This window comes from Suricata suricatta, chromosome 11 (genome assembly GCF_006229205.1).
Source record: "Suricata suricatta isolate VVHF042 chromosome 11, meerkat_22Aug2017_6uvM2_HiC, whole genome shotgun sequence".
Lineage (NCBI taxonomy): Eukaryota > Metazoa > Chordata > Mammalia > Carnivora > Herpestidae > Suricata > Suricata suricatta.
The window spans coordinates 66,394,778-66,463,078 of record NC_043710.1 but is presented as its reverse complement, the minus strand read 5'-3'; the positions used below and the strand labels follow the sequence as shown (position 1 = coordinate 66,463,078).

General features: G+C 37.7%; 1 protein-coding gene across 5 annotated transcripts; it reads right to left on the bottom strand.

Moving 5' to 3' along the window:
- Positions 1–12,329: 12,329 nt before the first annotated feature.
- On the bottom strand, positions 12,330–41,736 carry EED (embryonic ectoderm development). Of its 5 annotated transcripts, XM_029956825.1 has the most exons (14): positions 41,557–41,652; positions 41,045–41,238; positions 36,005–36,157; positions 33,664–33,756; positions 29,672–29,737; positions 28,542–28,667; positions 27,789–27,870; positions 25,885–25,976; positions 23,885–24,018; positions 21,830–21,935; positions 20,629–20,703; positions 14,126–14,284; positions 13,039–13,112; positions 12,330–12,664 (listed from the first exon to the last, which is right to left on the bottom strand). In XM_029956825.1, the coding sequence occupies exons 2-14, from the start codon at positions 41,156–41,158 to the stop codon at positions 12,538–12,540; spliced, it is 1,401 nt and encodes a 466-aa protein (XP_029812685.1). In that variant the 5' UTR covers positions 41,159–41,238; positions 41,557–41,652; the 3' UTR covers positions 12,330–12,537. The 5 variants fall into 5 exon arrangements, with proteins under 5 accessions (XP_029812685.1, XP_029812683.1, XP_029812684.1 ...); XM_029956823.1 differs by having other exon boundaries at positions 41,045–41,655; XM_029956824.1 differs by lacking the exon at positions 20,629–20,703 and having other exon boundaries at positions 41,045–41,654.
- Between the last annotated feature and the right edge of the window lie 26,565 nt (positions 41,737–68,301).

Sequence of the window (68,301 nt, the reverse complement as noted above, 5' to 3'; positions counted from 1 at the left end):
CTGAGATCAGGAACAAGACAAAGATATTTGCTCTAGCCACTTCCATTCAACACTGTACTTCAGGTTCCAGCCAAAGCAATTAGGAAAGATAGATAGATAGATAGATAGATAGATAGATAGATAGATAGATAGATAAATGGCATCAGATTGGAAATCAAGAAGTAAAACTATTTCTATTTATGACATGACTTGGTATATAGAAATTCCTGAGGAACACACACACACACACACACACACACACACACACCAATTAGAACTAATAAATTCAGCAAGGTTACAGGATTTAAGATCAACATACAAAATCCAGCTATATTTCTAAACACTTGCAATGATCAATCAAAAAATGAAACTCTGGGGCGCCTGGGTGGCTCAGTCGGTTGAGCGTTGGGCTTAGGCTCAGGTCATGATCTTGCAGTTCATGAGTTCGAGCCCTGCGACAGCTAGTTCAGACCCTGAAGCCTGTCTTCGGATTCTGTGCGTCCTTCTCTGACCTTCCTCTGCTCATGCTGTCTCTCACTCTCTCTCTCTCAAAAATAAAAACATTTAAAAAATGAAACTCTGGTGACAATTCCATTTATAATAGCATCAAAAGGATAAAATACTTAGAAATAAATTTGACTAAAAAATTGTAAAACATTCTGAAAACTACAAAACATTATTGTAAGAAATTAAAGATGTAAATAAATGAAAAAGCATCCTATGTTCATGGGTCAGAAGACAATATTGTTAAAATGGCAATATTCCCTAAATTGGTCTAAAGATTCAATGCAATATCAATTAGAATCCCGGCTGACTTTTTGTAGAAACTGACATCTTGATTCTAAAATTTATTATTATTATTTTTAGTTTATTTACTTAGAGAGAGAGAGAGAGAGAGAGAGAGAGAGAGAGAGCACATGTGAGCTAGGGAGGGGCAGAGAGAGAAAAAGAATCCCAAGCAGGCTCTGCACTGTCAGCATGGAGCCAGATGTGGGCCTCAAACCTATCAACTGTGGGATCGTGACCTCCGCTAAAGCCAAGAGTCAGACACTTAACCAAGTGAGCCACCCAGGCACCCCTTAATTCTAAAATTTATAATGGTACAGTATATGTTAACTAGAATTTAAATTAAAAAGTTAATAAATATTAAAAACTATATGAGATGTATAATGAATTGCAATAGACCCAGAATAGCCAAAACATTTTGGAAAAAAAGAACAAGGAGGATTATTCCTTCCCACTTCCCAAACTTACTGCAAAGCAATGATAATCAAAACAGTGTGGTTTGACAAGTAGACCAATGGAATAGAATTCAGAGTCCAGAAATAAACTATATGTTTATGGTCAAATGATTTTTGACAAGGGTGCCAAGACCATTCAATGGGGGAAAGAAACGTCTTTTCAGCAAAGATGCTGGGACAACTTTATAGCCACATGTAAAAGAATAAAGTGGACTTTTACCTCATGCTATATATAAAAATTAACTCAAATGGATCTAAATGTAAGGACCAAAACTATAAAATCCTTTCAAGAAAAGTCTTTCATGATCTTGGATTTGGCAAAGGAGTATTATATATGATACTAAAAGCATGAGTGAAAACAAAAAATAAAATAAAACAAAAAAGAATCATCTAAACTTCATGAAAATTAAAAACTTTAGTGTTTCACAGGAAACCATCAAAAAAATTAAAGGACAACTGACAGAATGGAAGAAAATATTTGCAAATTATATATCTGATAAGGGAGCCATATCCAAAGTACACAAGGAATTCTTACAGCTCAAAAAAAAAATTAATGGGCAGAGGATCGTTATTTCCTGGGGCTGCCATAACAAATTACCAACAACTGAGTGACTTAAAGCAACAGGAATGTTCATACAAAATCCTGTACATAAATGTTTATAGCAGCAGTATTCATTATAGTCTAAATGTGGTGACAGTGAAATGTCCATGAATGGATGAATGGAGAAACATGTGGTATATGCATACAAAAAATACTATTCAGCCATACAAAAGTGAGGTACTGATATATGTTATAATATGGGTATACCTTGAAAACATTGTATGAAGTGAAAAAAGCCACAAAACATCACATATTGTATGATCCATTCATATGATATATTTGGGATAGAGAAATATAAAAGAGACTCAAAGTAGATTAGTAATTGCTTAGGACTGGGGTGTGTGGAAATGAGGACATAGGGATGAAAGATAGCTAAAGGATAAAGTCTTTTTTTCCCCATCTTAACAATTTTTTAAGTATATGTGACAGTAGCGTTATCTATATGCACCTCGTTGCAATGGATCTCTAGAATTTTTTGATCTTGCAAAATTGGCACTGCTAAACAATTTTCCTATTCCCCTCTGCTTAGACTTTTTGAGGTGATGGAGACGATCTAAAATTGATTGTAATGATGGTTGCTTATATATTAAATATACTAAAAACTATTGAATTATACGTCTTAAATAGGTAAATTGTATGGTGTGTAAATTACATTTCAATAAAACTTTTTAAAAAATTAGTACCATTTAAAATACCATCAAAAAATTATGCAAACGTGCCTATAAGCAAGTGGGCCATTCTGTAATGGGACAGAGGAATTATAAGAAAGTCCTCCTGCTCCTAGCTCACAATACTGCTTTAAAGGCTCACATTTCCCAGGTAGAAGACTGGAAGATCCTTCTTGGGAAAAACCAAACAGGCCAGAGATACAGTTAGTGATCTTGAAATCTTTGATGATAAAACTGATTATCTGCCTAATCCTACGATAGTGAAATATTCCACTTAACAATTCTCCCATATTTTTACTCATAAACAGAATATGCCACTAAAGATCACCAGACATTTGAGTAAAACCACTATCATGAAAGAGAGTGACCAAAGTAAACAAATGGGGGGGGGGTTCAGTAGAAAGGAAGACAGTACAGAACAGAAAAGTAAATAAATAAATAAAACCCTATGGTATTATCCAGAGACAGAAAGATAGTACAATTAAAATAAAAACAGAAGGCTATAAAAGTGGAAAATCAAAGAACAAGAAAGAATCCATGAAACTTAAAAGTATAAGAAATCAAGAGACACTTTCTGGGTTGGTTGTAATATAAAGTCAAAGAACTATCCCAGAAAGAGAGAGAAAAAAGTAATGGAAATCATGAGAGAATAAAATTAGAAGATCAGTCCAGGAGGTTCAGTATGGGAATTTTTAGGAAAATAAATAAAACACTGGACAGTAAATTATCAAAAAAGTACTATTTTAAAAAAAATTCCTGGGGCACCTGGCTGGCTCAGTCAGAAGAGTATGAAACACTTGATCTCAGGGTCCTGAATTTGAGCCCTAGGTTGGGTGTTTTTATTACTAAATAAATGAACAAACAAACAAATAAATAAACTTAAAATATATATATCTGAACTGAAGGACATGAGCCTCAGAAAAAAGAGGCTCATTGAATGCCCAGTAATGCATACAAATCAAGACCCACACTAAGGCTCATCCTTATGAATTTTCAGAATAATGACACTAAATAGATTCCATAAAGCTAAAAGAGAGAGGGGCGCCTGGGTGGCTCAGTTGGTTGAGCGTCTGACTTCGGCTCAGGTTGTCATCTCACGGTTCGTGGGTTCGAGCCCCGTATCAGGCTCTGTGCTGAAAGCTAGCTCAGAACCTGGAGCCTGTTCCAGGTTCTGTGTCTCCCTCTCTCTCTGACCCTCCCCTGCTCACGCTGTCCCTCTCTCTCTCTCAAAAATAAATAGAACATTAAAAATTTTTAAAAAGAAAAGCTAAAAGAGAAAGTTACATACAGTAATTGGGAACCAAAGTAAATTGACCTCTGTGTAGCAACAGTGAAAGCAAGAAGACAAAGGAAAAATGCCTTCAAAATTCTGAGCAGAAATTATTTCCTGTCTCAAATTCAATATCCAGTCAAAATTCTAATGAGGTAAAGGATAGAATAGATATTTTCAGACCTGACAAATCTCAAAAAAAAAAAAAATTACCTCCTGTGTACCTTATTCTCAGGAAGTTACCGAATGTGCTCCTCCCAATAAAAACCAATAAAGAGAAAGACATGAGATTCAGAGTACGGGATATTCAACTAAGGCGAATGATAAAGAGAATTTCAAAGGTAATGGCAAAAAGAAGTCCCAGCTATCAATTCAGGGAGCCTCTAGAGGGATTTGCTTTCTCAGGGGGGAGAAATAGAATAGATTACTATTTGATATGTTCCACATGAAAAATTATACAGAGAGCTGTTTTAAGAAGTTAGGTCGATGGTTGAAGACTTAGACCTAAGTCAGATATTCAAACTAAAACTGAAAAAGAGGCCATTATTTAGGCCAATAGAAATAAAATTGTACAATAAAGTGACTGAGCACAAAACAATACATATATAAATGTTTTGTTCCCTATGTCTGCTGTAAGAAATTGCCACAAATTTGGTGGCTTCAAATAACACACATTCTTCTACTGTTCAGAAAAAGAAGTCTGGCATCAGTTTAACATGGCCACAAACAAAATGTTCATAGCGCCACAATCCTTCCAGAGGCAGTAAGGTAGAATGCATTTTCTTGTCTTTTTCAGATTTTAGAACTGCAGTCCTTAGCTTATAGCTCCCTTTTTCCATCTTCAAAGTCAACCATGTAGCATCCTCTGTCAGTCCTCACATTGTCTTCTTCTCTATGCCAAATATCACTCTGCCTTCCTCTTATAAGGATATTTGTGATCCCATTTAGGGTCCACCAGGGTAATCCAGAATAATTTCCCCACTTCAATAGCCTTAACTTAATAATATATGTAAAGTCTCTTTTTATTTATTTTTAATATTTATTTTGAGAGAGAGCGAGAGTGCATGTGTGCAGGGGAGAGGGGCAGAGGATAAGAGGGAATCCTAAGCAGGCTTCACCCCTAGCGCAGAGCCCAGCTGGTTGAGCTCATTTTTACAATCATGAGACCATGATCTGAGTGGAAATCAAGAATTGGATATTTAACTGACTGAGCCTCCTAGGTGCCCTAAAGTCTCTTTTTCCATATAAAGATACATTCGTCATAGGTCCCAGAGACTAGGATCTAATTCTTCTGGGAGGGTATTATTCAGCCTACTATACTATCTTAATAAAAACTTCAAATGTGGATTAAATAAGAATTGTTATTAACTACATTAAGAAGATGAGAGAAGAGGAAGAGGAGGTATGACAGCTAAAACCCTCTTCAAACAGTCAATATACATCAGAATGAATGAATCAAAGGAGAACAACAATTGTGTATTAGAATTATAAGGTAAATACAAGAAGAAACAGCTAAAAATGTAGTGCTTGCTCTGTGGAATAGAACATGAGCAGAAAACTACTGTTTTTTATTAAAATCCTTTGCATCTATCTGGCTTAACTTTTTAAATGATGTGCCTATATTATTTTATTTAAAAATTTTTTAATGTTTATTTATTTTTGAGAGACAGAGAGAGACAGAGCATGAGTAGGGGAGGAGCAGAGACGGAGACACAGAATGGGAAGCAGGCTCCAGGGTCTGAGCTGTCAGCACAGAGCCTGATGTAGGGCTCGAAACCATGAACTGTGAGGTCATGACCTGAGGTGAAGTTGGAGGCTCAACTGACTGAGCCACCCAGGCACTCCGGATGTGCCTGTATCATTTTAATAATAAAATCTAATTTTATAAAAGTGAAAAAAATACAGAATTGGATTAATCTCTAATATTCCTTCCATTGAATATTCCATGATTTTATGTCTCTTTAACATTGTGTTTTAATTTTTTTTATTATTTTTTAAATGTTTTATTTATTTTTGATACAGAGAGAAACAAAGCATGAGAGGGCGGGGGGCAGAGAGAGCAAGAGACACAGAACTGGAAGCAGGCTCCAGGCTCTGAGCTAGCTGTCAGCACAGAGCCTGATATGGGGCTTGAACCCATGAACATGAGATCTGACCTGAGCCGAAGCCAGAGGCTTAACCAACTGAGCCACCCAGGTGCCCCATCTTTAACATTATTTTGAATCACCAACATCACAGGTTTTGAACTTTTTCATACTGGTATAAGAACTTTAGCTCAGAACAAGACATATTGGTGATTTGAAACTTTCCAAGCGAAAGTTCTCTTTTGAAGGGAGAACTGAGGGGCCCTCCCATTACTTTATCACCTATAGCAGATTGCAAAAATATCACAAATTCTTCCTCTTCCTGTGTCCATGACCTTGCAATGCGACTTTGCAGATTCTCACATCAAGAGGTGGAGTCTATTTCTTCACCCTCCTGGACTTTTTACCTGATTTGATGGAAAGCAGGTAGAAGGGATATGCCAGTTCCAAGCCTAAGCCTGAAAAATATTACGAGGGTCTGTTCTAATTCTTGCCAGTCTACCACTGGAACAAGCCAACGCTAGCTTCTTACTGGATAAAGACACCAGGCCCCCTGGCTCAGCCAACAAGTCAAACCCCAGGAACAGAGCTACCACGCTGATTTGCAGCTGCCCAGACACATGAGTGAACACAGTCAAGACTAGAAGAACCATCAGCTGAGCTCAGCCAAAATAGAATCATGAGTTAAATAACTTTGAAATGTTTTGTTACGCAGGAAAGCTAACTTCCATGTAGTTACTTCACAATTTGTGATTACTTTTTATTTATTAATTTTCCTTCCCTGTAACAATCACTGGCAGTTATCTGTATAACATCCATTTTCTTCCCTTCATCCTTGCTAACAGAACCCTTTTTTTTTTTAGGAAGCCATCCCTTCTCCATGAGGCTCAGAGCCCTAGAGGAAGACCCTACTTAATCTAACCAACAATTCTTCTATCTCTTTACAGCAATTGGTTTAGAACCCGTCCTATACCTCAATTCTGGTCAATGAAACCTGAAAGGAGTCTTCTGGGGATACTGGGATAGGTTTCTTGGTCTTAAGAAAGTTACATAAAGAGATGATCACTTTTTCCCTGTGTACATAACTGAAAGTGACACCTGAAATTGTAGCAACCATTTTGAAACTTCGTAGAGAACAACCGGACAAAAAAAAGTTTTACACAAAATTTTTAGCAGTTTAAATTTTACATTAAATAAAAAATCAAATGATGGTCAATACTCACAATGAGTTTCTGACAACCTGCAATGTAATGGTATTAAACACAAATACTCCCTCAAAACACTGCACGAAATTTAACAGAAATCATCCAACTTGTTAAATTTCACTTCAGCCTGGGGTAACTGAAGCAGGAAAGTGAAATGAATGTGCTTTCATTCAACTGAAGTCTTGTTCTGCATCAGAAAATAACCACAAAATAGCAAGAATCTTTTTAGAAATCCATCAGTTCAATACCAAAATGATAGTCATTTTCTGTACAGCAGGGGAAACCCACTGGTGATAAATGAATGTATAAGTTAGAAATTTTATAGTGTTAGAGCTATCTTTAACGAGACCATCTAGCACTTTTCTTTTTAAAGTAAACTCTACATTCAGTGTGGGGTTTAAACTCATCACCCTAAGATAAAGAGTTCATGCTCTACCGACAGAGCCAGTCAGAAGCCCCTAATGTGGGTCATACTCTCAATCTTCTTAGTGAAAGCCATCTAGACTCATTTCCCCTAGATCATTGTGTTCAGACTGTAGGTCGAGATGATTATTAAGTGGTGGAATCAACTTAGTGAGTCACAATCACATTACCCTCCCCCCAAAAAAGGCATAGAAAATGTTAGAATATATCATACATAGTAAGTGTATTGTTTTATGAAACTTTAAAAAATGTTTATTTTTGAAAGGGAGTGAGGGGGAAAGGGGCAGAGAGTGGGGAACAGAGGATCCCAAGAGGGGTTCTGTGCTGACAGCTGCTGGCCAACGCAGGACTTGAACTCACAAACAATGAGATCATGACCCAAACTGAAATCAGCTGCTAAACTGACCGAGCCACCAGGCATCCTGGAATTTTTTTTTAAATCTATTTTGAGAGAGAGAGATAGGGAGGGGCAGAGAGGGAGACAGAATCCGAAGCAGGCTCCACACTGTCAGTACAGAGCCCAAGGTGGGGCTCCAATCCCCTGAACCATGAGATCATGACCTGAGCCGAAATCAAGAGTCGGAGGCTTAATTGACTAAGTCACTCAGCCGCCCCTTAAAACGAAACTTCAAAATTAGTTTAATCCAGCCCTTTTGCAGTATTCTGTAGGATGATAAACTAAGTCCTTTCTTAGCCTATTTTTTCCCTTCTTTTAGTCCCAAGACCTCATCATACTTGTCATGTCTACAACAGCAACGATCTAATTTTAATTTTTTTTTAATGTTCATTTATTTGAGAGAGAATGTGTGTGTGAGCAGAGGAGGGAGGGAGGGAGAGAGAGAAAGAGAGAGACAGAGACAGAGAGAGAGAGAATTAATCCGAAGCAGGCTCCATGTTATCAACTTGGAGTCCCCACACGGGCTCAATCACACAAACTGTGAGATCATGATCTGAACTGAAATGGAGCTGGATGTTTAACCGACTGAGCCACCCAAGTGACCCAGCAACCATCTACCTTTCTTCACAGTTTCTTCCTGCTCACGTCCCTCACCACAGACAACATGGCACCCAGCCTCTGCCGTATTTCCTATTGCTCTAAGTTATTTTTCTTTAGGGGGCAAATGTGGAGAGAAGGGGAGAAGGGGGAAAATCATTCTATTCATTATTTAAAAGGACCAAAGAAAACCAAGATAGAGCCAGAGACTGATAATAAGACTAAATAGTTTAGAAAAGAAATGAGAACCTATCAAGAGTTGTCAGTGCCAGGAACTTCTGAGAAAAGGACCTCAGGTCAGCCCCAGGCAGGCAGGATCAGCTTCCTAGGTGTGACCAATGCAGTAGTACCAGGCACTAAGCTCAGAGAAAACCCATGCTTAGTTTAATGACTCTGCTGTTCCCATCTTGACATTCTTAGTAATTTTCTTTGAACTTGAATTCTGTAAGTAAAGTCAGTGGGACTTGGCAGCATGTATGTGAAGAGGGGATATGTGCAATATGTATGTTTATCTGTCCCTTGCCTCTCTATTCATATGTAGCGTTTGCGATTCCCCATGGGCAAAGAACTCCATAGGACCCATGTGTGGAACTCAGCAAGACTCAAAATGATGCAAGGTAAGCATGAAATTTGTCCTGCATCTGCACCATACTGGCAAGAACTAATTACATGTGAAGTGTGAGCTAAGAAATACCAATTGCATAATTTCAACAGGAGTTAGAGGCTTTTGTTTCCATTGAAAACTGCCATCAATGTGAAGATTCATGGTAAAATTGATGCTAATGCAAAATCTTAACTCAGAATGTTTTTATTTTGAATGGCATGAAAAGCAAAAAGCAAAACAAAACAAAACAAAACCTTAAGTTGAGAAAGAAGTCACAGAAGGAAAAAGCTCTTGCATTTTTCAGTACTTTTATTGGTACCTTTTCCCTGCTTTTTAAACAAGAGGCTTGTAATTTCATTTTGCGACAGGCCCTGCAAGTAAATGACCAAAAGCATCCCGTTTCTCTGGAACTATTCATATTACTCACCCAAATTATTGTACATTCCCCACCCCCCATCCCCCCGAAATGGTGTGGGATCCATTGAAGCACAAGGGAGTCCAGGAGACTTCTTTCTTAAGTCCATAGATAAGAATTGTTCTATTCACCCACTCTAGGGAATATCATGACTTTGGCTCCTTTGGAGGCAATGAACATGATGGTAGTCTAGATGAACAATTTACAGCGCTTAATACCTTCATGCTAACACATCTGCTGAACAGATGTGGTTTTTTCCAACTAGCGATCCAGGTAGGCTAAGTGTGCACTTTCACAAGTGTTCTTGCTATCCAAAGCACATTTTGTAGTCCAGAAATAAAATAGGTTCCATGATAAGAAGTTACATGGAGAATTTGTGGCTGATTACAGCACTAGAATAAATACCCATAGTGAATGATCGGAAGAGTTTAGATCAAGTTCTGGGTAGACCCAGAGGGATGCCAATCCTTGGTTCCCATAACTCAAGAAACAAAACTACCCAAGGCCTTCAAATTATGGCATAGGGAGCGCCTGGGTGGCTCAGTCGGTTAAGCCTCTGACTTCGGGTCAGGTCAGACCTCATGTTCGTGGGTTCAAGCCCCGCATCAGGCTCTGTGCTGACAGCTAGCTCAGAGCCTGGAGCCTGCTTCGGGTTCTATGTCATCTTCTCTCTCTGCCCTTCCCCCTCTCATGCTCTGTATCAAAAACAAATAAAACATTCAAAAAAATTGTGGCATAGAGAAGCTTGAAAGAACCTGCTGTCCTGGTGAGCTCCTTGCCTCACCACAAAAGGCTACAATAGGGATGATAGCAGTTGGTCCCTTGCCAGCTTGAAATCAACTAGGGGTGATTTTTCTCAGGACATAGTAGTTTGGGGCAAAGTTCTGGCTTGGTGGCACTGAAGCAGACTGGCACACTACTGGCTCTGATTGCAACAGAAATGGAAGACATGATGGCAAAGGAAATGCCAGAACCACCAACTTTCTCCCTGTCCACAAGACTCTTGAGTATTATGGTAACAATGAAAATACTTTTTCAGGGACTTGGCAGTCTCTTATATTTTTGTGTTTGCATCTTTTGTTTCATTCTTTTCAACAAATCTTTATTGAGCACCTATGTGCAAGGTACTGTTCTACATGCTGAGATTATACCAGCAAAATAAAACATATGTACCCTTATAAAACGTACATCCCAGTGGGAGAAGAAATATAACCAATCTGAGTTAAGTTTTGTATATTAGAAGATCATTGAAATGTTGAATAAGAAAGCAAGGGTAAAGTAGACAGAGAGGCAATTTTAAATGTGCTTTTACATTTCCTGATTAACTCGTCTCTGGAATCTGTAGTGCTCTTAAGTAGATTATGTACTATTCCAATCATCAGTCATAGCACTTGCTTCATTGTCTATTTGATGATCTTTGTGAGCTATTTGACCTAAATTTTCAGCAATCTCAGGAGCCTCTGTGACTGTTTTAATAGTATCCACAACAAGAGCAGGCAAACTATAATTTGTGAGCTGAATATGGCCTACTGCCTGTTTTTATTCACTTTATTGGAACACAGTCAGGCCCATTTGTCTACATATTGTGTAGAGTTGCTTTCACACTATAGTAGCAGAATTGACTGAATGTGACAGAGACTGTACGGCCCACAAAGCCTTAAATACTTACTCCCTAGCTGTTTACAAAAAATAGTTAATCTATAGAGATATACATAGGAGCTAATAACAAAAGTGAAATGGGTACTAACATATACTGTTTGAGCAAGTGAATCTGGTACAATTATAATAAAAATACCCTTTCATTAACTAATTCTGACAGATGAACATAGAAATACTTGTGTATTGAGCTGTTATTCAAAATACTGTTTACAGTAATAGCAAGAAACCAGAATCAATGAACACATCCAAAAAAGTATCAAATACAGATATATTCATGGAAATGCAGAGGATTTATAAAAACAAACTTATAATCTCAAAAACTTGACAAAATTCAGTCATATTTTATACTGGCTCTTCTCATTTCACATCCTATCTTATGATCACTCAGGTTTTCTTCATTCCCTCTGCTTCAGGTTAGCTCCTCCACATGCCATGTTGGTCCTAACTGTCTGGTTGGTCTTTTATGTCAATCTCATTCTTGCTGCTGCTTCCTGTTCATAAGTATATACAAAGGACCTTGTTTGGAACAAAATAACCAACTACTCTCAAGTCTGATTCCTTCAATCTACTTCTCTTAAGCAATACCTTTCCAGAAAAGCAGACAGTAACACTGTACATACTCTTCATTTCTTTCATTTTTCACCCCCTGCATTCAAGCTTATGTCCTCTCCTCACTTGCTCTAATGGTAATATAGCCACTCACATTACTAATGGTCTAGCTGCAAACCAAATAGCAGTATTTAATAGTGCAGACAGCTTAATTAAATCATCTGTTCCAACTCTAAATTTTAAATTTAATATAAATTACTAAGGAAGAAATACAAAGATGTAGGTAATATAATTGCCAGTAAAAATGAGTCATGTATTTAGGGTTTAGTGTATATCAAGTACTATTCTGGTTGCTTCACATGTATACAATCATTTGATTCTTAATAACCCTATGAAGTAGGTATTCTTATCCCTGTTTCACAAAAGAGAAAACTGAGGGAGATGCTAAGTTACCTAGTCCAGCTCATAATTGCAGAGTCAAAACTTAAAATTCACTTTGCTTCTAGAACTTACATGTAGTTACTACCTTATATAGCTTTCTTCAGGTAAAAGAACTACAAAAATGATAATTAGAAGAAGGGAGTACCTTCATTACTTTCAACATTTCTTTTTATCACAATGAAAATAAACACAAAGCTTTACAAAAATAAATTTTTATTAAAAGCAGTAGAGTCTGAGCAGGAGACAGTACAAAGAATGTAAACAATGTAAACAACACTACATTCAGCTCAGCCTGATTGAATGCCGAAAGACAACTCTAAATGCTCTATGTGCCTTTACTAGCAAGATACATTAATCTATTCTACAGAAAAACCGCGCTCTAGCTTTGATTGGGAGAAAGTGTCTTATCGAAGTCGGTCCCAGCGCCAAATACTGGCATCATCACAAACAGCTATCAGAATACTGCTATCCCTGCTAAAACTGGTTTGTCGAATAGCAGCACCACACTTATGATGAGTCAGTGTCGTACATCTAGGGGAAAACAAGACAACAGGTTAAATGCCATTCACAGAAAATGCTGTATCTACCTTAAACCAGTGAATTAGGAAACTAATAGATGTTCCAAGTCCTATAGGAAGCATTGAAAACATCACTAAGAGTTCAATCTCAATTTTCATAAAATTGGGGTACACTTTAAATTTTTTTTTTTTAAAAAAGTAACCTGTCACCAAGGTACTCATGATAACCAGTCACTATGATAAAAGATAAATGCTTTAAAATAACTTGAGATATTTAAATGTCAAAATGATTTAAGGGTGGTACCGCAAGTATCAATTACTTCTTCTATATTGGTATAACAACTGTGAAAAGGGCAGGAATTAGCAATAAAATTTCTAAATACTTACTTGGCTTTATGAGGATCTTCTACTTCTAAATCCCAAACATAAAGTTTGCCAACCTGATTACCCAATGCAAGCATCTGTATAAACATATTTTTTTAAATATCAAATTATTAAAATAGGCTATAAAGTATTCAAGCATTCCTAAGACATACTCATAACTGCAAAAAAACCTCAGCTCCAGCTTATGGCCGTGCTCATAATTATTTCTTTGCATCTTAAATTTCTGATTTGTAAATGGGGTTAAGGGCAACTAATAACTCACAAAAATACCTTGAGTAATCAGAAGGCATTCTGCAATTTATGAAGGACTTTATTTTTTTTTTACCTTATTAAAAAAAATTTTTTAATGTTTATTTTTGAGAGACAGACCGTGAGCGGGGGGGTGGGGGGGGGCGGGGGCGGGAGGGGCAGAAAGAGGTAGGGGAGACACAGAATCCAAAGCAGGCTCCAGGCTCTGAGCTGTCAGCACAGAGCCTGACGTGGGGCTCGAACTCACAAGGCGCGAGCAAGATTCCATTTTACCAGCGAGCAAGATCATGACCCGAGCCAAAGTCGGAAGCTTAACTGACTAAGCCACCGACTAAGCCACCCAGGCACCCCTATGAAGGACGTTATAAGTTACATTGTTAGCATGTATCTATTCTGCCTTAAAGAACTGTAGCAAAAACTACAGACAGCTCCTCCAAAGCTTTCTTAGAGAAATAAATACCCAAGTAATTTGTTACTACAGAATCCTAACACCAATCTCTTTAAATTTTAGATACTTTGCCCCTATGTTGATTTTTCACTAAGTTTTTCTATAAAAAAAGCTACTTATAAAGGTTAAGATTCTAATCACCAAAACATTAAATCTTAGTAACACGTTATAGAAAAACACCTCACTGCCATGATTGACACCTCTCAACTGCATTTATAATAAGCACTGCAGATGGTGTGTAGACCCACGAAGGTAGAATAAACATCAAAAGCCAAAGTAATCAATATAGAACACTGAGGTAGATTCTTAGAGGAATGTGAACATGGATGTGCAACATAAAAGTTAAGTTATAATGGTCTTAAGTAATTTGAAAATGTAAAAATATATTGCTACCTTTTGCCAGAAATCCATAGAAAACCTCATGTACCAAATGTCACACTGGCTGTAATCGAATCGCCCAAGAATAGTCACATTAGACTCACTGGGTTTAATTTTGTCTATATCATCTTCCATTTTACCAGGTTTCCAGCACACAATGGCATTTTCACAAGACTTTAAAAGAGAGAGAAATGAGAAAAAAAAGATACGTTACATATAGAACTGAATTTTAAATATATAATTTTTAAAAAGCCTTTTTTTCTCTATTATCTTTTTAGAACTGACAAAACCTGTTATATATCTACTAAATACAGTGATATGCATTCAGTTATATTTGGAGTCACTGCCCACACTTGAGGACAAGAAGTCATATTATCAACAGAATTTAACAATACCCAAAAGCATTATATTATCTGGAATATTCATTTTGAAGTCACAATTTATCTTCCAAACCAAATTCAGCCCTAGATAATCTGGCATCCAGAGATTTGAGTGTTTTACAGCAAAGGTTAAAATTACAAATAGATGGCTCGTCAATGTGTCCCCTGCTTAGAGATCAGATTATAATAAAAGGCAATTAAATGCAGTGGTTTAACATCAAGACATTGATATGGGCATAGGACTGAAACACTAAGTTACACCTTTCCTATCCTGTAACATCATATATTTGCACACATCCTAGGTAAGCAGCAAGCAGTAAAGAATACAATGGAAGAAAAAACTACAACACAGTGGGCACTGTGTTCACATTATATAGGTCAGTGGTGTCCCAATTAAGGGACATTCAGCAATGCCCTTGGCCTTTAGTAGGGAGAGACCAGAGATGTTGCTGAACATCGTACAATGTACAGGATGGCCCCTCTCATAAAAAAAAATTATCCAGCTCAGTATCTCAACTGTGTAGGTAAAGAGTGCCTCCTGGAGTTTTACAGGACACAGCCTACACAGTCACATATGGCAGCTCTGTCAAGTTTACTGACATACAAAAAAGTTTAACAGCAGGGCCACAGGAAGATTAGGGAGGAGACAACATCCTTTTTTTCCTTCTCTGCCTTTTTTTTTTTTTTTTAGATCATTTGACACCACATGGCTGTATATATGATACACAAGTTCTTTACTGTAAAGTACCCTGGAGATCACCTACTCTGATAACTAAGTGCACAAGTGGACTGATAGCCTGTATTCTTCCCTCAAAAGACTCATGTTGGTCCCAACCTTACTGAACAAGAACCTGTACAAAGGAAGGCCAAAGCAGAAGAACTGTAACACAGCTCTTCAAGTGCTTGTCACTGATTGCACCGGTAAAGGATCCTTAATTAGTAGAGTCCCCTCATGGAGAACTAAAACTTAAGAAGGTAAAGAGAATTTGACAAGTCTAACAGATGACTACACTTGAAAATCATGTAGAGAGCTTTTTAAAATTACAAACTCCCAGGTCCTAGTGTCAGATTTAGAATCTCCAGGAGTGAGGCCTAGGAATCTATTTTTACAATGTTCTCCCAGTGATTCTGATGTAGAAATAGATTTAAGACCGCCAATATAGTTTATTCAGGTCAGCTTCTTGAAACCTAAAATGCAGAAATCCTTTATTATTGTCTGATTAAGTTCTAAGAATAGAAATTTTAGAGCTGGTGGCTTTTTACTTTTACTCTCAAAATGATAGAGTAAATGTATTTTCCCCTATTTATCTTCACTGTAGCTTGAAAAACTAAGTATCAAATATAAAGCAAACATAAGACTCTAAAAGGCACAGAGAAGACAGACGGGTTAGGAACCTTGGGACATGAAGGACATTGAGTTGCTTCATTTTCTTCTGCCTCATTTACGTGCCCCAGACTGGATACTAGAGAAGGCAGCAACTCCCCAATACTAACAGGTAACAGCCAAAGAAATTCCAACAAAAGCCTGTTCTCTCTAGCCAAAGAAGCAGGAAGATAGCAACATAGCAAGAGAGAACATTTCAAACACTCTACTACAGCAAAACACTACAGGGAAAAACAAAAAACAAAAAACTGTGGGCCTACCCTCCAGTGAACCAGAAAAGGCCCAGTGGGGAGCACTTCTCAGGTGGTTAACTATGCAACTCAAGTGCATATGTGACCCCCCTATCCCTCACCATAATGAGTTAACTCCCCTCCTCTCCAGCTGGGATGGTCTCAGAGGAGGCCCAGCAGACATTAACATATTTACCACCAGCCCAAACCCTACGGTCAGTGGAGACCACTTGGGAAACAGTACTGAGACATTCTCATCTGGACTTGCCCCACCACCTGCCAATCATAAAGCAGTGCTCCCCTCCCCAGCTGAAAATTTATCAGAGGAAGCCTGCTGCAAAAGATTTAAATAAAAAAGACCCAGAGTCTTGTATAATACTTAAAATATCCAGATCTCAATAAAATTTCACTTGCCATACCAAGAATCTTAAAAAAAATCTCAATTTTAATTAATGCTAAAAGACAATAAATAACAACCCTGAGATGACACAAACATTGTTTCCAAATCTGGGGCAAACTGGGTCCCCAGAGGACATAAATCTACTACAAATTCAAGGTGAATAAACCCCAAAAGATAAACTCAAATCCATATCATGGCACATCACATTCAAACTTCTGAAAATTAAAAAGAAAAATAAAAATTCTGAAAACAGTGAAGATAGAACACCTATGTTTAGGAGAAAAACAATTGCAATGATGTCAGGTATCTTATCAGAAACCACAGACCCTGGAAAGAGGGAGTACAACATTTTTCAAATGTTAAAAGAAAAGAATTGTTAACATAAAACCCTATAATGAGCGAATGTACCTTTCAGGAATGAAGGAGAAATGAGGACATTTTCAGATAAAGAAAAATTAAGAATTTGTTACAAGTAGACCTGCCCTAAAAGAATGGTTACAGGGCACTTTTATAAACATAAAAGAAATAATGTAAGAAACAATCTTGGAAAATCAGGATGGAAGAAAGAAAAATGGAAAAAACAAAATGAGTAAATACAATACCTTCCTTTCCCTCTGGAGTTTTAAAGTTATGTTTGATGGTTGAAGCAAAAATGGTAATACTTTTGATGTTCTCAAGTATAAAGGGAATATTTATGACAATTATACTGTAAATGGAGGACAAAGTGATATACAGGGAAATAAGGTTTCCATACTTCGTGTGAAGTGGTAAAATGTTGCTATACGGTAGACAGACTGGTTAGGGAAATATGTACTTATACTTATGTTTGCAAGTTATTTTTTAAGACAAATTTTCAGACAATGTTTTACTTCTACTCGACACTATTTTATACCTAAAGTGACTTTCTTATAGATAGCATAACAAAAATACATAATATATATAACAAAAGATAACAAAATAGGTGCTCAATACTACAGATAAATCAAAATGGAACTCTAAAAAAATGTTCACATAGGGGTGCCTGGCTGGTTTAGTCAGTAGAGCACGTGACTCCTGATATAGGAGTTCTGAGTCAAGCCCCACATTAGGTGTAGAGCCTACTAAAAAAAATTTGTTCATATAACCTATAGGAAACTAGGGGAAAAACCCAGATAAAAGAAAAAAAAAAATTAAAGGATACAATCACCAAGCAGTTAACAAGCAACTCACAGAGCAGCAAAACATCATGAAACTGAAAGCAATATGGGAAAAATCCACAATTACACCTGGAGACGTCCCCATCTCTCAGTAATTGATAATGTAGATAGAAAAATCAGTGAAGATATGGAATTCAACCATGTCATCAATAAGAGCACTTAACTCACATTTACAGAACTTACACACAAACAGAAATGCACATTCTTTTCAAGCTCCCATGGAACATATACCTAAGATAGGGTCATAAAATGAATCTCAAAAAGTTTAAAAGAACCCAAATCATAAAGAGTATGCTCTGACCACAATGGAATCAAACTGAAATCATTAATAGAAAGATAACAAGAAAATCTCCAACACCCATAAACTCAACACACTTGGTATCAACATTACTGAAATGCAGCTAAAGCAGTGCTGACAGGAAATTTTATAGCATCTAATACTTATTTTAGAAAAGTCTCAACTCTATAGACTAACGGGAAACAAGAGGAAGAAGAGATAAAAAAAATTGATGAGTCCCTACCATGATCAACAAAAAAGGAAGACAATAAATTACCAATTTCAGGAATAAAGAAGAGCGATCAGTAGAGACCTTCCAGTTATCAAAAGGGCAATAAGAACACTACAAGCAACTGTACACATAAACTTTATTTTAGATACAATGGACCAATTCTTCAAACAGCACAAATTACCACAGTTTATGCAATATGATACAGTTAAAACTCTCCTTCAAAAATTTCTAGGCCCTGATGATTTAATTGGAGAATTCTAACAACCATTTATGAAGAATTAACATCAATTCTATATAATTTCTTCCATAAAATAGGAGGGAAAACTACCCAATTCATTTTATAAAGCCAAAGCCAGTATTACCAATAGGAAAACCAGACAAAGACACTACAAAAAGTTTCAGACTACTACCACAGTCTCAAGAACACAAATACAGAAATATTTAACAATCAACCATTAGCAACATATATAAAAAATTATACACTATGATCAAATAAACTTATTCCAGGGATACAGGACTGGATGAGTATTAAAAAAAAAAAACAATGACAGGACACGTGGGTGGCTCAGAGCAGACTGCTTGGGATCCTCTCTCCCCCACTCTGTGCCCCTTCCCCAATCACACAGACTTTCTCTTTCTCAAAGTAAATAAAATTTAAAAAAGAAAAAGAAAGAAAGAAAGAAATACACTGCATTGTGGCACCTGGGTGGCTTAGCTGGTTAAGGGTCCGACATTGGCTCAGGTCATGATCTCATGGTTCCTGGGTTTAAATCCCGCATCAAGCTCTGTGCTGACAGCTCAGAGCCTAGAGCTTGCTTCTGATTCCGTGTCTCCCTCTCTCTCTCCCCCCACCCCCGCCCACTCTCTGTCTCTCAAAATAAAATAAACACATTTAAAAAAAAAAGAAAGAAATATACTGCATCAACAGGCTAAGGAAGAAAAGCCACATAATCATACCAACTGATAAAAAATTCAACATGCATTCATGATAAAACTCTCAAAAAATTAGCAAGGAGGACAGTTCTCAACTTGATAGAGAACATCTACAAAAAAACAGCTAATTGTGAAAGACTGAATTCTTTCCCCTGTAACAGCAGAAACAAGTCAAGAACATTCGATCTTAACACTGCTCTTCAACATAGAACTGAAGTTTGCCAGTACAGTAAGGCAAGAACAGAAAGGAAAATATATAACTATCCCTATCTGCAGAAAACATGATGGTCTAGACCGATGTTAAGAATTCCTAAGTACTTGACAAAAATCCCTCTTAGAGAACTAGGTCACAGGATTCAAGGTCAATATGTAAAAATCAACTGCATTCCTATACACTAGCAATAAACACATAGAAATAATGAATATCATTTATAATCACAAAAAAGAGAAATGCTTAGGTATAAATGTAATGAAGCACATACAGGACTTTAGATTAAAGAAGATCTAAATAAATGGAGAGACATACTATGTTCATGGACTGGAGAGCAGAGCAAAGATAATCCTCAGCCAAACTGATATAGAAGTTTAACATAATACCAATCAAAATCTTCCCTGCCCATAAAATTCCTGGCAAGATTTTTTATAACATGTAGGAAAGATTATTCTAAAATTTAAATGTAAAGTCAAAGGAATCAAAATAGCTAAAACAAGTTTTAAAAAGAATAAAATGGAAGAAATCACTTAACCAATTCCAAGACCTACTATAGAGCCACAGTAACCAAGACTGTATATAGCAGTGGTAGAGGAAAATAGAAGAGAAAAACCAGAAAGAGCCTCATACAGGTGGGCCAAACAATTTTTGACCAAGGTCCAAAAACAGTTCAAAACAGAAAGAGTAGCTTTTCAACAAATGGTGAATAACTGGATATCCACAGGCAAAAACTGAACTACTACCTAAACCTCATACACAAATGGCATTACCCAAAATAGATCATACATGTAATATAAAATGTAACACCATAAAAGAAGAAAACACAGGAAAAAAATCTTTAGGGTCTGGGGCATGAAGAGCTTTTGAATATAACATCAGTAGCACAATCCATAAAATAATTTTCTTCAAACAAAATTCAATAAATTGAAATTTGTCAAATTAAAAACATTTGCTCTGCAAAAGACCCTGTTAAGAGGATGAAAAGATAAGCTACAGACTGGAAGAGATTTTTGCAAACTACATATCTGACACAGGATTCATACTTAGATTATATTAAGAACTCTCAAAACTCAACAATAAAACACAAAACCAATCCAATTGGAAAATGAGCAAAAGGTATGAAGAGACATCATCGAAAAGGATTTATGGATGGTAAATAAGCACATGAAAAAGATGTTCAACATCACTAGCCATCAGGGAAATGCAAATTAAGACCACGATGAGATATCACTACACACCTATCAGAACAGCTAAAATAAAAAATAGTGACAATACCAAATGCCGGCGAAGATTCGGAGACACTGGATCTTTCATACATTGCTGGTGGGAATGTAAAATGGCACGGCCACTCTGGAAAATAGTTTGGCAGTTTCTTAAAAAACTAAACAAACTTAACCATGACCCAGCAATTGTCATTCTAGGTATTTATCCCAGAGAAATGAAAACTTAAGTCTGCAAAAAAAAAAAAAAAAAAAAACCTGTACACGATTGTTCATTAGCAGCTTTATTTGTAATAGCCCCAAACTGCAAAGGACCAAAATGTCCTACAATAAATGATCAGTTAAATACACTGTGATATATCCATACCATGGAATACTACGAAGCAATATTAAGGGAAAACTACGGATACACACAACTTGGATGGCATTATACTGAGTGAGAAAAACCAATCTTAAAAGGCCCCATACAGTAACATTCTTGAACTGACAAAATTCATATGATAAAATGATGACCCAGAACTATATGCACATATTGTACAATGTCAATTTCCTAAATTTGATATTGTGTTATAGTTATGTGACATGTATGTGGAAGAAATCGGGTGAAGGGCAATATGGGACCTCTCTACTTTTTTTGAAACTTACTGTCAATCTAATTATTTCAAGATCAAAAGTTAAAAAAAAAGGAAAAACTATACCTGGAAGGCCAAGGAAAAAAAGTCAGGCTCTACCCAAGAAAATATGAAATGCCCTGAAATCCACATCAAGAAAAGAGGGATAGCATTTTTTCCAAATATGACAATCCTAAATGTTCAGATAACATCACCAACAACTACTCTAAATTATCAGCAAAAAAAAATGTAAATATACATCAACACATTAGAGATCAGGGGTTGGCAAACTACAGCCCATAGCCATCCCCAGCTGTCTTGTTTTTTTAAATACAAATTTACCGAAATGGACACAAACATACCAAAAACACCACTACTGGCTTTAGAAATTGGGTTATTTCATAACATCAGATATCAGAAAAGAGTATCATCTCACAAGTGAACATTTTCCTATTGTTACAGCACAAGTTAAAATAATTCATCAGGATGTTTTATGCCTAAAACAAGTTTCCATATCTATGAGACTTCAAGGAAAAAAAAGAGGAATTTCCCATCTGCCATCCAATTTACCAAACTGTATGAAAAAACTGTGCTGCCTGCAAAGTTCCAACTCACAGAAGTACAGCTTAACAGCAGTTAGCATACCTTGGAAAGTATCAAATCACCTAACCATCGCACACAATCGACATAATTCCTATGTATGTCTCTGGTGGAAAAGTCAGGAAAGTGAATTTTCTGAGAAATAAATGGCCTGAAATGGAAATGTCAAAAGTTAAAAGAAAAAAGGATAGTAGAATCACACTGTTTTTCACTTGCAGATGTATAAAACTTTAATAAATATAAGCTATCTACTCAATCTTTTAAAGTTAAGCATTAACAGTCTATGAAAGTCAATATATCTAGATTATTTCAAAAGATCATCTGTCTAGAACAATGACACATCATTCCAAAGGCTGCTAAAGAGAAGGTTAGATAAGAGTCCTGCTTTAAGTAACAATTTCTGACAATGGTATCTGAAAGGAATCTGGCTTTTAATAAGACTTTTCCTGTATTTGGGAAAGTAAAACATACTATTTTTTTGTTTAAAGATGTCTGTGAGAAGACTACATACTACCAGCTCTACAATTAAAAATATACTTAACATTTCTAATCTAGTGATTCAGTTTTAAATTGAAATAACTATACAAGAATGATATGCCATGAATTAGTTGTGTCTTGGGAATTCAACGTGTCCTTTTTACTTTTCCCGCATAAGTAAGAAAGGATACTGGGTTGAATCCTCTCATACATTCCTTCCAATTCCAATTCTGGGAGCTTTTCTTTATCAAAACATTAAAATGTTATTGATCTGATATAAATTCTTAACTCTGCTATAAATGTTAATTGCTTTTTAGCCAAATAAATATTATAATCTATGCTTAAACCTCTAAAGACCGGCATAACTCAGTGTTACTTTCTGTAAACTGTGAAATACAATTTCTATTTATTCCAGAACTCTAGAAAATATAAAAACATAAATTTAATATTATACTAACCCCTGGGGTTCTAAAAGAGAAATGTGAAAGCTGAACAAATTTTCAGAGGCCACTGAGGTCTCACAAATGTTAGTGCACTGAAATGTTTGTTGATGGTTATAAATTTAACTGATAACCTATTAATAATCCGGTTTGATAACCAGAAAATAAATGCTAGCTCTTTGCTCAAACAAAAGTGCAAAGTTAACATATGCAGATTTATGATAGGTATAGTGAGCAGCCTGATCAGATTCTGAAAAGATAGTTATTGAATTAAAGAATTGAAGCATTTCTTTCAGGGGTGCCTGGGTGGCTCAAGTTTATTAAGCATCTTACTTCAGCTCAGTTCTGATCTCGGGATTCATGGGTTTGAGCTCTCCATTGGATTCTGTGCCTCCCTCTTCCTCTGCCCCTGCCCTGCTTGGCACTCTGTCTCTCTCTCAAACATTAAACAAAATTTAAGAATTTAAGCATTTCTAAAATAGATTGCAAGTGAAGCATTTCAAAAATGAATTTTTTGAAAAGAAAAAAAAGAGGATCGCCTAGCTGGCTCAATGGGTGGAGTGTGTGTCTCTTGATCTTGGGGTCGTAGGTTTAAGCTCCATGTTGGGTATAGAGATTATTTAAAATATAAAAAAATATATATATTGAGAAAACTCCCCACTCATAATCCCATGAAGCAGCTTCCTGCTTTTGAAAATTTCTCCATCTAAAAAAGGGATCATCATTTAAAGGAAAGAATTACATTATCAGGAATCAAAGCCAGGAAACCCATTTAAAAAATCAAGATTTACTGTCTTGACTTAAAATTTAGTGTTGACAAAGAATGCTAGTAACATTATTAAGAAAGGCTCTTTATCCCACAGCAAGTTTAAGCAGCTTATCATTGTTATAATGTAAAAAGCCAAGCATACGCATACCTAAATAAGTGAAACATGCTACTAAATTAGGAAGAAAACACAATTTAAAGGAATTATGAAAAATGAGCCACAAACACAGACTAAAAGCAAAGGGCTTCCATTTAAAATCAGTAAATTTTATGGTATGTAAATTATACCTTAAAGTTGTTAAAAAGGGCTTCTAAACTTAATCTTAGGGGATTATGTAAAAATTTTGGATAAAGTAAAACGCATCACCAATCCAACCACGTGAAATAACAAATCGTTTTAAATAGCGCAATTTTTACCTGTTAGTTTTATTTGGGTTATAATCATAAGATTCTTTAATTGCATTCATCATTCTCTTTGAATTGATCCTCCAAAGTTTAAGAGAGTGATCCATACCACAGGACATTATTTTTTCACCCAAAAGATCATAATCCTGTATGTAAAACAAAATAGTTTATACAGAATTGCCCAAATTAGACTATCCAATTTTCATCTGATGTACAGAGTAGTGAAAATTGTATTTCAAGTCACAAACACTTTGAATTTCATCTACGTAGCCCGTAAGTCAGAGCTGTTACTGCTTTCAAGATTTAATTTCAACTGATTTGTCACCACTGTGTATATGAGCTTATGTTAAGTCAAGAAAGTAAGTTGTTTGAATTTAGCTTTATCTATTCAATTATCTTTAAATAGTCCCTTTGCTTAATTTTGAAGGTAAATAGAATGCAGAAGGAAAGTAATTACTCTATGATGCAAAGACCTGAGTAAGTCTGTTTTGTCTATTAAATAATGAAATTGACAGCTGCATATGAAACTATACAATGAGTCTTTAAACAATTGAAAATTTTGCTTTATCTGTATATCTAAGCCAAAATACTTCAGAGTTAACATTAGTTTTAACTTCACTTTTAAAAAGGTCCAAAAAAAGGAAATAACATATTTTAACTTTTTCATTTGCTATCTACTAATTGTTAAGACAGATAACAGATCATCCAGTATAACAACCTTATTCACCTTATTTCATAAAACAGTGAGGCACAGAGATGCTCTTTAATTTAGTACGTGATTCATATGTCAATGAAAATCTCACACGTGAATCCTTCTTGTAGAATTCCTGTGTTATAAAGAAGAGAAACAGACTCTCCTGCTCTCATTTTAAGAAATAACAGTAGAAGGGTGCCTAGCTAGCTCAGCTGGTAGAGCATGCAACTCTGATCTTAGGGTTGCGAGCTCAAGGTGCATACTTGATGCAGATTACTTAAAAATAAAATCTTAAAAAAAAAAAAGAACAGTGCAGAGTTCTATTTATGGAGGAGGGTATCTTCCTTATTAATCTAGGTATTTATCTTAATTTAACCTTCAAATTGACCATGAACACTGTTTTACAAAAGCCTCCGGGCTTTAGGTTTGGTATTTACTGAATTCAGAAGTCTGGTTGCTTCTACTTCTAATTACCTCACTGTCAACATCAATAAGACACCCTTAGAGCCAGTAGCTCTAATTTATAATTCTTAAAAAAGGATGGTAGTCATGGTTCTTAAGACAGAGAAGACCAGATGGGAGAGTGCTGCTGCAACTTTTAGAAAATTCAAGGTGACAAGGGAGCTGAAGGTAGCTATGATTCTCACAAAGCATACAAACTCCAACTACAGGAATATTTAGTACTTCCAATTAAAATGGTACCTGCTTCAAAACATGGTGCTCCTTTACATGTTTAATAAAACACTGAAGAGTTGTAAAACCACTAAATAAGCCATAAATGGAACATAAGTAAAGCAAAAATAATGTAAAAATGTGAAAATACTAGCATCGTATCATTAAAATGGGTCAACAGATTATAATACATTAAGATTACATGACATCAATGAGTTATTTAAAACTCAGTTTAAACATAATGAAACGGTTTCCTAAAAAAGGACCTTGTATTTCAACTTCAAGTAAAAGATGAAAATTGATCTCAATTGCTAACTAGCTTAACTTTTTCTTTAATGACTGAGAAACAGCAAAGCAAAAGTTAGCCTGGTGATTCCTGATTGAACAAGTTCAAGGTATTCTTTCATGAGAATCCAGGTACTGGTATAAAGTGCAAGAGTACAGATAAAACACAAAGAGCCTTACTTGCTTTATTCTTTCATCTGTAAGCTAAAAACCTTGTTATATCACAAGTAAATGAAATGAGTGCCTGGCAGGCTATATCAAACATTCGATATGCTTTCTTATATAAGAGTTCCATGGGGACTGTTCAGAGCTCTGTAGCTCTGTATACCTGAAGGTCACTGCCCTGCAGCTTTCAACTTACAGCACTTAGAACTTCATCTCTGTGCCCTTCTACGCCTCCAAATATTGCCACCAGAGTGTCTGTTTGGATATTCCATAATCGTAAAGCATGATCTAGTATAGACATAAAAAAAATTAAAATGGACTTTAGTCATTTACTCTGAACTTTCAAAACCTCTTTAAAGAAGTAAAAACTATAGAAGTTTGGAATTAAGTTATGCACAGTGAGGACTATGCAGAATCCAATTATATACCAACTTAAAAATATTTACGTCAACATGTATACTTAACTAAGTATGAGCTCAAACTTTCAAGGTCAAAAAGAAATTATTTCTGTGGTCCTAAAGTTTATGTTATGTCATAGAACAAGATACTAAAGTTTTTCCCTCCAGAGAATCCACATTTAGCAGTTGAAGGGGACTGAGCAGATTTATGAGATTTCTACAGTAAACCCAAAATAGGATTAAAAACTAAATATATCACAACATACTTTCATAGCAATATAGACCTCTTAGAAATATGAACTATAATTTGAGTACTCTCATCCCCTAAACATTAGCAACAAAATACATAGCAATATTAATATAAAAATGAATGTACAGCCTGAAATCTGGAAATGTCCATACCATACATGACTATTAACCTATTCCATAGGGAACACTAAGAGGCGGCAGGTAATAAATTATTTAGTAGTGAAAATTAACATTACTACAAAAAATTATTTTTTGATTCCAATTGTGTACAAGTTTTTGTGCAGACACATATTTTAATTTCTCTTGACTACATATATACACACACAGAAGTGGTATATTTCTATGTTTAACTTTTGAGGAAGTTCTAGACTGTTTAAAGTGAGTACATTTTATGCTCCCATCAGCAATGTATGGAGGGGTTCAAACTTCTCTACGTTCTAGTCAACATGTTGTCTGTTTTTTTTATTATAGTCATCCTACTAAGTGTGAAGTGGTCTCACTGTGTTTTTGATTTGTAGTTCCCTAACAATAAATGGTACTGAGCACCTTTTCATGTGTTCACTGGACAACTGTGTGTATTCTTTAAAAGAGGTCTATTCAAAACCTTTGACCCTTTTTTTAAGACTTGTCTTTATTATTGAATTGTAAGAGCTCTTTATCACTTGTAAAGAAATACCTGAGCCCAGCTATTATTATCAGAGGAAAGCTGTCAGCTCTTCTTAGGTGTCGATTTCTAAACCTAAGCCTTGATGGTTAAAAGAAAAATCACACTGAAACATTTTCATGTAAGAGTTTTGACTTGAAGACATCTTTTAATATAAGCAGATGGGGGAGGAGAGATTACAAGTTTGATAAGCCTTTATTTTTTGACAAACCTTTAAAAAGAATAAGCTTGAGTAGAATAATAATGTAGAAGTAAAAGGAAAAGAGGCAATCAAGAACAGAATGCAGAAATAAGAACAAGCCAAGCTCATTTCAGAGAGCTCAGAAATGATTAAGAGGCCTGAATGAACCCTGAATAAACGTGTAATGCCAATATAGGCATATAGAGCAAGAGAAGGCTTTCTCTTTATAAGTATGGGAAATATTTCAAAGAGCTTATGTTAGAGAACATAGCATCTTAAGAATGTCTATTAGAGGATCCTTTACAAAACAAAAACTTTATATGCACAGGGAAAAACAATTTTCAGATACATTATTTCTTACTACATGACTGGTAAGATGATTTGTAAAACTTAAAAATTCTTAAAAATGTTTTAACTTTGGTGTTCTGCCATTAAAATTAATAACGTTTAATAAAATAATTCAAGTGAGGATGATCATAATGCATAACCTAAAACATGCTTTATAAATTCCTTTTAAGTTCTGCCTTTTTTTTAAACCTAAGAACTCTACCTTAAAAATTTTTTTCTTCCCAAATAAATAGGACTAAAGAAACATTTGCTTCTCTTACCTTTGCTTACTGACAGGAGAAGATTTGGATCTCTTGGGTGGAACTTCAGCTCATTGATAGCATTTCCATGGCCAACATAATGCTACAAAAAATTTATAACATTCAACTTTCACATTAAATCAATAAATTATCTCATTAATCTTAAGAGAATGGAAAAACAGTTTCACTCAAAGTAGTGGTTTTCAACCCTGGCTGCACATTAAAATTCCCCCACAGAAAAAAAAAAAAAAAAGATACTCAAGTTCTAGCTGCAGGTATTTGGATTTGACTGGATTAGGTGAGGCCCAGGCAAGGATTTAAAAGATCCCTGGGTAATTCTAATGTGCCCCAGGGTTAACAAACTTCTGTTAAAAGAGATCTGCAAAACTTCTCTGAGCATCAAATTCCCAGGGTTCACCTTTTGGTTCTTTACAAGGTGCCCTTGACTTTATATTCCTAATTAAAATGTTTAGAAAAGACTTACTCTTCAGCTATAGTTCATTAGAGCCTCTCAGAATAAGGCAAGGTAGGAGGAAAATTATTCTATTTTTTTTTAATTGCAAATAAAAACTTCCTGCTTATTCCTTAATTTGTATTATTTAAATGTGACAAAGTTCTCAAAAGACTTGTCTAAAGAAAACAAAAAGCAAACTACAAATCAAATTAAAAATTGTAGAGATACTGATACCACTAGTTTTAAATTAAACAATGATAAGTTTTCACAAGTGTGCATTCAAAAAAAGGGCAGATCTACAATGTAACCAAAAAACTCACCTTTATGCACTGCATTGTTATGGGATTAATTATCCTAATTATGCCTCTAGATCCAGCAACAGCCAGCAAAGGATGGCTTGTATTGCTATCATATGTCCATGCACAAGTGTAAAAGTTTTCATCAGCCTAAGAAATGCCAGTTAAGAAATATAATTTGCTTTTGAAAAGTAAACACGTCAATGATTATAGTATAGTACAAGGAAACCTCCAAAGAAATGTTCAAGTTTTTACAAACCAGTCCTTCTACTCAATTTGATTACTATTTAGATATGCTTTCACTCAACTGTCATTTGACAGTGGCCAGGAATATTATGTAAATGAATGGGTATGGCTGTGTCCTGGTAAAACATTACTTACACAAACAAGTAGCTAGCCCCATACGCTGTAACTTGATGACACTTGTTTTAGCCCAATACTTCTGACTATGCATCTCTAGAGAAAGATCAGGAACTATTCAGTTTTCCACCTTTTCCTGTGAAACTTTCCCAATATGGCTACAGACCACTTCTTTCCACATAAATGATGGAAGACTGAATATCCCCTTGCCTATTCTTTTTTGCTAAGTTTTTCAAATGGATCTTAAAAGAAATAGCTTTGACCTTTTGGCTTTTTAAACCTTTCTTTTTCTTTATGTATTCATGTTTTGCAATATTTTATTTCTTAAACAAATTGCATGTTTATTTTTTCCCCTATAGGCTTTGCTGTTCAAATACTTAGGATGACTCCCAGTCACAGCTTCTGATCAACCCAAATTCAACAAGATAACTACCCTGACATGATAAAACTTTATGCAAGGCCAAAGTAACAGGAGGTTTTAGCTACTCTCTCGCTATCATTTTCTATTATTGGGTTCCCACTCGATCTTAGCCAAAAGGAAGCTAAGCTAAGAAGCGATCTATTACTGGACATCCAATGCTCACCGCCAGCCATCTCTTGCCCTTCCCTCATATCCGCCTTAAAATGAATTTTTACAGATAAGGAAAATTAAACTAAATGTGAGGAATCTCTTCTGATAGTAAAGGAGTAGCACTGGTTAAAGAAAGGACAAACCTTAACTTTAGGGAATTCATTTAGGTATACTTATTGAAATTTCTTTAGCCAAAGTTATTATAAAACCCAAGAAAGGATACATCAGCATCCACATAAGATTGCAACAACCGGATTTCTCCTTGTGAGTGACATTCATATAAGGTAACCTAATAAAAACAAAAATACAGTAAATTTCATCTCAAATACAGAAATATACTTTCTTCACCTGTGAAATATCTTAGTCACAAATGTGTCTTAAAGATACTACAGAAACTAGTGCTTTAAAATAGCTTCTTTAGGGGCACCTGGGTGGCTCAGCTTGTTAAGTGTCCAACTTTGGGTCAGGTCACCACCTCACAGTTCACGAGTTTAAGCCCTACAACAGGCAGCTGTGCTGACAGCTCAGAGCCTAGAGCCTACTTTGGATTCTGGGTCTCCCTCTCTCTCCGCCTCTCTCCTTCTCACTCTGTGTGTGTGTGTGTGTCTCTCTCTCTCAAAAATAAACATACATTAAAAGTAATAAAAAACCTTCTTTAAACTTAAGAAAGCCATTATAAGGCCTAATGTATTAAATAATTTTCTGAGTACATTAAATATTGTAGTAATAACAATGGTATAAATTTCCCCAAGGTTTTAAATTTAGATTTCATTCATCATCTAATTGCACCAACTCTTCAAAATGAATATGGTTGGGGCCACCTGGGTGGCTCAGTCAGTTAACTGTCTGACTCTTGATTCTGGCACAGGCTCAGGTCATGATATCATGGTTCATGGGTTTGGGCTCCGTGCTGAGCATGAAGCCTGCTTAGGATTCTCTCTCCCTCGCTCTTTCAATAAATAAACTTTAAAAAACAAAAACAAAAGTACATACCTCTGAGTAAGGTTGTGGTTTATCATCTTTTAATTAAGTTCTTAAAGTCTTGGGTAGTTCAAGAATATTTACATATTAATTACATATACAAAAGCCTACAATTTGCCTAATAATATTTTTCTCATGGACACAGCTCATCAAATATTAACCTCATTAAAAAAAAAATCTTTATTTTTGAGAGAGATAAAGTGCAAGCACAAGTAGGGAGGGGCCGACAGAGGATCCGAGGTGGGCTCCATACTGACAGCTGAGAGCTCAATATAAGGCTCAAACCCCAATAATGAGATCATGACCTGAGGTGGCATCAGATGCTTAACCAACTAAGCCATCCAGGAGCCCCTAACTTTCTGATGTATGGGAGTTCTTTTCATTTGCCATATATTATAAAATTAATACTGTCTGCATAATATACAGTTAAACTGTAATAAATTTCTTTCCATTTTTTATACCTTATAGTAATGTTAGCAATAACTTATTAATTTTAATAGAAATACATAAGAACTGGGGATGCCTGGGCGGCTCAGTCAGTTAAGCATCCAACTTCAGCTCAGGTCATAATCTCATGGTCGATGGGTTTGAGCCCCCACGTCGGGCTCTGTGCTGACAGCTCAGAGCCTGGAGCCTGCTGTCCCTTTCCCGTGTGCTCTCTTTCCCCTCTCTCAAAAATAAACATAAAAAAAAAAAAAAGAAATATAAGAGCTCTATAAATCATCTATCACTACCAAGTTAATAAAAACTCTACATTAATATTCTTGAAAAAATTTTTTTAATTTATTATTGAAATAGAAACAGCATGAGTGGGGGAAAGACAGAGAGAGAGAGAGGGAGACACAGACTCTGAAGCAGGCTCCAGGCTTTGAGCTGTCAGCACAGAGCCCGACATGGGGGCTTGAACCCACGAACAGTGATATCATGACCTGAGCCAACGTCAGCCTCTTAACCGACTGAGTTACCTAGACACCCCCCCACATTAATATTCTAAAAAATATTCTTTATATGACTGCAAAACTAGGTTATATCCCAGAAGATAATTTTTTTCTTTTTTTTTTCAAAGAAGTCCAAACAGCAGAACTTTTTATAATCCAATATACTATGTAATGGCCTTCAGTGTCATTTAGGTGTTTATTTTGAGTGAGAGATTAATAATTATGGGTGGGAGAGGGGCAGCGAGAGAGGGAGAGTGACAGAATCCCAAGAAGGCTCCCACGCTGTCAGTACAGAGCCTGACACACGGCTCAATCTCATGACAGGGGCTAGACTCACAACCGGAGCTCAATCTCAGGACCATGAGATCATGACCTGAGCTGAAATCAAGAGTTGGATGGTCAAGGAACGGAGCCACTCAGGTGTACCCCCTTCAATGTCATTTTAAATGATAACAGGGATACTTTTTGTTAGAATGCATGGAATATTTAAATAAGCATACTTGAGCACAAATTATATCTCATTTTATCATGGCCAAGTTAATGAAGTATAATCTTAGGTTTACAGTGATGTCTTAATCAATACAATATGTTCCCAATGAGGAAAAGAAACCCCTTAATCTTTTCTTGAAACTACATCACTTTCCCCACAAATATTTTTATCAAAGAATTTAGGAACCAGACTATAGGCAGGCTACAGATTACAAACTACATTTGGCTAAACAAAAAAACCCCTGCTACCCCATGTTATCAGCTGTAGTAGCAAAGTTTCAACAACCTAGTAAAAGCACCAGAGACTTAAATGTAATTAAACCTTCCTTTAAGTTTTCCAGGAAATGAGTTAAAGCCAAATTTTACTTTTTAGAAAACATGTATCTACAAAAAATGATCTAGCCCAGAATAGATGCATATGCGTTCATAGGATTCGAAAATATGCTGACGTTTGAAAAATATGAAGATGACAGTCCCATTACCAAGTTAACTTTGTTTGAGAACAGGATACCAACACTAAGAAACAAAAAACAAATACAGAAAACACTGTGCATTAAAATCATGTTCTTTTATTACCTAAGAAGCTTAGCACAATTACTAAAGAACCATACAATTTTATTTTACTCAAAATAACAAAGTATGGAACATCTCTCAGATTCATTCCTCTTCACCTCTTGGGCTACAGCCAGAGGAAGTGACTTGTATTTGTTATCAGCCTATATCCAATTTGTCTATTTCCTCTGTTTTTTTTTTTCCAAATACAACAATAAATTTCTACGCTTTTCCTCATAACTCCTGTATAGAATTAATGGATACCTAGAATATTAGCTAATACAAACTTAAAAAGATGTTTTCCCTTGAGGTGACTTCAATTTAATAAGTAACTCCAGAGACTCCCTGGAAAGCACTAAGGAATCTTCCTGTTCTCCATTTATTTAGAAGTTAATAGAGTAATAAATTGCTATCCACCAGCTGAGCCCCTGGTTTAACTGAAAAGTTAAATAATGGTTTACGTTAAAATGTGCCAGTATGCTTCTTCCATACATTTCCTTCAGTTCAAGATACTTTTGGCTTCCTTAAATAAAAAAAAATCTAACACACATGTTTATTGAAAATAGTTAAAATACTTTCTTTTTTTAAATGTTTTTTTATTTATTTTTGAGAGACAGAGAGAGACAGTACGAGCAGGAGAGGGTCAGAGAGAGAGGGAGATACAGAATCCAAAGCAGGCTCCAGGCTCTGAGCTAGCTGTCAGCACAGAGCCCGATATGGGGCTCGAACCCACAAACTGTGAGATCCTGACCTGAGCCGAAGCCGGACACTTAACCCAGGTGCCCCTAAAATACTTTCAGTAACTATTATATAAATCCACTGGATTTATGCTTTGTATTTACAGAGAACCACTAATTAAGTTTAAGAAACTACAGACTCTGGAGTCTCTCTCAAAAATAAACATTAAAAAGAAACTACAGATTTTGTATCTTAAATGATAAACTATTTAAATCACTTCCAAAAACAGGAGTCAATTCTTTCCGCCATGCAAAACAAAATATGAGGACAAAATATAAACAGAAATCTGTTCCATGAACAATTGTGAAAACATGAAATAAAAATGGATTTTCAGTCATGAATACTAGTTTTAACAATTTTAGCCAGTTTTGACAATTATTAGAATGCTTCGCTTTTACATAAAGGAACTGTCAAACCAGCTTTGCCAAAATTCTTCAAAATCATTACACTTTAATATTATAATAACACCAGAGTCTAATAATCAAGTCAAATGCCAAACAGACCCCTGAACACTCACTCTGTTGCTTCCTACAGTTGCAAACACTAACGGATCTCCTTCTTTACTGTGCCAGTTAAACTGTACTCCAAACAATGGCTGATTATGATCTTCCTGTAAAATAATCATAAAATTAAAAAAATTACTTAATTTAGAAACAAAAGAATGGTGAACTGACCATTTCCCCTTATAACTCCCCCACCATCCCCCAAAACATAGGCTACTATTTAAGTCAGAGGTCAGGTAACAAGCATTCATCTATGAATTATTATGATTTGCCTTTGATTTTTTTAAACCCAATCGTATTCTTCTGAATCAAAATTAAACTGGGTTAATTACTGTAGATGCATTTAGTCTTTTAGGACATAATTTATGTTTCTGAAATAGTACATGAACAAATACACGCTTCTCTAACACTCACCAAGCTTTATTAGGTTTAATTTTTCCCTTGTAAAGCAAAGCATATTAAACTCCATTCAAATCATTGCTTTCTATTATTCCTAAAGAAAGAATTCTAAACAATCTTGATTTGGGGTCCTAAAAGAATAACATCCCAAGGAATTTTATCATGAACAAGAATACTGGAACACTGGGGACCAGGGGAGACCATGGACTGTAAACTTCAGTTACCAGGAGGCTATAAGGAGGTGCATAAAAAACAAATATAGTTGACCCTTGAACAACACAGATTTGAACAGTACAGGTCCACTTAAACAAAAAATTTTTTTCATTTTATTTTTTTCTTTTGTTAATAGTTTATTGTCAAGCTGGTTTCCATATAATACCCAGTGCTCATCCCCAGAAGTGCCCTCCTCCATGCCCATCACTCCCTGCCCCCTTCCCTCTCCCCCATCAACCCTGTTTGTTTTCAGTATTTAAGAGTCTCCCTCCCTCTCCCCAACTATCAAACACAAAATTTTTGATAACTACAGTACTTACTGTAAACATATATTCTCTTCCTTGTGAGTTTTCTTTATAACATTTTTTCTGTAGCCTATTTTACTGTAAGAATGCAATATGTAATGCATGTATAATATAACATACAAAATACATGTTAATCGACTTTATGTTATTGGTAAGGTCAAACAATAACCAATGTTATTGGTAAAGTATGTCATTGGCTTCTGGACAGCAAGAGGTTACTAGAGGTTAGGTTTTTGCGGAGTCAAAAGTTAAACTTGGATTTTCAACTGCATGTGGGCGGGGGTGACAGCATACCAATCTCCAAGTTGCTCAAGGATCAACAGTATTCACTTTTGTTCACAAAAATTACTTTCCAGCCTTAGAATTTTACTGGCAATCTCCTGGCACTAAACATTAACTGTCTTGGCATTAACATTAACTCACTTTTAGAGTGTTAACAACTTTCATTTCTTATCCTCTGAAAAGCCACAGCTTTAGGCTTCTGAAATATTTAATCAAATTATTTAAACAGTTAAAATGAACACCCTTCAGATTTACTATCTAAAAATGGGTTAAGGTAATTAACTGCTAAAACAAAACTATTAATGGACACTTTGCTTTTTAAAAAAATACATTAAGATTAATTTCTCTCCTTTTAAGAGAATATAGTTTGATACACTGAGCCATGTATTTTGCTACACAAAAAATAATCTCCATATAATCATAGCTTCTTATGCTTCCCTAATACTTTACGTAAAAGTTTATTGAGATATTTAGAAAAAGATTCTAACTTACATATGTAAAAGATAATACAATGTACATTTTTGGTCAGTACAGGAAAAATACCCCCAAATTTAAAAAACAGAAAATGAATAATATGTAAAGGAAAACATTTTAAATAAATATCAATAATCCTTTTTATAAATAATAATGCTTTTGAGGAAACAGCAATTTAAATAACTCTAAAACTTTGTTTCCCCCAAATATTGAATATTCAAAAAAGCTAATTTACACATTTTCTTTTGAAAACAAACTCAAATGATAAGAATTAAGTATTTAAGACCTGCACAAAAACATGTTTCAATTTATGTTGACTGAAAGTTAATGGGTCACAGAACAGTACTTTTTAGTAACAGGTATCAGGAAATGGCTTTATGTTTTTTAAAGTTTTAACAAAATATGAAGAATAACATATCCCAAAATCTTTTATCTGAATACGAACAATAAAGATAACCCTGTATGTAGTACTGTTACTCATTTAAATTAAAACAAAACAAAAAGAGCTAAACAAATGTACTGTAATAACTATGCAGTCTATGCTTAAAAAAAAACCAACAAAAAACCTTCACAGTGCTCTAATTTTAAACTTGACAAAGTACCTTGAGCATAAAATGTTATCACTGAGAAATAATTCTAAAGCCTAGTATTTAGCCAACAGGATCTGTCTTTCTGCACATACCTTGAGACTATTTACACACTTGAAAGAATATTTGCATTTCTTTGACTTCCATTTTCCCTTCCCCCAACTTTTCCTTCCAGGAGCATTTGGTGTATTTGTAGGTGTATCAGGGCGTTCAGTGTTTGTACCACTTTCAATACTGATAGCATCATCCTGTAAGCAGTAAATTAAGAAAAATGACATGAAACAGCAATACTGTAGTAGCAAATGACTTTGTGCTGGGTAGCTGCTGACTGACCCAGAAGCAGTAATTAATAAATTCTGTAAGAAATGCAAAAATATATTCCTGTCTCCAAATAAGGATAAAAAGGAAACCAGCTATGCATTAGGATTTGTGGATTTCAGCAATGAAATAAAAGAAAAAGCTAATCAGAATGATAAGAGTAATAATACTGCTTTTAAATAACAAAGCACTGTTCTATGCCAGCCACTTTAATACACTAGCTCATTCCATCTTCAGAGTTTTCACAGAAGGTACTGTTAGACAAGGAAGTGCTGTTTAGAGATCCTAAATGGTCTCTTGCTACTTAGGGTTGCTGGGATTCAAACCAAAGCTGTGACTCCTAAATCTGACTGAACTATATGACTTCATATTTATCTGACTGCTGCTCAGTTTGGTGAACAGGGTTGGTGGCCCTTTGAGGATGATGGAGTATTAGTGCCTCCCATTTTAGATGTAGTTTCTGAAAATCTTGTTATTCAAATTCCCCTTAATTATAACACAAACCATTTACAATCTTTATAAAATCCTACATATTCCGTGCTATTTACAAATGACATTTGCCTCAAAGCTCTTATGTAATAATGAAACTTATATAGAATATAGAACTCCAGAAAGTCTATAATTAAAGTAAAATCCTTCCAAATGTAGAAATGACTGCAGGAAATCATGAAAATCCACTTACTTTATACCCTATCTCTAGTCCACAAAATACATTCATGCATGACCCTCTGCGATTTAACTACCTCCTCTGATTACATATTCCTGTATGTTCCTTGGAATAAAGAGATTTATTTAAACCTATTGCCTTAGGGCAACAGCTCCTAAATTCATTCCAGAGAAAGGCTTTTTTTTGCAAAGTATCTGCTAACATCTATTAGAACAAGTCTAGGAAACACTGCTTTAGGAGCTATTTCTAAATGATTGCTTCCTAAAGCTAGTGTTATATTTACAGAAGGTTAAAAATTAACTGGAATGTCAAAAAGCATATAAAAAATTCATACCATACAAATTCACCTAAAAACAGTATGGTGTTATGATTCATACCTTTTTAAAAAATACACTATTCCGGAATTTATTGATTAGGATGAAAAGACTGGATAGATGGTACACAGTTGGTGCTCAATATCTGAATTGTAATTTTAATGTAAATATAATCAGATAAAAATGTAAAATTTTAAAGTTCAGTTCCCAAACTGAATCATGGTTTATATCTCTATTTCTCCCCACGTCACCGTTTCACACAGTTTAACATCTAGTGTAGAAAATAACTGTGTTTCAGTGGAAAACTACGCATTATCTACAGCACACCTTTCCACGTTATCAGATTCTAGCCCTCTTCATTGCCTTTAAGTCTCACAACTCATTTGAAATTGTGGTAACTTACAGTCATGTACATTGTCTCCAAAGGTAAAGGCTCAAAATGTCTTCCCTTCTACTCTGGAAAAAACTTTTGTCTCCATTTGCAATTTCACCTCTACATTCCTTTAATGTATACTGTTTGACTTACACTTGCCCAGTTCTCTCATGTGAGTAAAATAAAAATTATGTTTCACTTACCTTTTTAGGAAAATTGTCCTTTAACAGTAGAGAAATAAGATAATAAAACTAACATTTATTCACCAGCTTCTTTATGTTTTGGCCTAAAATTTAACTACTAATCAAGAAACCATACAAAACCCCGTTTTGTTTTGTTTTAACTCTGACCACTTAACTTACTTACACATCTCCAAAGGAAAAAATCATGAGGAATGAAATGGAAATGTAAGTCACAACGCTTTAACTTTATCTTTAAATTAAAATCAAACCTTGGCTGAGTATCTGTGTACAGGGTGATTTCCACCTTGAACCCTCCTCAAAATACAGAATGTTGATATGGCACTGCCATCTTCATTTGCCCAACAAGGAAACTGGGAAGGTAATTTGTCCCTTAATCTTGCCACAGGCTGCTTAAGCGAAGGATGTCTCCGGATTTAGCCCTCTGCTAGGCAACCATTAGTACTCTTCTACAAGCTAAATACTCTGCAGTCATAAGACCTTTAAAAACTCAATAAAATGGCATATATGCATACAATAAATTTAAAATATGTCTTTTCAATTCTTTGATTCACATTCACAGTAGTAATTGCTCAGGTTAGAGTAACTCCAACTCAAAAACACCACATTCTTTCCCCACTTGCTTTTGGCCTTCTCTTCACTATTTGGTTCACTAAAGAGTTAAGACCACTGCCGCTGTTAGCTTTTTCTGAACTCATTTTTCTACAGAGTTCTCTACTGCTTTTCCTTATTGCTTCCCTAACTTATGTCCTAGATCTGGGGTTCTTGTGTGGAATTTGGAAGGCCTCTAAACCTAAATGGCAAAACAAAGTGGGTTAATTTTCACCATCATTAACTGAAATTTAGCGCTTTGTTCTATTAAATGAAGGTAACATAACATGCTAATACTACTGTAACTGTGCCTTTCTCATCTGTGGAAATCAAGTATTTTTGTATCATATGCTAGTATGTGCAGATCTCAAAAAATTGCCTATGCCCATCATGACTACCAGACACCCTTCTACATCTAGTGACTTAATGTGCTAATAAAGCACTTTCTTTAAACACTTTATATTATATTAAATGGCTTAATTTATTAAAACAAATCTTAAATTTGTTTTGAAAATATTTTTATAACATATTTCATAGGTTTATTATTTTGTAATCTTATATATTGTATTTTATACATCTAAAATGTTGTTTTCTCTGAGGGTGCCTGGGTGGCTCAGTTGGTTAAGTATATGACTTCGGCTCAGGTAATGATCTTGCGGTTTGGGAGTTCGAGCCCACATCAGGATCTGTGCTGATAGCTGGAGCCTCCTTGGGTTCTGTGTCTCCCTCTCTCCCTGCCCCTCCCCTGCTCATGCTCTGTCTCTCTCTCTCTCTCAAAAATGAATGTTAAAAAAGTTTTAATAAAATAAAATGTTGTTCTGAGAAGGCTACCCAGGATTCACTGAGGTGTTCAAAGGCACCAAAAGGTTTAAAGTCTCTATGCCAAATCAGGGAACCAAAATAAAGGCTTACTCCATTGTTTGGTTCTGAACAGTTTTAGAATGCAAAGAACATATCCTTCTTAAGAGTCTACCAAAAAAATAAAAACAAACAAAAAAACCTTTCAATTTATTTGGTCCTCTGAAAGTTTCCTCAATCTAGATTATTGGCATTTTCATTACATTTCTGCTTATTTAGTATGTGCAAGGGCCAGAAGTATAAGTCTTCCCAGTAACTGAATAACACTTGTATAGTACTTAAAGGGCAAGCACTCTTAATCACTTTGCCTGTATTATCTCATTTAGTCCTCACAAATACTCCTTGAGGTAAAGGCCATTACTAATCTCATTTCTAAGAAATTGGGGAAACCAGACCAAGTACCTTGCTCAAGGTCAGGCAAGACCATTTAAGAGAATTTTAAGCTAACTTGTGGATCCAATCTGTACTCCTAAACGCTTACCTAATCTGCCTAGAGAAACTTTATAAAAAGCAGAAATAAAACAGACTCCAAGGACTGGAATGAAGAGGGTCAACAATGTTAGAAAGCAATACATAAGACTGAGAAGCACGAAGAGGAAAAAGATTTAAAGTAACATTCAACACCTACACATCTTTCTTCTATCCGCAAAAATAATGTTTTCCCAACTCTTCAGTGCAAATTTTGGTCATGACACCTCCTCAAACATATGCTTCAAGTCGGTGATGTAATGATGTAGAATTTAGGAACTGGCTGTGTAACATAACGTTTATTCCTAAAACTAGTCAAACCGATGAGAAAATGAATTTACATCACGCTCCTAGAACACTTCAAAGATTTTTAAAGTGTATTAAGATACTATTGCCGTCTATTATGAAAAGGAGGTTCACACTTTGCAGTAATAACTTTCAACTGTCAAGACATTTTGCTGACGTTACTGGATATAAACTTAAAATTAATGTCACCTTAGTTATTACTGGCGACTTACCTAAACACTAGGTGATTATGGAGATCCACATCAGAGCTTAAAAAAAAAAGAGTCTGATTCCACAATACCTTACACTTGCGAAGCCGCTGGCCCACACCTAAAGACATCTGCCTTTACCAGTTACCTAAAATCTTCCAGGTCGTCCCCTTTATTTTAGTAAAAACTTTCCAAATAGTACCCGACTCTATTACTTCAACGGTAGTTTCCCTCTCCGACTCAGAAGACGACCTTTTCAATTCTGCTTCTCCGGAAGAAAAGCCGCCTGTCAGGCACACCGCAGTCCCATCCCCAGGAGAGGAGCAAACATAAAATCCCACCTTTAGAAGAGCCACCCAAACCCCTTATCTACTCTTACCATCCTGAACAGCGTGTAAACGTCGAAAAGTGACACAATCCCTAAACTCCTTTTTAAAAAGTCGCTAACACAACTCTGGCTCCTCCTTCCGACTTTCTCAGAAAAACCTCTAACTTGCCTTTTAAACTACTGGAATCTCAGATCTGCACTCTCCCCAAGTTTCCCAAAGGCCCAAACATCCCCACCCCCCAACCACGCAAAAGGACCTCAGAGCCGACCCCTTCAGACCCTCCGCCCACCACACTCTCTCTTTAACCATACTCCTTCGCCAAGTTTCAGCTTGCTCTCAGCTCCTGCTCAAAATCCCCACAGAGACAAGTTCGATTTTCTCCTCCACGCCCGCGTTTTCCAGAGGGTGACACCTCTCCCTCCCCCCCCCCACAGCAGCCCGCCCGCCCCCGCACGGACAGTTTAAAAAGAATTTAAAACTTTCATTCCAGAGTTCCGTCCACACTGCTCTGGGCTGCACTCACATTCTCGTCTCCAGAGAGGTCCGGGTTGCTGTTCTCGTCGCTGCTCAGCTTCTGCTTCTTAGCCGCAGGCATGTCTGTTCCCGCCGGCGCTGTCGGCACTTCCCTCTCGGACATATTCCTCCGCCTCCCTCCAGGTTCCTGCCGCCTAGGGCGGGGCCTCCGCCACACCGCCGTCAAGCAAGCCCGGCCCGAGCCTGCCGCAAAGTTGCCACTGCCGCCGCCACCTCCACCGCTCCCCCCACTGTCGCAAACCGCGCCCAGCCGCCGAGGCGGGCGTGCGTGCGACCCCGCCACACTGCTGAAAAAGGGGCGCGCGTGCGCGCCCTCCCGCGCAGCTTCCTCGCTCTTTCCCTTTCCCTGCTCCCGTCTTGCCCTTTTCCCGCCGCCCTCCCGGCAGTTTGCACGGAGAGGTGAAGATCCGTTAGCTTTCAAGAGTAGTATTTCGTACGTCCCCTTTCCCCACTGCCGCCTCGAAAAAGGAGGAGGGGAACTCAAAAGGGATGCCTCCTCACCCCGTTCCTCCTTCCAAAGACGTTTCAGCCGCAATCGGCCCAATCCTTCGATCCCCGACCCGCTGCAAGGACTCGAAAGTCTGTGGAATGGACTAGACCACTGATGTTCCAGGGGATGGGGGAAGATACGAGAAGTCACCTCTTGCTTTCGCGGCATATGTCAAGTGTCCTTGATCTTGAATTCGGAGAACAACGCTCTCACATTATTTATGGAACTATTGAAGATCTAGCTTTTGTTTGTCAGTAGGAGTTCGAAAACGGTAGAGTGCCTTTCACTTGTCTCCCCCATCTATCAAATGGAAGTTACCCGCTAAGAGGTGCGCGTGCGCCAGAGCGTATTCTCGCGCTGGGTTGTCCGGACCCGCCTACTCGGGCCCCTCCTCTTCGAAATCGTGTTTGCTGAACCAGGTAGTCTTCCACCGGCTTGCTGTAGTCGGGATGGATTTCAAACCACGACAAAGTCATAGTGTCTGGACGCGTCCTAAATTCTTGATGAATATTTAATCTGATGAATATTCATTTCAATCAATGATTCTTCTTACCCAATTGATGCTAACATTGGGTATCGTTTAATTTAGGAATATCCTGAAATTATGATTATAGACTCCAATGAGTTACAGCCCAAAGTATTTTTTTTAACTGTTAAAAAAAATTGTCAAGACCTAAGAATAAGTAGTTATTTCCAACTGTGTATAAGACTGTGATACTTAACAGACAAAATTTGGGGACACACCAGATACAATTTTAGGGAAGGGCAACGTGTTTGTCTCCACTGTCTGGGCTCTTGACATGTGTCATATACATCGGCGAACCTTGTTGATTTGTTAGATGATTCATTAAGTCACGTAATCAAATCAGGAAAAGGAGGGCCACGACAAGAAATTAAAACCAGACCCTCATCCCCTTTTTGGTAGCTCTTAGTTGTGACTACTTATTTTTCTGGGCCTCATTGTCTGCATCTAAAAAAATGAGGAAATTAGAAGGGACCTGACATTTCTTGGGCACCTACTTTCCCCCTCTTAGAATTCATTACATCACCCAGTGGATAACGTGAATAGAGTGCCCCATCCATAAAATTCTTGTGTACTTGAATTATTTCTGCATGATGTCTTAAGAGAGTATCAGTTTCATTATCTGCAGATTGCAAGTCGCTTCCTTTTGGAAACTGAGTTGGGAATGATAAAAAGGAAGGTAAGGTAAGGCAAAGGGAAGAATAAGGTTTTGCAGTGAATATTCAGGAAAAATAAGCTGAAAAAATTAAAGTTCAGGTCTTAATAATACTAATAATTGCAGTCATTTGCTGAATTTTTCTAATGTTCCAGGCACTACTAATTACTTCTCGGTTGGTGAGGAGATAAGACTTGTATGAAGTCAGCCACTGAGAGAGTAAGATGTGCTTCAGTATGACATTTTCATGGGCAGAGACAGACTTCCCTTGTCTGTTGAAGAGATGGGGAAATTTTGTTCTACAGTTAAAGAAAAATCAACTAAAACCTTTCTAATCCACATTACTCTGTGTCTGGGATCAGTAGGAGCTGGGAAGTGGGAGTTAAATTCTGGTTATAAAATGAGGGACGTTGCTGAACGTTTGAATAAAGGACACATATGGAAGAAAAATGCCTCTAAGCATGCCTGTTCTCTGTAACAAAGCAAAAATGTTTTTAAAAAGTTCTGTTAAAACTTGCAAGGATATTTTAATTTTTTGTTGTTGGGTCAGGGATAATAAATGGCAATTAGTTAATGCTTATTACTAATGTTAAAAATTATTCTGACATTTGCTAAAATAGTGAAATTTATTCAGGACTATTGTAATAGGTGTCAAAGACTCTTGCAATAGGAAAGAGGTAGGGCTCGACTCTGAAACAGCAAGGACAAGTGGGGACTTATAATCAAGGAGCAGAGTTGGAGGTGAAGTTTAGAACATGCCATCCACAATATGCTGCTTTGGTATATTGGTGGTTTTGAGCTAAAGGCACTTGAAAAAAAAAAGGCTTTCTGTACACTCTTCTTATCTGCTGAAAGACAGACCCTCCCATAGGAGCTTAACCATCATAAATCCCCTCCCTAGGAGTTTCATCAACCAGAGAAGATTGACTTATCACAGAAGAGGAGACTGGAAGTCACATTACACCCAGATAGACTTTGTCACAAACTATCATATCTCCCATCTATTCTAAGGGCCCATTCATCTTTCAGAAAAAATCATTTACTTCCCCTGTGTGACATACATCTCTCAACTCCTTGCCCTATTGAGATGGTATACTCAAATCTCACTGCATTTTTGGGTATTCACTTTTCCCCCCTGTGATGCCCCTGTACATGGTGTATTAAAAATTAATAAATGTGTATACCTTTTCTTCTGTTAATTTGCCTGTTGTCAGTTTATTTCCTAGACTCAGATATCCAATCCAGGAGGGTAGAGGGAAAGTTTCCTCTCCTGTGGGTGGGTGGGGGATGGATAGAAACTTAGTAAGAGGAAACATCCAAGGTAGGAGAATTCTTTCTAAAGAAACGTGCCAGGATGATCAGATATCCAGGGTGAGGAATAAGAACTTGATCAGCTACCAAGGGTGGGGATTCTCTCCAAACTGATTTAGGATTCTTATTACAACTGGACTAGGGAGACCAAAGACAGGACCCTAGGATAAGGCCTTTTGAGAAGAAACCCAGAGGAGCCAGACTCCAATTTGGTCAAGAGGAGAGTATTTGTCACTAATCTAACACATATAAAATATCACAAGTGTCTTATTTGGAGTGCCATCTTTATGGCATTAATTTAATAAATGCAAAAGGCTAATTACCTATTACTAATAATACATTTTCAACACTGAATTACTGTGAGGCATCTCAGGAACCATTACAGTTGAAGTCTTACCACCCACATTTTTATAAATGTGGAAACTATGACTTAGTGTAAATAAACAGTTTGCCCAAAGACACACAGCTCTTCAAAATGGCAAAGCTGGGGGTGCCTGCGTAGCTCAGTTGGTTAAGCATCCGACTTTGGCTCAGATCATGATCTCAAGGTTTGTGAGTTTAGGCCCCACGTGGGGCCCTGTGCTGACAGCTCAGACTCTGGAGCCTCCTTCAGATTCTGTGTTTCCCTCTCTCTCTGCCCCTTCCCCACTTGTGCTCTTTCTCTCTCAAAAATAAACATTAAAAAAAATTTTTTTTAAACAATGTTAAAGCTAGGGATCATATTCATGTCTGATTGGTTGGAAAGCCAAAGCACTTTTGCCTCAAGATGATAAACCCAGGCAGCTCTAGATTTATGTAATTCTACTCAGGTGCTTGGTCTTTATACCACATAACTTTCTATACCCTATCAAAGAAAGCTAAGTAACTTGGGACAGAAAGAAAACATAACTGGAGAAAGGAAACAAGGGAATCCAAATGAAGTCTGGAGTTTAGTTAATAGTTATGGACATACTTTAGTTTTTAAATTCTGACAAATGTGCCATAGTAATACAAATATTAAAAATGAGGGAAACTGTCAGATTTTTTAAGAAAGTAAAAGAAAGAGGGGGAGGGAGGGAAACTGAATGAGAGGTATACAGGAAGTCTCTATACTATCTTTGTAACTTTTCTTTAAAATTATCCCCTACACACCAAAAACCTAATTTTTAAAAATCTATTTCATATTAGAATATGGAGAGCACTAGTCAGAAATACCTCTTAGACTTCAAATAAGTGGTTGATCCATCATGAAAAACTTAGAAAGATCATTTTTTAAAAATTTTTTAAATGTTTTTATTTTTGAGAGAGAGAGAGAGCGAGAGCAGGGGAAAGTCAGAGAGAGATGGAGACACAGAATCCGAAGACAGGCTCCAGGTTCAGAGCTAGCTGTCAGCACAGAGCCCAACGCGGGGCTCAAACCCACGAACCGTGAGATCATGACCTGAGCCAAAGCTGGACGCTCAAATGACTGAGCCACCTAGGTGCCCCAAGATCATTTATTTATAAAGAAAAGAATCTTTACAGCCTCTTTTCCTATTGTTTTCTAGTATCATGTAAGCTTCAACTCAGGAAATGAGTTTCAAAAGCTAAATTAAATCCTTCCCATTTCAATTGAAATCTATTTCTCATTCATTCAACATTTTTTTGTCTCTTCTGCTTCATAAATAGCAGCTGTTCATCATCACTCATGCACTCTGTAATCACACGCTTCCAGATCCAGTTTTCTATGAACAGAACATCATATGGCTTCTTTGAACATTTAAAAATCAATCAGGAGGAATTTACTGAATGCCATTTATGAGCACAGCATTATGGTGATTATGTGGGTGCGGGGGGGGGGGGGGAAAAAAAAGGGAAAAAAAGACACAGTCCCTGCCTTCAAAAAGCCCAATATGCTTCCAGCATTAAAAAATGTCTCATGCAGGGGCTCCTGGGTGGTTCAGTCAGTTAAGCATCTGACTTTGGCTCAGGTCATGATCAAACAGTTCATGAGTTCAAGATCCACATCAGTTTCGCTGCTGTCAGGCTGTCAGCACAGAGCCTTCTTTGGTTCCTCTGTCCCTCTCTCTGCCCCTCCCCACCTTGTGCTTTCTCAAAAATAAATATTAAAAAAAATCGATTTCTCATGCAGACTTTCTGCCTGTATTTTGAGAGTGGCTCTTCCTAAGAAGGTGCTGGTGCTGGAGTATAGCCATCAGTCATGGATACTTGTCAGCCCTGCCATTCTGATTCTTGGGATCTTGACTCAGTATAATTCTGTCCCCAGCCTGCTTCTTCTGAAGCTCTCCAGCTGAGAGAGAGAGACACCACTTCTTTCTTGGGGGGTGTTTGCTAACACTTCTGCATACCTTTGCCCAACAACAGCACACCGCAGGGCTCTCTTTCCAAATCCAGGAGGTAGGTGGCTTTCCTTCCTCATCCCAGCTTCGCAGGTGAACAAAGGAAGTCAGGAGGATGGAATGAGGACCACAGAGGGTGTCCCCAGGTGTGAGATATTCCTAGACTGCAATTCAGCTTCTCATCAACAACTCACCTGGCATTCTTCTCTCTAAAAGTCCCAAATGTATGTGATCTTAATATCTTTGCCTCAAAGTTTTCTGAAAGGAGATGCTTTATCCTTACCAACGAAAGCTGTCAAGTTCTCTTGTTTCCTGGTTTGGATAAGCTCCTCATTGCCCCAGTTGGCTAACTGAAGCCAAATGGAGCTTCCTGGTTATATTAATATCATTTTTCTTTCCCATATGCTTTTTGATTCTCCTAATGTTTTCTTTCTCTCAGTCTGATTGATCCTCTTTTCTGGCTGCTATGGATCTGTGAAATATTTCCCCTATCATCTGTTAATAATACTGACCAACTACAGTATAAGACAAAACATTCTCTGATTTCTCTGCATTTGCCCAAGATTTTAGATTAATAGTTAAAGGGTTGTATTCCTATGCCACTGAAGAAAAACAGGTCAGACCCTCAGAAATGAACTTATACTCTAAAATTTAAGTGATTTGCATGTAAATTTTAATCTATCCTATATTAAAATCGAGGTGTTTTTAGGGAAGACGTAAACCCTAAAAGCAGAGTTGGAAAAGTACAGCTTATAGAGACTGCCATTGGGCAACTGACTTGAGCAATGGAAACCTGAGTATGGTAGGAGGGCCCACAGTGACCACCAGACTGAATACAAACACGCCCATTAGGTGACCTATCTCTAAATAGCCATAAGCCCTAGCTGACCAATGAGTTAGTTATATCCAGACACAGGTGTCAAAAGAGGAAAAATTCTGGGGCACCTGGATGGGTCAGTTGTTCGAGCACCTGATTCTTGATTTCAGCTCAGGTCATGATTCCAAGGATCCCGGGACCAATCTCCCACCCCCCCACGTTGGGCTTCATGCTGAGTGTGGGACCTGCCTAAGATTCTCTGTCTCTCCTTCTCCCTCTGCCCCTCTAACTGGCTTATGCGCACTCTCTCTAAAATAAAAACTTTTTAAAAAGGAAAATTCTATACATTCCCTTATCTCCTCACCTCGCCTCCTTAATTAGAGCCCTCCACCACTGCCCCCTGCCAGACAGTCTCTCCTTTGCTGTCCTGCCCGCTGCTCCTTGCAGTGTATTCAGTAAACTTCCATCTCCTTTGTTCTGCCTTGGGTGAATTCTTTCACCTCCTAGACCAAAGGCCTCCAGCCAATCAGGTTGCCTCACACTGGGTAGACACTGCATTTGCTGGGGAGAATCTGCTGGCCTGAGGCTCTCCCCAGATTCTCTGGAAATTTCTCCGGACTTCCCTTGTGGACCAACTGTGGTATTCCCTGGGGAACTGATGTCTGCCAACCAAGCTTACTCCTCGATGAGGATCTGAAGACCCAGGGAGAACCAGCTGGGCCACCCTTGCCCGAAAGGGTGAGGAATTTCCCCATTTGCCCTCCGGAGGGATTCTTTCCTCCCTCTCTTTTCTCTTTTTGGCCCTTTGGCAGTTTTAACCCCACTTGAAGACCAAATGTTTGATGACCACCTGTTTTTGTAAATAAAGTTTTGTTGAAACATGGCCAGGCTTGTTTCTACAGCTTCTATTGTGCTGCAACAACAGGGCTGACAGAAGCTAAATGGCACTCAAAGCCTGTGTTATGCCCAAGTTTGTAATATTGCCCCAAAATAAGACCAGAGACTACCAGGGAGACCGAGTCACGTATGCAAAAGCAAAGGGCTTTATTACTAGCTTAAGCTCGGGCTCACAGACTCCACAAACCTGCTGGCCATGTGGAGAGAGAGTCCTGAACAAAGGCAGGGTAGGGCTTTTATGAGTTTGGGAAGCGGTGTTACAGGAAATGACTGCACAGGCACAGTGCTCCAATCCCTACCCCCCCATCAATACTGGCAGTTGTAGGAGCCAATCACAACATTTAGATTATTGACCAATCAGAGTGGGCTCAGGACTCTTACGTAGGGCATGACTAGGCCTGCATGTAGGGCTTGACTACGCTCGCCCCTAGAAAGGTCAAAGGTGTCAGCTGGCCTCTCCTGATTGGGCGCCCCAAGAGTTGTCCCTCCCTCCCTGGGCAATGATACGGAGAAGCCAGCAGCTTCCCCTTTAAGTACACGGGTCCTTACACCTAAAATACTTGACAATTGGTCTTTCACTAAATAAGTCCACAGGGGCGCCTGGGTGACTTAGCCAGTTAAGTGTCGAACTTTGGCTCAGGTCATGATCTCATGGTTCGTGGGCTTGAGCCCTGCGTCAGGCTCTATGTGACAGCTAGCTCAGAGCCTGGAGCCTGTCTTCATACCCTCCCCTGCTCACGCGCTCTTTTCTTTCTCAAAAAAATAATAAACATTAAAAAAAAAGTCTGCTGAGCTCTGATTTAGACAGAGGTCAGAGTTTTCCATTTCTTTTTTTGTTTGTTTATTTACTTTTGAGAAAGAGAGAGACAAAGCATGAGCAGGGGTGAGGCAGAGAAAGTGGGAGACAACACAGAATCTGAAGCAGACTCCAAACTGTCAGCACAGAACCCGACATGGGGCTCAAATTCATGAGCCCTAAGATGGTGACCTGAGCCGAAACCAAGAGGTGGACGCTTAACCAACTCAGCCACCCAGGTGGTCCCAGAGTTTTCCACTTTTGAATAACTACCAAGTACAGAGGTGGCCATCTTTAGATCTCTGTGAAATACCCAGAGGCCCTGTGAAATGAATTGCCTTAGCTATCGGGCCCCTAGCCAATGACAGAGGGATCCCAGTACCTAGAGATGTGTTGGGGCAGCAGTAAATGCATCTCCTACTGAGCTGCTTGCTGCAGGATTTGAGGCAAATTTTTTACTTTCCATGGGCCTGTGTCTTACGTGGAGAACTGCACAAAATGCTGTGAGGAAGGATTATTCGATACAGGCATGAAACTAGGATAATTCACCCTAAGACTAGTTCTCTCATCTCTGGTGTCTTGTGCAGTCCTCACTCCTTGGCTCTTGCAGCAGAATGTGGCTTCTTTTTCTCTAACATCTGCATTTCAGGGATGCTCCCTGAAGGGGGCAGTAAAGGCCTCTGGTAAGCAAAGCATAGCAGCCAGAGAGCTAGGATTATTCCCTAAAGAAGGCTGAAAAAGAGAATGAATGGAAGCAGGAGCCCAAGAGGCAGGTTGTCTTGTGGGGCCTGGGGTCAAAACTGAACATCTCTGGACGCTTGGTTGGCTCAGTCAGTTAAGCGGCTGACTCTTGGTTTTGTCTCAGGTCATGATCTCTCACTTTCGTGAGTTCGAGCCCCATGTCGGGCTCTGCACTGGCAGCTTGGAGCCTGCTTGGGATTCTCTCTCTTTCCCTCTTTCTCTGCCCCTCCCCCACTTGCACTATCTTTCCCTCTCAAAAAAAAAAAAACTTAAAAAACAAACACATACTGAACATCTCCAAGATTTGGTTACTTCATCTTTGAAATGAGATCATAGGAATACCTACATCATAATATATGTTATGCCCCTAGTACAGTAGTGGACTAATACATGTGATTGTTTAATATTATTTATGTTGTAATTTAAAAAGCACACTGCAAACAAATAAAGAACAAACAGGAAAAACAACTTCATAGGAAAAAAAGAAGCATATTACAACACTGTATAGACGTGGGCCCTACCCCTGTTAACAATATGTACACATCCATATAGACAAGGGAGAGATACATGAAGGTGCTCAGGAGTCATCTTACAATAATGGGGTTATGAGTCATCGACATTTTTTTTGGTACCTTCCTGCCATTTTACAATTTTCTGCACTATGTGTGGGTTTTATTTTCAGAAAAGAAAAACCAAAAGGATAACCATGACTGAATTTTTCAAAGAGATTCTTTGAGGACAGAGAGCCCGTGGAAACAGCCCCAGGCCACATGTCACCACCTCAGGATATGCTGTTTGGTGCCTCTACTGGGACAGCTTTGAATATCGAGCAGTGATCTGCCAGAGCGAGGGATTCTTTTTTTTTTTTCAGTATGTACTTTATTTTTTTTAATTTTTTTAATGTTTTATTTATTTTTGATACAGGAGAGACAGAGCATGAGAGGGGGAGGGGCAGAGAGAGAAGGAGACACAGAACTGGAAGCAGGCTCCAGGCTCTGAGCTAGCTGTCAGCACAGAGCCTGACGCTGGGCTTGAACCCATGAACGTGAGTGAGATATGACCTGCGCCGAGGTCGGAGGCTTAACCGACTGAGCCACCCAGGCGCCCCTATTTTTTTTTTTTTTTTTTTAACATAAGCTGCTTTCTTGCTCAGTTTCCTGATAGTTCTCTCTGTGGGAAAACAATGGCTCTCCTAAGCAGGCGCAGTTCTGCTCTGGCTCCCTGGTGCATGGGCCTTCGCAGCTAGACCTATCATCTCACCTTGCAGGGCAGACACGGTGACAGGTTTGTTATGTGGCTTCTCTCCAGGACTCAGGGTCAAGGAGACTGGCCTGCCTCTCCCTGTAGTGTTCTGACGAGGTTCCAGAAGCATTTCTGACCCCTCACAAAGCCCCTTCTCCACAAATATGACAACTGAAAGAACCAGGGGAGGAGCAGAAAGGAGAACTTGGGTGCTTTTCACGAGGGTCTGGAGCAAGCCGAGCGGGAGGTGGTTGGTGGCATGCAGCAGGAAGCCCTCCAAATAGCAGTGGGTAGCTTTCCTTGATCTTGTCCAGCTTGACCCCACGGAAGCTGCCCTCTGGGTCACAGTACCGGCACAGCGAAGTCATCTCTCAGGGACAGCCCGCAACCCAGTGTCTGGGACTTCCTAGCCCAGGCTGAGCTCCAGCAGTCCCTCTTTGGGTCTGAAGATTTAGGGAGAACAGAACATGTCAATTTCCTGAGGTGACTGGGCATGTCTGGGTCCCCACCTATATGATCATTATGGATAGCAACTTCCTGTGTGTCTCTTCACTGGGCCACTCAGACCACACATGCATTTTGTTCTCTCCTGGCTGATGCAGTTTTATTCCCCCAAATAAAAATAACTATTGTTCTTCCTGCTTAAAAAATGATGTTAAAAAAGTCCAACTATTGCTGAACATGTGATAAGAACAAGTCACAGAACAATGAGTCGAGTGTGGTTGCATTTTCACTTAAAACAAGAAAAAAAAAAGAATGAATTTGATTATATATGCTTAGAAGAAAATCTAAAGAAGGCATGTCAAACATTAACAAAGGTTATATCTCAAAAATGGGACTGATGGGGAAAGAGAGTTTAATTTTTTGTTTCTTTTTTAAAAAGAAATTTTTTAGAGAGAGAGAGCTCAAGTGGGGGAGAAGGGCAGAGGGAGAGAGAGAGGATCTCAACCAGGCTCTACACTAAGTGTGGAGCCCAACATGGGGCTTAATCCAGGACCGTGGGATCATGATCTGAAATCAAGATTTGGATGCTCAACTAACTCAGCCACCCAGGTGTCCCATGATTTTCTTTACACACTTCTCTGTTGTTTGAATTTCTTTTCATAAGCCTATATTACTTTGTAATTTAAGTAAGTATATAATTAAAAATGAAAACTAAACATTATCTAAACCCCTGCCCCCCAAATGTCTCATGCATTTAATAGACATTTACTAATTACCTACCACATGTCAGTCACTATTCTAGGTATTGGGAATACTCGCTAATAAGTAAAACCAGACACTTTCCTACTGTCATAGAGTTTACTGTCTAGTGGGAGAAACAAACATTAAGCAAATAATCACACAGATAATTGTAAACTTACAACTCTGGTAAGTACTATGAAGAGGAAATACAGGGTCAGGGCTGCTGCTAACCCATGTAGTCTCTGTGTGCTAGTTTTTAAAAGGTGTCCCCCTAGATGGAAACAACCTAGCGTAGGCCTAGCTTAGCAAGTGACTATGCCTTGGATGAATTAGAAAAAGGCAGCCCTTCTTCCAGGCTGACAAAGCCCTGCTCCATGGGAAAGACTTTGTGAGTGGAGCCCAAATTTCATCTACTATCATCTCAGCTGGGGACCCTTGTTGATATGAACAACGTGCGTCAGTGTCCGCAGCAGCCCCACAAAAGTTTCCATGGACACATCTAACAGTGAGATTTGAGAAGGTTTCTCTGAGGAAGAGACAGAAGAAAGAACTGACAGAAGAATGGAAGTTAAGGTGAAAGGGAAGAAGGAGAAACATTCTGGGGAGTGGTAACAGCATGTGCAAAGGCCCTAGGGCAGGCTAGGAATACATGCCTTTGGGGAACTAAAAGGTCATTGCTGGTGACAGATTGAAAAAGAGACAGGAGCCATGTTAACAGTTAAGTCTAAAAATGTAGGTAGGAAATCAGATCACACAGGACCTTGTAGACCATCTTAAGATTGGTATGCTTTTAAAAAGTCTCCTGCTGATAAGACTTATAGAGAAGGAATAAAAATGGGAATACTTTATTTTATTTAATTGTTTGTTGGTATTTCATTTATATACCATGCACTGTATGAGTTTGATGACTTTTAGTACATAGCTTGTATGCATATATAGTGTGATGAATTTTGACACAAGCATACACTCCTGTAATCCATATCAATCCAATCAAGACATAGATAGAACTTCACAGTCCTTCAGAAAGTTCCCTTATGCGTCTTTCCAGTCAAACCTCCCCAAGCCCCAGGCAACCACTATTCTGGTTTCTTTCACCTTAGAGTAGTTCTATTCTAAAACTTCATACAAATAGAATGATTCAGTCTGTGCTCTCTTGTCTCTGGCTTTTTGTACTCAGCATGTTCTTGAGATTTAGAAAATGGTGTTAAATTTTGAGGTACCTGGGTGGCTCAGTTGGTTAAGCATCCAACTTTGGCTTAGGTCATGATCTTGCAGTTTGTGGGTTCGAGCCCTGTGTCGGACTCTGGGCTGATCGTTCGCAGCCTGGAGCCTGTTTCAGAGTCTGTGTCTCCTTCTCTCTCTGCCCCTCCCTTGCTCATGCTCTGTCTCTGTCTCTCTCTCTCTCTCTCTGTATCTCGCAAAAATAAATAAAATATTAAAAAATAAAAAAAAAAAGAAAATGGTGTTAACTTTTAAGGAAAAATACTGTGTAGATCAGCAGTTCCCAAATTATAACAGACATAAGTATCATCTATTTGTTAAATCACAGTTGGGTCCCCTTTCCAGAGACTCTGATACATGAGGTTGGGGTGAGGTCTCTCCCTGTGCATTTCTAACTACAGATGATATCCATGCTGCCAATTCAAGGACCATGCTTTGAGAACCACGGGTCTCGATGATAAAAGCAGAAATGTTTTATAGTTTCTAGAAACTTATGTATTCATTTTATTTAGCAAACATTTTCTTTGTTAAAATGTTTTTTAATTTTTATTTTTTAATGTTTTATTTATTTTTGATACAGAGGGAGACAGAGCATGGGAAGGGGAGGGGCAGAGAGAGAGGGAGATACAGAATCCAAAGCAGGCTCCAGGCTCTGAGCTAGCTGTCAGCACAGAGCCTGACACGGGGCTCAAACCCACGAACGTGAGATCTGACCTGAGCCGAAGTTGGAGGCTTAACTGACTGAGCCACCCAGGCACCCCTTAATTTTTATTTTTAAAAGAAAGAGTGTGAGCAGGGGAGGGCCAAGAAAAACAGAGAGGGGGGAACAGAGGATCTGATGCAGGATCCGTGCTGACAGCAGTGACCTTGATGGGGGGGCTCAAACTCCGCAGAGCTCAAACATATGTGGGGCTCAAACTCACAGAGGGCTCAAACTCACAGAGGGCTCAAACTCACGTGAGGCTTCAATTCACGCAGGGTTCCAACTCAGGATACTTGACATCATCACCTGAGCCGATGTTGGAGGCTCAACAGACTGAGCCACCCAGGCACCCCTTAGTAAACATTTTCTTTAAGCACCTGCTGTGTGCCAGGCCTTTTCCAGGTGCTGGGGAGTCCAAAGTAATTAAAAGATCATGCCTCTTCTCTAGTAACTTACAGCCTGGTAAGGGAAGACAGAGGTAAGCCAAATGAGTGTTTCTAGCTATCTTAGAAAGTCTCTCACCAAATGATGGACAAAATATTTTAAAAGAGAAAATATTCCTGCTTTCCAAAGTAGATAAGCCACAAGAATTAAAAGCAAGGCTGTGTAATGAATGGATCCTGTCCTAGACATAGAATTCCTCACTGCCACACTGAATGCAAACATGATCGGTAAGATCTATTTTGTTGAGTGGTTTCCATGTGTCCAGTATCATTCAAAGTGCTTTCCATGTAGCTTGACATCTAATCCTCTCAATAACTCTATGAAGGTAGGACCATACTGTCTGCATTTTATGGATAAGGTAACTGTAGTTCAGCGAGGTTAAGGGACTAGACAAAGACCACTCAAATAGTAAGTGAAAGAATCTGAATTCAAACCCAGATCTGGTTGACCCAAGTGCTGGTCCTTTTAATCACTAACACTTGCAGATTTCTAGAAAAGAGCCATCTTCTTAAATCATTTTAGTGCTAAAAATAGTAACAAGTCCTATATTAGAAATATTCAACACAGAATATAATACTATAATAGGACAGGTAGGGCAGTAAATAATTTTTAACTGGGTGGAAATATGAGAAGCCTTCTTGAAGAGGTGGAAATTAGCCTAGAAAACAAATTTTTGTCAGTATTTCGCTAATAAAGTCTGAGAGTCAGAAATAATCCTGTGGATGCAAATGCTGTATTCCAAACACTAGAAAGGTACACTCACCTGTGGACAAGAGAAAGTTTATTGGAATTAATTATTGCCTGCATGAAATTTCCCTTGTGATTGTACAGTGCTTTTGTTTACTAAGTACTCCCTTATGATTGCTATTTCAACTCCGGTTTTCTTGATAACAGGAAGAAAGTGCCCTAACAAGTGGGCATTTGCATTTTAGTCACTGGAGAGGGATATTCCACAGCATCACTTTAATACCTGGGTATTCGGCTTATAAATAGGCATCTTGTTCATTTGGAAGTGGCCAGATAGTGGCCAGATAGTGGCCAGATAGTGAAGAGTCTATGCCATTGGTCTGTAAGTAATGGGTGGCCAAGGAGTTTTCTCTCTTGGCAGACATCAGGGGGTAAGACTGGAGGCAGGGAGGTAAGCTCCAAGGCTATTGCAACACTGAAGACCTGGACTAAGGCAGTGCCAGTGAAGATGGATGGAAAGTAAGGGGTTGTTTCCAGAGATATTTAAGAAATATAACCAACAGGACTCAGTAATTCATGGAATGTGAGGGGTGGAGAGAGAGGCATAGCATGACTCAGGTTTATAATCTGGCTGACTTCCTGGATGGTGGTATCTCTAAATAAGATAGGGAACATAGAAGGAAAAGGAGGAGGAGTTTTAGTTTTTAGCATTGAGCAAAGAGGCATGTAATTTTATTTCTCCCCAAATCTAAATATGGTCTTCAAAAGTAAATGCAAATAACAATGGTCTATTTTTAATCTAAGGTTCTATTATTAATCTAATCTTAGCCTAAAAAAATGGAGATATTTCCAATGTCTTGTTCCTTTAGAGAGTTGTGTGTGAGCATTAAATGACAGTATGAATGGAAGAGCTTAGAACATTATTGCATGGAAAATTGTTAAGTGATAAATTAATTTTTATTTTTGAAATAAAAGGTTGGTATGGCTTCAAAAATCACCAACCTTGGGCGCCTGGGTGGCTCAGTCAGTTAAGCATCCGACTTCAGCTCAGGTCATGATCTCATGATCTCCTGGTTCGTGGGTTCAAGCCCTGTGTCGGGCTCTGCTGACAGCTAGCTCAGAGCCTGGAGCCTGTTTCGGATTCTCTGTCTCCCTCTTCTTCTTTGGCCCTCCCCCGCTTGTGCTTTCTCTCTCTGTCTCTCAAAAATAAATAAAAAACAGAAAAAAAATTAAAAAAAATAAAAATCACCAACCTTGATTTTAAAAATAACATCATTTTATATGCAATTTTCCCCTTGTACAATTTTTAAAAAACATTTTGAGAGAGAGAGAAAGAGAGAGCATGCAAGTGGGGCAGAAGGGCAGAGGAGAGAGAGAATCTTAACCAAACTCCATGCTCAGTGTGGAGCCCAATGTGGGGCTGGATTCTACAGCCTGGGGATCATGACCTCAGCTGAAATCAAGAGTGGGGTGCTCAATCTACTGAGCCAGGTGCCCCTCCCCTTACACAATTTTTTTTTTAAGTATGAAGAGATAGATAATTGTGATTATAAGTTACTATCTTCTGAGACTTCCGGTGCCCTTTTCAAATGTAAATCAGAACCAGCAATGTCCCTATTTGAAAACACTAAGACAAAGAGAATCTAGAAACTTGAACTAATGATCAACATTCATGGGAGGCTTACTATATTCAAGGGACATTGCATGATTTATTTCACTTAATCTTCCTAACATTTTTGCTCCTCTATTTTACAGTTGAGGAAAATGAGATGGAGGAATTAAATTACTAGCTCAACACAGATGTTGTAAGTAGTGGAGTTAGGTTTGAATGCACACAGCCTAGCTGTGGAACTGAGTTCTTCAACTCTGTACCATATGGCTTCCCACTGTGTCGTCAACGTATTTATCTTTAGGTGGATAGACCTGAGTATATTCTTCTTCTTTCTTTCTTTCTTTCTTTCTTTCTTTCTTTCTTTCTTTCTTTCTTTCTTTCTTCCTTCCTTCCTTCCTTCCTTCCTTCCTTCCTTCCTTCCTTCCTTCCTTCCTTTCTTCTTCTCTGTATTTATGGTAATAAGCATATATTGCTTTGAGGTTAAGAAAAAAGGTTATTTTAATTTAAAAAGCAATCAGATAAATGCATTTATTTTAAATAGCCCAATTCTCATTCATTCCCTGAAAGAATACCTCTGTATCTAATTTTGATTTTAAGCATTAAGTACACTGCTGTTTGAAGACCAAGTTTTGTCTGGTGCATGATATAGAATGTGCCTGACTCCCTGAAAAATAGACTACAATTATTGCCAGGTTAATTAACTGTCATTATCTCAGAGTCTGAAATATTACAGATAAATGTGCAATTCTGAAATAAATCTTTAGCTGTCAAAGCCAGAGAAAGAGGACTGTTTTTTTAAAAAACACTTGTGACCTTTAAATTGTCTGAAAAATTGTTAATCAAGCTTAAGAAATTCACTACTATCTACAACAGTCCTGAAATTTGATGTTTAAAAGAAATGTGAGGTTAGCCTCTTAGAAGTGCAAAACTGTATTTCTAATTTTCTTTGTGAGTATTTGACTTTCCTTCCCCCCTCCCCCCCCATTCCTATTGGTTTGTTATTGTATGAGGTCTCAGGTCTCAAGAGCATTAGTTTGTTGGATCAGATAACACTGTTTTTGTTGGAATAAGGCAACATCAGGGATATTTTTCTGTTGAAAGGATAATTAGATTAAATTACATAGACTTTGCAAAACAACATGAGGCATTTAAAGGGAAACAAAAAACAAAAAACAAAACAACCTCTAAAACAGGTTACACTTGGATTCACTGAACTTGACACAAATCCACCATTGGTACATATAGCCGTGGCAAGAAAAGAAATGTACTTAATGCAAATACACTTTATACAAAATTACTTACAGCTTTTTGATTTGAAGTTATGTATGTATTTAAAAATGTGAGAGAACCTTGATGAGGTTTAAGGTACATGGTAGTTTTTTTCAAAATGAATATGAGTAAAAATAAACGTGCTTTAAAAAAAGGAATAGGAACTAAATTAGAAATTGTACACTCTGAATTTACTCCAACTTGGGTTCTTTATTTTATATCTTTGATAGAACAAAAGGTGAATTCTGGTTTTTAGAACAAAGACTGATGACTGTTAAATTCAAGTATTTGTAAGGCTTGGCGGTGAGAAGAGATTTTGATGAGTCAAGTAAGTGTAAATGAATCCAAAACATAGGGATTATGAGCACATGAATTTAACTGTGCAGAGGAAAGATGCTCTTTAAAATGCTTAGGGGCATTCTAAATCTCAAATGCTTGAAATATTTAAGATTTGTGGTGTGCATTAATGAAACTGTGGCTATCCATCTTCAGGGTAAATGTGATAATGTGATAAATGTGATAATGTGGATAACTTTGTTTCTCCATTTCACATTTTCTTTTCTTTTTTTTTTTTTAATTTTTATTTTTTGAGAGACAGAGAGAGACAGTGCAAGCAGGGGAGGGTCAGAGAGAGAGGGAGACACAGAATCCGAAGCAGGCTCCAGGCTCTGAGCTAGCGGTCAGCACAGAGCCCGATGCGGGGCTTGAACCCACGAACCGTGAGATCATGACCTGAAATGAAGCCGGACGCTCAACCGACTGAGCCACCCAGGTGCCCCTCCATTTCACATTTTCTAAATCTTATGTCTAAGAATAAGGATGCTGTATTAGTCAAGGTTCTCCAGAGAAATGAAACCAATAGGATGTGTGTATAGAGAGAGAGAAAAAGACAGAGAAGGAGAGATTTATTTTAAGGAATTGGTTCACTCAATTATGGAAACTGGGAAGTTCAAAGTTGGCTATTCAAGTTCAAAGGCCGTCTGTTGGCAGAATTCCTTCTCACTTGGGGGAGGAAAAGCTTTTGTTCTATTCAGGCCTTCAAATGATTAGTTGAGGCCCACCCACATTATGGAGGTCAATCTCCTTTACTCAAAGTCTGTTGATTTAAATGTTAATGTAATCCAAAACACCCTTATACAAGGATCCAGAATATTGTTTGGCCATAAACCTGAGCACTGTGGCCCAGCCAGATTCATACATAAAATTAATCATCACAGATGCCTAGTTGGCTAATACTGTATTTTATTTTTTAGGTTTATTTATTTTAAGAGACAGAGAGAGAGAGAGAGAGAGAGAGAGAGAGAGGGCATGAATGCATGAGTAGGGGAGCAGCAGAGAGGGGGACAGATAATCCTAAGCAGGTTCAGTGCCATCAGTGCAGAGCCTGATCCCAGGAACTGTGAGATCATGAGCTGAGCCAAAATCAAGAATCTGACACTTACCCAAGAGCCACTCAGGCACTTCATGATATTGTCTTCTTGTTAAAAGCAATGCTGTTTCAGATGAATAAATAGAATCCACTAATAAACTTTTAAAGCCAGAAAGGCCATTGGAGACCTTCTAATGGTATTTCTCAGTGGGGATGTTATTAGCATTGGGGACAGAGTAATTTTAATATGTGGGGTGTTATCCTGAGCACTGAAAAGCATTTAGCACCCTGACTCCAATCTCTGATTGCAAATAGCTCTCAATCATTGTGCCAACCACAAAACTAAGGTAGGTGTAACACTCTTCATTAAGAATTACCCTCTACACTCTTTTAAAGTGGGTAATAGATTTGACAAGGTTGCTTTTTGCTATATCTCATATATAGACTTATTACTTTTTTTTTCTGATTTGACAGTGTAATTTGTCATACCAGATTATTTTGCAGTAAATAATGTGTGAATCTATAATTATACTACATAAAATAAGGTTTAAAATGTAAACTCTGATTAGTATAACAAGTTAAATTATACAAAATTGGGTAAGGATTTCAGTCATAAAACTACCAGGGGTTTGGTTAACACACATGTTTTTGATATTAAACTAAAAGCATGGATAAATTACCCCCTATTTAAAAATTTTTTTGAAAGATTGCTTAGTTGGAGAAGCATTAATTCAAAACTTGTATACATGAACATATTGAATGTCCCTGTTCATTTGGAAAGGGAGCATTTCTTGGGTTATAATTAGCTTTATTTTGGTTAACTAAACATCACACTTCAGATAGGAACTTAGATGTTACTTTGCTACAGGAAGTGGTCACCAAGCAAATGTACTTCATCCTCATCTTATATTCTCCTGCTCACAGAAGTCATCCTCCTAACCTATAACTGGTCCTCACTAAACTGTAGGTTCTGTGAGGTCAGTTACCTTGTGAAGATTGATTACTTGCCTTTGTACTCAACATTGAGTCAAATGCCTGGCACATAAGAGAGCAATAAGTATGTGCTAGGTGAATTAGGAGGGGAGCAGTATATAGAAAATAAACTTAAAAATTATTTTTAATGTTTTTTATTTATTTTTGAGAGACAGAGAGAGACAAAACGAGCAGGGAGGGTCAGAGAGAGAGGGAGACACAGACTCTGAAGCAGGCTCCAGGCTCTGAGCTGTCAGCAGAGCCAGATGCGGGGTTCAAACTCATTGGATCATGGGATCATGACCTGAGCTGAAGTCAGACGCTTAACCGATTGAACCACCCAGGCACCCTTAAAACCATTTTCAAAGCGGTTGTACCCTACTTTTATTACCGCGATCCATGTATGAGAATTCTATTTGTTTTACATCCTTTCCAGAACTGGGTATTGTCAGTCTTGTTAATTTTAGCCATTTTGGTGGGTATGTAGTGGTATCCTACTATGGTTTTAATGTGCATTTTCCTAAAGACTAATGATGTTGAACATTTATTGATTATTCATATATCTTCCCTGGTGAAGAGTCTGTCCAAGCCCATGTTTTAAAAACTTGTTTGCCTTTTTTTTTCATTGAGTTGCAATGAAAGTTCTATATATTGTAGATACAAGAGTTCTTTATATATTCTAGATACAGATCCTTTGGTGGATAAACATAAAATATTTTCTCTAGTCTATGTCTTTTCACTTTCTTTATTTTTTATTTATTATTGAGAAACAGAGAGTGAGCAGGGGAGGGGTAGAGAGAGGAGACACAGAATCTGAAGCAGGCTCCAGGCTCTAGCTGTCAGCACAGAGCCTGACGCATGGCTTGAACTATGAGATCATAACCTGAGCCGAAGTCGGCTGCTTAACCAGCGGAGCCACCTAGGCACCCCATCTTTTCACTTTCTTAATGATGTGTCTTAAGTAGCAAAAGTTTTTAATGTGATGAAGTTCAAATTATCAATTTTAAAATGATTTCTTCTTTTCTCTGTTCATCTGAGGTCACAAAGGTTTTTCTTCTATGATTCCTTCTAAACATTTTAGCTTTTAAATTTAGATCTACATGACCTTGTGAGTTAATCTTTATATATGATGTGAGATGAAGATTGAGGTGTTTTTTTTTTTTCTGTGTGTATATCCAGTGGTTCCAACACCATTTATTGGAAAGTTTTTCTTTCTCCATTGAATGTCTTGGTGGCTTTGTCAAAAATCAATTGACTGCCTATGTGTATTTCTTCTTCTGGGCTTTCTATCTTATTTCATTTATCTGTATGTCTATCCTTTCACCAATACAACATTATCTTGATTGCTGTAACTTTATAGTAAATCTTGAAATTGGGTATTATTTATCCTGAACTTTGTCCTTTTTTCCATATGTTTCCTATATAGTTTAAATTTTTAGCCCAAAGAAGATCCTATTTACTAGGACCAAGTATAACCTTACTTCCTTTCATATCTCCTGATGCCTTTAAGTGTCTATAAATTTATAAAAAGAAAGGATCATGCTTTCCGAACTCTGTTAGTTTCTTCCCTGCCCCAGGAGACTACTCTATGCTTTGGCCAGGAGATCCTTTGACTTACCAATGTCTAAACTGTTGTTGTTTTTAATCATCTGTTTTTTTAAAGTAATCTCTACACCCAAGGTGAGTCTCAAACTCACAACCCTGTGATCCAGAGTTGTGTGTTCTGCTGACTGAACCAGCCAGGTGCCCCTAACACTTGGTTTTCATAGAGAAGGTGGAAGGTCATGAGATGGACAAATGGGGGATTTGTACACATGTGAACTGCAAGAAGAATTGCTATGTGATGTTACAAAAATCATTTTGGTTAAAACGAAAAACCAAACAAAACAAGAATCATTTTGGGATGAAATTTATAATAGGTGAAACATGTCCTTATTATCCATAAGCCAAGTGTAAACTTGTTTACCTGATATTCTTGTCTCCTAAAGAACTTCTTTATATACATCATACTCCAGGAATTGTAAAATAACATTGTTTATAGCTTCCTCACCTCTATGCTCTCATGCTGCCATCACCTGAAAGGACTTTACCCCTCATCTCAGAATATAAGTTTTCTCCTTCTACAAAGCCTTTTGCAGTCTTCTCAACCAGGATTCATTGCGCCTTTTCCAGATCTCCCATAACACTGATTTTTATCTCTGTATTGTATTTGTGTTAGTCATTTAATAGCTTACAGTTATTGATTACTATGTGCCAGCCATTGTGATTAGTACTTACCATGCATTATCATTTTTGATTATCATAGAAACATAAGGTAGACATTATTATGACCTAATTGACAGCTGAGGATATTGATTCGCAAAGAGATTATGTATTCAAGGCCACACAACTAGCGAATTTTTCTTGAATGTTCATTTATTTTTGTGAGAGAGAGAGAGACGGAGACGGAGCTGGGGAGGGGCAGAGAGAGAGATGGAGACACAGAATCTGAAGCAGGCTCCAGGCTCTGAGCTGTCAGTATAGAGCCCCAACGCAGGACTCAAACTCACAAACCATGAAATCAAGACCTGAGCCGAAGTCAGACCCTTAACCGACTGAGCCACGCAGGCACCCCAACAATTTGCAAATTTTAGTGTTAAGATTCTGGCTAAGGTCTGACTAAAGAGTCTGTGTTCCTAACCGATATGCTGTTTTATTCAAAACAGTGCTTATTTTGCACTCAGAAACTCTAGGATACTACTGAAGGCCATCAATAGTCCTATCTGCACATGGCCAACTAGCATACAGGAAGAGATAGTGAAGACTCTAGCATTGCTTGTGAGGCCCGGGGATATTATAATTTAAAAAAACCCCTCAGAGCCCCTGGGTGGCTCAGTCTGTTCAGCATCTGACTGCAGCTCAGGACATGATCTCATGGTCTGTAAGTTCGAGCCCTATGTCGGGCTCTGTGTTGACAGCTCAGATCCTAGAGCCTGCTTGGGATTCTGTGTCTCCCTCTCTTCCTGCCCCTCCTTTGCTTGCACTCTGTCTCTCTCTCTAAAAAATAAATAAAAATTAAAAATAAAAAAACCATCAAAGATAAAATGATGTAGGAAGACTCCCTGCAGTTCCTGGTGAGTGTGCCCCAGATGGGTATGGGAAGTGATGCTTTTCTTTGCCCCTTGATACAACTTCTGTAAGTAAGGTTTTGAGTTGGCACAGTTGGTGTCACTAAAATAGTCTTCTGTTTCAGTCCTTGGGGAATTTGGTAAAACTTCTTTGTCAAAAAACCCTACAAAATAGGAAGAGCTAGACTACTCTTTGGTCTTTCTTTTTAAAAATATAATTTGTTTTGAATAATGAAAGTAACACATGTACATTTCATATAATTTGGAAAATACAAGAAAACCACAAAAAAGAAAACTCTTCTATAATCCTACCACCCAGAGGTAACCACTATTAACATTTGAGTTTTCCATTCTTCTAGTCTCTTGCTGTGCACTCACAACATGAATAGACACATATTTGGAAAATGTAATGGTACCATGTTACAGTTTTATAAGCAATTTTTACAACAGTATATGGTGAATATTTTCCTTTGTTTTCCTGAGACATCATTTTAATGGCTCTATAGCACTACATCAGGAGGATAGCCATAATTTAATTAACCACATCTCAATTGTGTGGCATTTAAATTGTTTCTGATTTTTTTGCAATTATGCACATACATGTTGATAAGCATCTGTGATTGTTTCCTGAAGCAGGAGGTAAGCTAAATCATACATGCAAAGTTACATTTCACTCTTTTAAAATTGTACAAGTTAACACACAGTGGAGTTAGTTTACTATTTGATGAGTAAAAGATTTGTAATCCCTTAGCAGCCAGATTTCTGAAAGCTTGCCAGAATTGCAGGGAAGCGCAGGCGCTCCAAACAATGAAAAAACACCAAACTCGTTTTTCGACCTTCCTACCAGAACACTAACGTTGCCATATGCCACCTGTTTATTGGCATATACCTCAAAGCCCACGGATCAACAACACAAAATACATATACTTCAAGTTCTCAACAGAGATGCTAGGCTTAGCGTAGCTCCTTAGCTGTGCCACACCCGGCAGGATTATTTGTGGACAGAATCCACTTCTCATTTATCTTGATATCCGTGGTGACTTCACACTCAATGTTTTCTAAATGAATGAAATCAATACTATCTCTATTTACTACCTAATTTAATTGACTTATTTAGAGGAATTAAAGAAGAAGCTCCTGGAGTTGTTGTCATACAGATTGAGACTTCACCTATGGTCAGAAGAGAATTGGACCAACTAAAACCATTTTGACGGGTTGGAGCATCTGGGCAGAGATCTCTTGCACAGGCTCACTAATCCACCTAAGTAAACAGATCTTGAAATAATCATGTTCAAACCTGTATTTGGAATCTATTCAACTACTGCAACGCACTTGTATAACTTGGTTTTATATATACATATCAAAAAAATTTTAAATCCCTGTTCATATCAACATGAGAAACATACTATTGCAACAATCTTTGTGTTGAAACCTGGTGACCAAGTTCTAGTCTTACAAATCAAATTTCAGTAAAACAGTTTTCATTATCACAAGATGGATTACAGTAAAAATTTTTCTAAGTTTTTGTAAGCCTATAATAACAATATTTTGCCAATATTCACTTATTTCTAACATTCATTCACGTCACACTCCTGAAAACCCACATGGAATATCTTTCTCACAGTCAGTACATTTGCATACAATAAAGAACATGATGTGCGGTTGAGCAAGGACTTAAGAAGCCCTTAGTTTTCCCTTTAATGATTATAGTACAGAAAAGATACTTAGTTTCTGATGCCTTTAGTATAAAAGTCCTGAGTACATGTACCCTTATGCAAATAAAGAGTTAATGTCTCTTTGCCTGTGAATGCTAAAGGACAGAACTGGGGTTTTAGGAAAGTTTTAATGAAGACTGGAGTTTTAAGGTAACATGTTTTTAAAAAATTTCTCTGAACCTTAGTTTCCTACTGTGTAAAAAGCACAGGAATAAGGAGAGTTGCAGGACTCTGATTGTATTAGTATCATTTCTTTCCTACTTCTGCATTTCTGGCTTTGCTAGGCATCGTAAGAAATTTGGAGCCGGCATGGTGGAACCGAGCTCTGCAAAACTGGGGGAAGACTTGCATTAAAGTCCTAGCTCTGCTATTTAAAAACTGTTAAATCTTGGGTTAGTCATCTAAATGAGCTTATGTTACCTATAATGAGGAACTCTGATTAGATCTGCCTACAATAGCTTGAGTTTCAAATAAGATAAAATTACTCGAATCCTTGTTGTACCAGCTTATTTAATTTTTGGCTGTTCATGAAAGGCCTTTTCTTTACTTCTTTGCTTGCCTCCTTTTCCTCTATCTGTTGCCTCCTTTTCTCAGAGTTCTACCATGTCTTTCTTTTTGTTGTATCAATGAATTTGTAACTCTCAGGGGACCTATTCCATTCTGATAGCTTCAACTATTAAATATATGTTGATGTCTGCTATTGGTGTGTTGTTGAGCTTTAGACCTAAATATTGTACTATCTGGACATAACCACCTGTATGCCCTAGAAGGTCAAGGTTAAATGTTCAAAACTCAACTATTTTCTTTCTTCCTATGTGTGTTCCTTCCTGAGTCTCGGTGATTAATACCACCATCCACCAAGTGGACCCACCCAGAAACCTGGTGTTCATCTTAAGATTCGACCCAATCATACCCCTGTCCAACCAGTCCAAAGTACTGTAGATTTTACTCCTATAATAGCTCTTTAACATCATGTCTCCTTCCTCTTCATTCCCCCTGCCATCACTTAGTTAAAATCCTCAGAAATTATTTCCTGGATTACTTGAGTTGTCTCCCTTCTGATCTTCATACCTCTTTTCTGGTCCCCTCCCATCTATTCTCATTGTTGTTACAATCAGTCTTCTAAAATGTAAGTGTCGTATGCCATCCTTCTGCTTGAAAACAGTCAGATGCTCTGGCTATCTTTCCAGGGAAGATCAAATTCCTTAGGTTAACCCTTTACGATCTCACTAACTTTGAATTCAGTCTCGTTGCTAGTCATCCTGCCACATTTACCTTCTTTCCAGACACAGATTCTCCTATATGTCTGAACAGGCTCACTTCCAAGTGGCTGTTCCTAGGTTCATTTGTTCCCAAGCCCAGCAGGACTAAGAGATGTTTAGGCTTGCAGGCCTAGGATGTAGTTTGACCCAATAGATTTCTTGAAGTTTCCAAACCAGACAAATTTAAACAGTGAGGTTTTTTGTTTGTTTGTTTTTTGTTTTGTTTTTATTCTCAAGTTAGTTAACTAACAATGTAGTCTTGGCTTCAGGAGTAGAACCCAGTGCTCATCTCAAAAAGCACCCTCCTTACTGCCAGTCACCCATTTTAACCCACCTCCCTCACACATTCCGCCATCAATCTTCAGTGTAGTCTCTGTATTTAAGAGTCTCTTATAGTTCACCTCTCTCTGTGTTTTTATCTCAGACTTCTTGTTTATAATAACAGAAGACTACAGTATAAATCCATCAATGGAGTATTGATTACACTCCATTGAAGTTGCAATGTATCTTTATATTTAGCTTTTAAAATGAATAAAGTAAGTCTATATGAATTAATATAGAACAATCTCCAAAATACATTAAATAATTACATATGAAAAAAGTTGCAGAAATAAGTGTATAATATGCATTTATTTGTATGAAAAGAAATACAGGACACTTTTTTTAACTTCAAAAAAAAATTTAAGTAAACTTTACCCGCAATGTGGGGCTCAAGCTTACAATTCCAAGATCAAGAGTTAATTTTTGCTCTACTGTCTGACACAACCAGGTGCCCCTCTAAGATATTTTTATTTTTATTTTTTATTTTTGAGACAGAGAGAGACAGAGCGTGAGTGGGGAGGGGCAGAGAGAGAGAGAGAGAGGGAGACACAGAATGGGAAGCAGGCTCCAGGCTCTGAGCTGTCAGCACAGAGCCCGATGCAGGGCTCAAACCCAGGAACGTGAGATCATGACCTGAGTCGAAGTCGGAGGCCCAACCAACTGAGCCACCCAGGTGCCCCCCCTAAGATATTCTTAAGGGGCACCAGGGTGGCTCAGTAGATTAAGCATCTGACTCTTGATTTCGGCTTAGGTCATGATCTCATAGTTTGTGGGTTCGAGCCCTGTGTCGGGCTCTGCACTGACAACGTGGAGCTTGCTTGGGATTCTCTCCCTCCCTTTCTGTCTACCCCTCCCCTGCTTGTGCTCTGTCTCTCTCAAACTAAATAAACATGAAAAAAATTTAAACAAGATGTTTGAAGTGGTTAAGAATAGAACTAAATTGACTGGACAAACATTAAAAAAAAAGAAACCGTTAATAGTGGTCACTTCTATGCAGAAGAACTGGGGGGGCTAGGGAGGAAGGAAGACTTGTTTGCTACTATACATCTTTTTATACTACTTGAATTTTTAAACATTATTGCTTGAAAAAAACAATTTGTTTTTAAAATCAATCAAGAAAACTAATAGGCAACTGACAGAATGGGAAAAGATAGTTGCAAATGACATATCAGATAAAGGGCTAGTATCTAAAATCTACAAGGAAACTTCACCAAACTTCACACCCACAAAACAAATAATCCAGTGAAGAAATGGGCAGAAGACATGAACAGACACTTCTCCAAAGAGGACATCCAGATGGCCTACAGGCCCATGAAACGATGCTCAGCATCACTCATCATCAGGGAAACACAAATCAAAACCACACCGAGATACCACCTCACACCAGTTAGAGTGGCTAAAATGAACAAATCAAGAGACTATAGATGCTGCCGAGGGTGTGGAGAGACGGGCACCCTCCTACACTGTTGGTGGCAATGTAAACTGGTGCAGCCGCTCTGGAAAACAGTGTGGAGGTTCCTCAAAAAACTATCCATAGAACTCCCTTATGACCCAGCAATAGCCCTGCTAGGGATTTACCCAAGGGATAC

What these genes read in the sequence shown, in the direction of transcription:
- EED (XM_029956826.1), bottom strand. Translation starts at nt 41,713, where the DNA reads ATGCCGCGAAAGCAAGAGGTGACTTCTCGTATCTTCCCCCATCCCCTG. An exon ending in AGTGTGTAAATAGTCTCAAG is followed by an intron (nt 33,757 to 36,004) that starts GTATGTGCAGAA and finishes ATTATTTTACAG; the next exon opens with GAAGATCATAATCAGCCATT. An exon ending in CAACTGTAGGAAGCAACAGA is followed by an intron (nt 29,738 to 33,663) that starts GTGAGTGTTCAG and finishes TGTTTTTATTAG; the next exon opens with GTTACCTTATATGAATGTCA.